The 72,089-nt window shown below is 37.6% G+C and overlaps 3 protein-coding genes across 4 annotated transcripts in view; 1 reads left to right on the plus strand and 2 right to left on the minus strand.

Annotated features, from left to right (window-relative positions):
• Positions 1–3,865: 3,865 nt before the first annotated feature.
• On the minus strand, positions 3,866–44,204 carry HMMR (hyaluronan mediated motility receptor). The gene is made up of 18 exons (XM_045998746.1): positions 44,069–44,204; positions 37,656–37,754; positions 37,113–37,192; positions 33,137–33,184; positions 32,782–32,970; positions 31,531–31,617; positions 31,341–31,441; positions 29,856–29,930; positions 29,545–29,723; positions 28,961–29,109; positions 23,641–23,855; positions 20,316–20,432; positions 14,056–14,202; positions 13,620–13,772; positions 13,442–13,541; positions 12,384–12,560; positions 5,913–6,075; positions 3,866–5,212 (listed from the first exon to the last, which is right to left on the minus strand). Exons 1-18 carry the CDS (start codon positions 44,112–44,114, stop codon positions 5,193–5,195), a joined length of 2,145 nt encoding a protein of 714 aa, XP_045854702.1. The 5' UTR covers positions 44,115–44,204; the 3' UTR covers positions 3,866–5,192.
• Positions 44,205–44,493: 289 nt separating this feature from the next.
• NUDCD2 (NudC domain containing 2) lies at positions 44,494–50,879 on the plus strand. Of its 2 annotated transcripts, none has more exons than XM_045998722.1 (4): positions 44,494–44,955; positions 46,789–46,837; positions 47,340–47,416; positions 50,386–50,879. In XM_045998722.1, exons 1-4 carry the CDS (start codon positions 44,767–44,769, stop codon positions 50,467–50,469), a joined length of 399 nt encoding a protein of 132 aa, XP_045854678.1. In that variant the 5' UTR covers positions 44,494–44,766; the 3' UTR covers positions 50,470–50,879. The 2 variants fall into 2 exon arrangements, with proteins under 2 accessions (XP_045854678.1, XP_045854677.1); XM_045998721.1 differs by having other exon boundaries at positions 44,499–44,955; positions 47,265–47,416.
• A 17,818-nt stretch (positions 50,880–68,697) lies between these two features.
• The window catches only part of CCNG1 (cyclin G1), a 7,125-nt gene continuing 3,733 nt past the window's right edge, over positions 68,698–72,089 (minus strand). Inside the window, exons 4-7 of the mRNA XM_046000910.1 lie at positions 71,543–71,621; positions 71,365–71,463; positions 70,733–70,927; positions 68,698–69,950 (exon numbers count right to left, since the gene is read on the minus strand). Of these exons, the coding sequence (XP_045856866.1) occupies positions 70,736–70,927; positions 71,365–71,463; positions 71,543–71,621 (370 nt within the window). The 3' untranslated portion in view covers positions 68,698–69,950; positions 70,733–70,735. The remainder of the gene's footprint in view (positions 69,951–70,732; positions 70,928–71,364; positions 71,464–71,542; positions 71,622–72,089) is intronic.

The raw sequence follows: 72,089 nt of genomic DNA on the forward strand, positions 1-72,089 counted from the left end.
CTGCCTGCCTCTCTGCCTACTTGTCATCTCTCTGTCAAATAAATAAATAAAATCTTAAAAAAAAAAAAAAGAATGAAACCCTCCTCACAAAACTCAAATAAAAAAAAAAAAATTGCAAGAAATACCCCAGCATCGGGCTCCCTGCTAAGCGGGAAGCCTGCTTCTCCCTCTCCTTCTCTCCTTGCTCGTGTTCCCTCTCTCACTGTCTCTCTGTCAGACAAATAAATAAAATCTTAAAAAAAAAATGCAAGAATGCAACTTAATTTGATTTAAAACAAATATTAACAAAAAATAACACATACAAAAATAAACAAGTCTTCATAAATAAAGCCATTTTAAACCAGTAGTCCAAAAAATAATCCCAACATTAAGACTTTAGTTTGAGAATAAACTACTTGTCTTAAGAGCTTTATTGAGGTCTAAGTGACATATAAAAAACTGTATATATTAAAGATATATAATTTGATGTTTTGACATATATATATACACACACACACCCATGAAACCATCACCATAATTAAGGTAATAAATATATTCATCACAAAAATAATACCTCTTTTATTCCTAATATTGGCAGTTTTTTCCCTGATCAGTCAAGCGAGAGGTTTACCAATTTTATTGAACTCAATAAATAAGCTTTCATTGACTTTTCTCTATTATTTTTCTGTTTTCAAGTTTATTGATTTCTGCTCTGATCTTTAGTATTTCTTTTCCTCTCCTTAGTTTGGGTTTAATTTGCTTTTCTGTTTCTCATTCCTAAATTAAAAGCTGAGGGCATTGATTTGAGACCTTTCTTCTTTTGAAATATAGGCACTCAGTGAGATAATTTTGTTCTAAATCTGCTTTAGTAGATTTAGATTTAGCAGCATTCCCTATATTCTGATACACCGTGTCTTCATTTTGATTCTCTTCGAAATAATTTCTTATTTCCCTTTTGATCTTTTCATTGACCCATGGTTTATTTAGAAGTGCATTATTTAGTCTCCCAACTATCTATGGGTTTCCCAGAGATCTGTTACTTCTCAATTAATTCTATTGTGGAAGAGAATATACCAGGTATGATTGGAATCCATTTATACCAAGAACTGGTTTTGTGGCCTAGGATATAGTCAATATTGGTAAATTTTGTATGTTTACATAAAAAGAATGTATATTCTACAGTTGTTGGGTAGTTTTTTATAAATGTCAATCTAATCAAGTTGGTTCAGGGTATTGTCTAAATCTTCAATATCCTTTCTGGTTTTCTATATATTTATTCTACCACTTATTGAGTGCGGCTTTTTTTCCCCCCAAGACAGGGCTTGAACTCACGACCCTGAGAGCAAGACCTGAGCTAAGATCAAGAGTCAGACACTTAACCAAATGAGCCACCCAGGTGCCCCAGAGAGAGGGTATTGATATCTCTAATTATAAATTTTTCTGTTTCTCCCTGCAAATCTATTTTTGATTTACATATTTTGAAACTCGTAGTGGGTGCTTTGTTTAAATTTTGTCCTCCTAATGATCTGACCCATTTATCGTTATGAGATGAACTTTATATTCCTGGTTATATTCTTTGCTCAGAAATCTGTTTTATTTGTTCTTAATATAGCCACTCTAGCTTTTTGTTTTCAATTGGTTTACATTATCCTGCCCTATCTTTTTTTTTAATTTGTGGTAAGACTACTTAACAGATTTACTCTCTTAATAAATTTTAAGTGCAAGATACAGTGTTTTTAACCATAGGCATGATATTGTAGAACACATCATTACAACTTACTCATTTAGCATGACTCCACCCAACCTCTGGCAACCACAGTTCTACTCATTGCTTCTATGATTTTAACAATTTTATTTATTTTTTATTTTTTTTTAAAGATTTTTATTTATTTATTTGACAGAGAGAGATCACAAGTAGATAGAGAGGCAGGCAGAGAGAGAGAGAGGGAAGCAGGCTCCCTGCTGAGCAGAGAGCCCGATGCGGAACTCGATCCCAGGACCCTGAGATCATGACCTGAGCCGAAGGCAGCGGCTTAACCCACTGAGCCACCCAGGCGCCCTGATTTTAACAATTTTAGATAACTCATGTAAGTAGAATCACATATATCATTTGTCTTTCTTTGATTGACTTATTTCACTTAGCACAATAGCCTCAGAGTTCACCCATGTTGTTGCATATGGCAGGATTTCCTTCTTTTGTTTTTAAGGCCAAGTAATATTTCCTACATTTTCTTTATCCATTCATCTGTCTTGGACATTTGTTTACACACCTTGGCTACTGTGAAAAATGCTGCAATGAATATGGAAGTGCAAGTATTTCTTTGTGATTCTCATTTCAATTCTTTTGGATAAATACTCAGGAGTGGAATTCCTGAATCATATGGTAATTCTCTTTCAAATTTTTTGAGGAACCCCTATACTATTTTCCATAGTGGCTGCTCTATTTTACATTCTCACCAACTATGTACATGGGTTCCAAAGCTTCCATATCCTTGCCAACACTTTTCTCTCTCTCTTTTTTTCTTTTTATGATAACAGTCATCCTAACAGAGTGAAGTGATAGATCTGTGTGATTTTGATGTGTAATTCCCTGACAACTAGTGACTCTGAGCATCTTTTCCTATATCCGTTTGACACTTGAATGTTTTCTTTGGAGAAGTATCTATTCGAATTCTTTGACCATTTTACAATAGGTTATTTTTTTTCTTTTATTGAGTTGTAGTTCCCTATACATCTTGGAAATTAACCCCTTTTTTTTTTTTAAGATTTTATTTATTTATTTGACAGAGAGAGATCACAAGTAGATAGAGAGGCAGGCAGAGAGAGAGAGGGAAGCAGGCTCCCTGCTGAGCAGAGAGCCCGATGCGGGACTCGATCTCAGGACCACTGAGATCATGACCTGAGCCAAAGGCAGCGGCTTAACCCACTGAGCCACCCAGGCGCCCGGAAATTAACCCTTGATATACAGTTTGCAATTATTTTCTTGAACTCTGCAGGTTTTTTTCACTCTGTTGTTAGTTTGTTATGCAGAAAAAAACACAAAGTCCCACTTGTCCGGTTTTGGTTTTGTTGACTTTTAGTATCATAACCAAGAAATCATTGCCAAGACCAATATCATGAAGATTTCCTATATTTTCTTCCAGTAGTTTTATAGTTTAAGGTCTTTGAGATTGTTTTTTTGGTGTGGTTTATTGTTTTGAATTTAGATATCCAGTTTTCCCAACACTATTTGTTGAAGACACTCTCTGATCCCTACTTATATTCTTGGCATTCTCAACAACGGAATTTGTCTCTGCATTATCGCTGATTCAGTATGTTTATGGGGGAGAGGAGGGTCCAAGGTTTCTATTCTGCCATCTTGCTGATGTCATGTCTCAGCATGGTATATCTTTTAACACTCAAAGTTTTATGGGGCATCTGGGTTGCTCAGTCAGTTAACCATCTGCCTTTAGCTCAGATTATGATCCCAAGGTCCTGGGATCGAGTCCCACGTTGGGTTCCCTGCTCAACAGGGAGTCTGCTTCTCCCTCTCCTGCTGCTCTCTCTTGCTTACTCTCTCAAATAAATAAAGTCTTAAAAAAAAACAAAAAAAAAACAAACCAGTTTTACTTTTCACCTATTTTTGTCCTTATATTTGAAGTGCATTTTTTTTCTAATTTCTAATTTTCAAATTTCTAGTTTCTATATCATATGATCTCCCTGATATGAGGAAGTGGAGATGCAATGGGGGGTGGGTTGGGGGGGTAGGAAAAGAATAAATGAAACAAGATGGGATTGGGAGGGAGACAAACCAGAAGAGACTCTTAATGTCACAAAACAAACTGAGGGTTGCCGGGGGAAGGGGGGTAGGGAGACGGTGGTGGGGTTATGGACATTGGGGAGGGTATATGCTATGGCGAGTGCTGTGAAGTGTGTAAACCTGGCAATTCACAGACCTGTACCCCTGGGGCTAATAATACATTATATGTTTATAAAAAAATTAAAAAATTAAAAAAAAATTTTCTAGTTTCTACATTTCTTCTGAACTTGTGGCTTATAGTAGCATACCAGCTTTGTAAATCAGTTATTTTAGATGAAGAATCATCATTTTCTAAATAATATACTACCATGTGTGATTCTGGGGACAAGGTAGGGAGGGCAGAGCAAAGAAATATACCTTAAATAGAACATTAATGTAATTTTATATAATACAAGTTGATTAATGCATAAATGACTTAATGTGTGGTTTTATTTCCTATTACACAAATATTAATCAAGCAGCCAGTTGTCAGAAGCCAAGCAATCTAAGACAAATTCTCTTGAGGACAGTTTCTTAGATTTTTAGTGTATCTAGGAATTGACTGCACAGTTTATTAAAAATGCAGATTTTCAGGATAAACTCTGGATTTTAATTTAGTAGGAATCTGCAAATTACTGACCAACTCAGTGACCCTGATAAGAGGCAAAGAGATTACTGTGGAGTTCGGCATACCCTTTTTTCTTATTTGAACTGGATAAATGGATGATGGGTATGACAGAATGAGCCTTATTAGACAATCCAAGTAGAGGCAGGAACAAACAAGGTGTTTTAGCCTAGCTTAAGAGGTTCAGATTAGAAAAGGCCTCCGGGGGGCACTTGGGTGGCTCAGTGGGTTAAAGCCTCTGCCTTCGGCTCAGGTCATGATCCCAGGGTCCTGGGACTGAGCCCCACATCGGCTCTCTGCTCCGCAGGGAGCCTGCCTCCCCCTCTCTCTCTGCCTGCCTCTCTGCCTACTTGTGATCTCTGTCTGTCAAATAAATAAATAAAATCTTAAAAAAAAAAAAAAAAAGGCCTCTGGTATCAAACTAAAAACCTATGATTAGAATCTGGAAACCATCTAAGGTTTCCGAGTAGGGGAATAATAATCTGAAAATTTTTTAAAGGAATGTTGATGGGATGGGATGAGTCGTAAGTTAGAAAGCCTGTGAGAAGAATATGGTGACAAAGGTAAGCATCGGGGAGGAGGTACAGACAATAGAAAATAAAATATCAGAAGTCATTCTGGTAAAAAATATTGAACTTCCCTTCACATACTTAAAAATAGGAAGTTAATATTAAATACATGAAAAATATTCATTAAAAACATAGTAACAGCAACAATAGCAATAACAATAATAAAAATAGTAAGAATGAAATAATTTTTAACAGGTCTTTCAGATGTTTACTTGCATCATTCTTAAAAGTCCATAGGAGCTCAAGAGCAGTTTGTATTGCCTGGAAGAATCATAAGAAAGAGGTATTAGTCTTCTAAGTTAAAACTAATCCGTTAGTCATTATAAACTAAAAACAGGCATTTCTTATCTTCTATAAAGTAGGTGAAGCAAGGTTTGCATTCTGTAGCATAATTATATTTCTATTTAAAATTTTTTTAAAAAGTTTTATTTATTTAAGTAATCTCTATACCTAATGTGGGGTTCGAACTCATGACCCTGAGATCAAGAGTTGCATTCTCCTCCAACTGAGCCAGCCAGGTGTCCCACATGATTACATTTCTTCATTCACTATTTCAACCAATGTTGATTTATTGTGAAAGATAAAGAGATTCATAGTCAAAAAGGAAAACTTTACTTCTCCATAGCTACAAATTCAACATTTAGGTTAAAATTTTGAGGGTATGAAAGAGGGAACAATTCTGGGGTGGGTAAGGTTGGTGGGTAGGTAGAAACAAAAAAGTCAGACAAGGTTTCAAGGAAGATGGGACCTAAACTGGGCTTGAAGGTGGGACCTAGCCATGTGGAAAATTGAGAGCTAAAAGGAGGAAAGAAAAGGCATTTTACACAAAAATCTTAATATGGATTTTGTACTTCAGAAATTGTCAACAAATTCTCACAGTTCATAAAAAAGGATAACTTGGGAAATGCTGTCTAAGCAAATCCAAAGGAAGATGTCACTTACACATCTATTCATTTCTTACCTTCTTTCAGTGGTGTTTTGAGAGGAAAATTTTCTTTGCTTTCATGAAGAAAAGCCTTTGAAGGATCAAAATGTTTGATACCAAGAACTTTATTCAATTCCTCCTGAAGTTTTGTCTCACTTTGTTTTCTTTTAGCAAGCTGAGAGCGGAGTTTTGACACCTCCTATGTAAGAAAAATATAGACAGTAAATAATTAAAGTTCATGTTGGTGAAATGTATTATCCAGGGCCACCTGGGTGGCTCAGTGGGTTAAAGCCTCTGCATTCGGCTCAGGTCATGATCTCAGGGTCCTGGGATCGAGTCCCACATCTGGCTCTCTGCTCCGTGGGGAGCCTGTTTCCTCCTCTCTCTCTGCCTGCCTCTCTGCCTACTTGTGATCTCTGTCTGTCAAGTAAATTAAAAAAAAATAAAAATAAAATAAAAGAAATGTGTTATCCATTTTCCTGACAAATTCTAAAGTTGTTCTTTTACCAAATTAAAAGGCAAAAATCACTACTACATAGGCTTTAAGAATACAAATTAAAAATGACTCTGAAGGGCTGTGACAAAATGAGACATTTAAATCTTCTTGCCACTCTACAGTGACAAAGCTATGTTTCTGATAGAAGTTCATCTCCAAATTAAATGCAGAGATCAACCACTGGAACGACAGCTCCACTAACCTGCTTCCCAGTGAAACCAGGAGAGGCAAGCTGAGAGAACCGCAGGCTGTTCCCCTTTCCCCTCTCCCCCAAGCCCACCAAGCACTCAGCTCCTATGCCAGATGTGTCACTCAGAGAAAAGCCGGACATTTTCTCCAACTTCAGCTCCAGAACCCTGTCTCAGAGATTTTTTCTGGGGGCCAGGGCCGGTGGGGAGAAAGTAGGCTATAAAACACATAGCTCCTAATTTCTTGCCAAAGGGGCTGATTTTACTTGGAATAGAACTGAGAGAAGTTCAAGCTGAAGGGTGCTGTGAATAACCGTAGAGCTGGTGGTGAAAGAGCACTGGGTGGTGATTCAAAATGTAGGCTAAGGGGCACGTAGGTGGCTCAGCGGGTTGGGCCTCTGCCTTCCGCTTGGGTCATGATCTTGGGGTCCTGGAATCGAGTCAGACATCGGGCTCTCTGCTTAGCGCAGAGCCTGCTTCCCCCCTCTCTCTTTTTGCCTGCCTCTCTGCCTACTTGTGATCTCTGTCCAACAAATAAATAATATCTTTTAAAAAATAATGTAGGCTAGGGGCACCTGGGTGGCTCAGTGGATTAAGCCTCTGCCTTCGGTTCAGGTCATGATCTCAGGGTCTTGGGATCAAGTCCCGCATCAGGCTCTCTGCTCAGCAAGGAGCCTGCTTCCTCCTCCTCTCTCTCTCTCTCTCCCTACTTGTGATCTCTGTCTGTCAAATAAGTAAATAAAATATTAAAAAAAAAATGTAGGCTAAACTGTAGGTTTAAAACTGATGAATAAGACAGCTGGGAGGAGCCCTTCTGGAGTTCGAACATAATCACTGACCTTAGACACAATTCCAATGAAAGAGCAAGAATTTAACTGGGTTAGTTTGTAGAGCAATTAATTATATACCAGGGCACTGCTGAAAATAATAGAGCAATAGCAACTAGAAATCTAGCAACTAGCAAGAGTTTAACAAGTGATCAGGGAAATAGAGGAAGACAGCCCTACCAAAATCAGTGTCATGCCAGGGTGATTGTGGGCATATTCTAAACCAAACCGTCCTGAGTAGCAACATCAGAGGGACAACACTACTGGGGGTGGAGAGAAGGAACAGAATTCACTGGCACAATCCAGCCAATTACCAAACAAATGAACAAGAAAATAACAACAGGCCAAGAATGAGAGGGCTATAACCAGGAGTGCTATAATATGTAACCTAAAATATCCACTACCTGACAAAAATGTACAAATACACAGGAAAGCATGACCTATACAATGGAAAAAAGCAGGGGACCAAAACTGCCTGCAAGAGTAACCAGATATTGGAATTATCCAAAAAAGATTTTAAACTAGCCATTACAAATATATTCATAGAGCTAAAGAAACATAGATAAATAAATAAAATGAGAATATTCAAATTATTAGAATCAGAAATGAAAGAAGGAATATGATGACTGACCTTACCAAAATTATAAAGATTATAAAAAAAGTACTATGAACAGTTATATATCCATAAATCAGATAACTGAAATGGACAAATTCCTAGAACGACACAAAATACTGAAACTGTCTCAAAAAGAAAGTAAATCTGAATAGATTCATAGTGAAAAGACTGAATAGTAATCAAAAACTACCCACAAATAAAAGTCAAGGTCCAGATGGCTTCACTATTGGATTCTATTGGATTCTATTCTATATGGATTCTATTCTTCACTGAATAGTGAAGAATTAGTACCAATTATTCACAAACTATTTCAAAAAGTAAAAAAGACAAAATTTTTCCCAACTAATGGATTAGTTGGGAAAAACCTTGATACCAAAACCAGACAAAGATATTACAGAAAATATATAGACCAGCACCTGTTGGGGCAGATACTGGGAATATGGATGAAAAAAATCCTTAGCAAAAATTAGCAAAGTGAGTCCAGCAACATAAAAAGGGAATTATACACCATGATCAAGTGAAATTTATCATAAATGCAAGGTTAATTACATATCCCCAAATCAATTAATTTAAGAAATCATATCAATAGAATGAAAGTCACGTGATTATGTTATAGATATAGAAAAGGCATCTGAAAAATTTAACACACTTTCATGATAAAAACACTAAAAAAACTAGCAATGGAAACTTGCTCAACTTGATAAAGAGTATCTATGACAGACCCACAGCTAATAGCATACTTAATGGTAAAAGTGTGAAAGCTTTCCCCCAAATCAGGACCAACAGAAGGATGTTCACTCATATCACTTCTATTCAACATTGTCTGGAGGTTCTATCCAGGGAACTTAGGCAAGCAAAATTAATCAAATGCATTGTTAGAAGAGAAGTAAAACTACCTTTATTTACGAAAGATCTTCTATACAGAAAATCCTAAGGAAGACACTAAAAAAACTATTACAACAAATAAATGAGTTCAACAAGATTGGAGAATACAAGACCAGTACACAAAAATCAATTTTATCTCTATACACTTGCAACGAACTACCTAAAAATGAAATTCATATATAACTTCATATATAATATCATTAAAAAGGACAAAATACTTAGGAATAAATTCAACAAAAGAAGTGTAAAACTTACATTTTGAAAATGCCAAAACATTGTTAAAAGAAATTAAAGATCTAAATAATTGGAAAAACACCTCACTTTCATGGATCAGAAGACGTAACTTAGTTAAGATGGTAATACCTCAAGCCTGTTACACACTCAACATAATTCCCATATGAATCTTAAACGACTTCTTTGTAAAAGTTGAATAGCTGGTTCTGGAATTCATATGGGATTGCAAGGGATCCAGAATAGTCAAAACAATCTTGAAAAAGGAGAAAGTAGGATGATTCGTGCTTTCTGGTTTTAAAACTTATTACAAACCAATAGACAGTATGGAAGTACAAGGATAGATCAGTGGAATATATTTGAGAGTCTAGAAATAAACCATAAATAAACGGTCTATTGATTTTCAACAGGGTGTCAAGACTATTCAATAGGGAAAGAAGAGTATCTTTAACAAATGGCAAGAGAGTGGGGCGCCTGGGTGGCTCAGTGGGTTAAAGCCTCTGCCTTCGGCTCAGGTCATGATCCCAGGGTTCTGGGATCGAGCCCCACATCGGGCTCTTTGCTCCGCGGGGAGCCTGCTTCCTTCTCTCTCTCTACCTGCCTCTCTGCCTAGTTGTGATTTCTCTCTGTCAAATAAATAAAATAAAAAAAACAAAAAAACAAAAAAAAACAACAACAAAAAACCCCCAAAAACAAATGGCAAGAGAACAACTAGAGGGGCTCCTGGGTGGCTCAGTGGGTTAAAGCCTCTGCCTTCGGCTCAGGTCATGATCCCAGGGTTCTGGGATCGAGCCCTGCATTGGGCTCTCTGCTTGGCGGGGAACCTGCTTCCTCCTCTTTCTCTGCCTGCTTCTCTGTCTACTTGTGATCTCTGTCTGTCAAATAAATAAATAAAATCTTTGAAAAAAAAGAAAAGAGAATAACTAGATATCCACATGCTAAAGAATAAAGTTAGACCCTTACTTCACACTGTATATAAAATCCTCAAATGGATCAATGACCTAAATGTAAAAGCTAAAACTGTAAAACTCTTAGAAGAAAACAGCGATAAATCTTCATGACCTAGGATTTGGCAAAGGATTGTTAAATGCCAAAGAACGAGAGACAAATGAAAAAAGAGATATGTTGGGCTTTGGCAAAATTTTGTCCTTCAATCAACATCATTAAGAAAGTGAAATGACAGGGTGCCTGGGTGGCTCAGTGGGTTAAGCCTCTGCTTTCGGCTCCGGTCATGATCTCAGGGTCCTGGGATCGAGCACTGCATTGGCCTCTCTGTTCAGCTGGGAGTCTGTTTCCCCCACTTTCTCTGCCTGCCTCTATGCCTACTTGTGATCTCTCTCTCTGTCAAGTGAATAAATAAAATCTTAAAAAAAAAAAAAAAGAGTGAAATGACAATGTACAGAATGAGAGAAAACATTTTCAAGTAATAAATCTGATAAGGAACAAACACATATAAAGAACCCTCATAATTTAATTAAAACAAACAAACAAACAGTAATCCAATTAAAAATGGGCAAAGGATATGAATAGATAGTTCTTCCAGGAAAGATATACAAACAGCTGATAAGCACATGAAAAATGGTCAACATCATTAGTCATCATGGAAATGCAAGTCAACTACAATTAGGTATCTCTTCACAACCACTACTATGGTCAGAATGAAGAAATAAGTGTTGAAATGAATGAAACAAGAAGTGTTGGTAAGGATATGGAAAAACCGGAAAAGAATGAAACAAGAAGTGTTGGTAAGGATATGGAAAAACCGGAACCCTCATATATTGTAGGTGGAATACAGAAAGATATAGTTGCTTTGGAAAACAGTTCTTCAAACAAACACAAAGTCACCACGTTACCAAGCAATTTCACTTTTAAGTATAACCCAAGAGAAACCAAAACATGTCCACACAAGAACTTGCGTATGAATGTTTATAGTAATGTTATTCACAACAGCTCAAAGGTGGAAACATGTAAAATGTCTATCAACTGAAATGGATAAATAAAATGGGACATATCCACAAAATGAAATATTAGGTCATAAAGAAGAATGAAGTACTGATACATGCTACAGCATGCATGAACTTTGAAAACACTGTTAATCAAAAGAAGCTAATCACAAAAGACCACATATTATTTGAGTGCACCAATAGAAAATATCCAGAACAAAGAAATTTATGAAGACAGAAAGTAGGTAAATGATGGGAGGGGTGAATGGGGAGATGGGGAGATGCCAGTTAAAAGGGGTTTGGGGCGCCTGGGTGGCTCAGTGGGTTAAAGCCTCTGCCTTCGGCTCAGCTCATGATCCCCGGGTCCTGGGATTGAGCCCCGCATTGGGTTCTCTGCTCTGCAGGAGCCTGCTTCCCCTACTCTCTCTCTGCCTGCATCTCTGCCTACTTGTGATCTCTGTCTGTTAAATTAAAAAAAAAAAAAAATCTTAAAAAAAAAAAAGGTAAGGGGTTTTGGGGCACCTGGGTGGCTCAGTGGGTTAAGCCTCTGCCTTTGGCTCAGGTCATCATCTCAGGGTCCTGGGATTGAGCCCCACATTGGGCTCTCTGCTCTGCGGGAGCCTGCTTCCCCCTCTCTCTGACTTCCTCTCTGCCTACTTGTGATCTCTCTCTCTGTGTCAAACAAATAAGTAAAATCTTAAAAAAAAAAAGTAAGGGGTTTCATTTTGGGGTGATATAAATGTTCTAAAATTATGGAGGTGGTTGCGTATCTGTGAATGTCCTAAAAACCACTGACTTGAATACTTTAAATGGGTGACTTGTATGGTATGTGAATTATATCTTAATAAAGCTGTTAAAAAAAAAAACTTAAATGCTTAACTATCCTTTTCTTAAGTTATCTTTATGCCCAATGTGGGTTTGAACTCATGACCCTGAGATCTGGAATCACATGTTCTACCAACTGAGCCAGCCAGGTACCCCAAATGCTTAAACTATTTTTGAATACTGCTTGTCTTTATATTTATTTATACCAAAGACTTTGCTATTTTGTAAATAGAATTGGATGTGTAAAGCTTTATGAACTCTTCCATTTACACTAGTGATTTCCAATATACTAATAAGAAGGTAGTTGGAAACCTGAGAACATTAATAGCCATCTGGTCAACAGTCTAAAATAAATCTGTAATTCTCAGATGGATGTTCCTCTACAAACTTAGTTTTTTCTGATACCAAAGTCCTTCCTTTAACTTAAATTTTATAATTAGAATAACAAATGCCCCACCCTAATACCTTCAAGAGAATGAAGTGTTATTTTACAAACCGATTTGAGTTGGCTGTTTTCATCTTTCAGTTTCACAACATGCTTGATTTTTTGCTTTAGATTTTGATGACCCAGTAATTTAGCATATGAATCTCTTAGTTTATTTAGTTGTTCCTGAGCTGCACCATGTTCATTCAATAAAGCCTGTTTCTCTGCTTCAAATGCATCCAGTTGCAGCTGAAAAAGAGTTTTTTGAAGTAGACTTAGAAATGTTAAATTTACTTGTCTCATATGAACTACAAAGGAAATTCAATTACAGAAAAAAAAAACCCCAAAACAAAATGATGGATAAAAACAGATCATGCCGGCATATTCTCAGGGCTCTCCATAATTTCTGTGAGACTCTTTAAAAAAACTTTGGTGTATTTCATTTCCAAGATCACTAAAACACAGGGAAAGAAGGCAAGCTAGATAGCCTAATCTGTGTGTCAGAGGGATCACCATGTTATAATCAACACTCTCACTTTTTTAAGTGGTAAGATTAGCATTTATCCTTTTTAAAGATCAGTATATTGGGGGCGCCTGGGTGGCTCAGTGGTTTAAGCTGCTGCCTTCGGCTCAGGTCATGATCTCAGGGTCCTGGGATCGAGTCCCACATGGGGCTCTCTGCTCAGCAGGGAGCCTGCTTCCCTCTCACTCTCTCTGTCTGCCTCTCTGCCTACTTATGATCTCTCTCTCTGTCAAATAAATAAATAAAAAATCTTTAAAAAAAAAAAAGAATAAAGATCAGTATATTAATTTGAGAAACACAGAAAGAGTGTAACAAAGTTCAGGATCACAGATTTACATAAATTATCAAAAATTTATATCAGGACAGCTTTCTAAGCTATCACGTCTCTTATTAGAAAGTAATTTTTAGCCTATAAAGACTACACAAAAAAATGTATGCATAAGAATTTAAAAAAAGTTATAAGTCTCCTTTAGTAGGAGTTAAACTGGCACTGTAAATATACAGCAAAGTGATCTTTCAGAAAAATCAAGTCACTGTGTTGACTGTGACAGGGAACAAAGTGAATGCCTAAAACAAACACAAGTGAGCATAGTCCCAACTGACAAACCTGAAAAGGTTTTGTTTTATTATATAGTTCTTCATAAAGGAGACGCCACTTATTCATTTCCTCAGTTAACTCTGACACTGTGTTTTCTTTTCCAGCTTTTCTGTAAGGAGAAATAAAATTTTAAAACACAGTGTATTAGAAAAAATAACTGAGCAGTTGGGTTCTAAACGTAGATTACCTTGCTTCTTCCTCTTCGAGTTGTTTCTTGAACTCTTCACCTTGTTGCTTGAGTTGATTCTGCAAATCAGTTATTGTTTTAAGAGAGGAGACTGTGATTTCTTTAATTTCTGCTTCTTTAAGTGCTGACTTGGTCTGCAGATCTAGAAGCATCCTTCAGTTTGAGAGAGAAGAGTCCACTAAGCATTTTATAGCCACTTTCGTAACTTTTCCTCTTTCTTTTACTTAACGAAACAAACCAACAAAACAAACTCAAGGAACACTCCAAAAATTGTACTTTTTAAACTATGTAAACCTTTAATTTGCAATTGAAGATCACCCAAAGCAAGTCATGAAATTATAATTCCCTGCATCACTTAGTAGCTGGCTTTCAACATTAAATTATCTTAACAGTTCTAAGGCTACAAGTGTGGGCAGGTTTTAGTTCTCCCACATACCTTGCATATTCTTGATTTGCATTCTCAGTTGCCAATATCTGATGATGAATGTCCTCTGCACTTTTCTCGGCCTTGGCCACTTTTTCCTGAAGTGATGAATTCTCCAGCTTAAGATCTTCTATCTCACTAGCTGTTAATGCTTTATAACTTATTAAAAGGAAAATAAAAAGTTGAAGGATTTTTCTAACTATTGTATGCATGATAAACATACAGCTCATTAGTTTTTATTTTATACAGTTTAAGGTAACACAAACAAACCCTTATAAACCATGCATTTACGGAGGTAAAAATTCAGTATTCTGAGGTCAGTACTAATGAGCTTATATGGCATATGTTGCTCATTCAAGGAAAAAAATATTGAGTGCCTACTATGTGTATGAAGTATATGAAACATGAAAATCACTCCAAAACAAATATATGATCCCTGTACCTACTGTCACAGAGTTTACGCTCTTGTGGGGAAGACAAGGAAGTGCCTCTCCAGGTCTTTGCAAAAAAAAATGGGAAAATATATGTATAATAAAATTTATGTTATGAAGAAAACTAGAGGGGCTCTGTGTGGCTCAGTTGGTTAAATGTCTGTCTTTGGCTCAGGTCATGATCTGAGCCCTGGGATGGAGCCCTGCAAAGGGCTCCCCGCTTAGCTAGGAGTCTGCTTTGCCCTCTCCTTCACCCTCTCCCACACTTGTGCATATGCGCGAGTGTGCTTTCTCTCTCTCTCATAAATAAGTGTATAAATAAATCTTAAAAAAAAAATTAAAGCGCACCTTAAGCTGCGCTTAAAGACACCCCCATATGATCATTTCAACAAAAGCAGAAAAACATTTGACAAAGTACAACATCCATTCATGATAAAAACTCGCTGCAAAGTAGGTCTAGAGGGAACATACCTCAACATAATAAAGGCCTTTTATGAAAAACCCACAGGCAACATCATAGCCAACAGTGAAAAACTGAGAACTTTTCTTTTAGGAAGAGCTTTTCCTTTTTTTTTTTTTTCCTTAAGATTTTATTTATTTATTTGTCAGAGAGAGAGAGAGAGTACACACAAGCAGGCTGAGTAGCAGGCAGAGGCAGAGAGAGAAGCAGGCTCCCCATGGAGCAAGGAGCCCGATGCGGGACTTGATCCCAGGACCCAGGGATGACGACCTGAGCCAAAGGCAGTGACTTAACCCACTGAGCCCAGGACCCAGGGATGACGACCTGAGCCGAAGGCAGTGACTTAACCCACTGAGCCACCCAGGCATCCCTGGAAGAGCTCTTTCTTTAAGAAAAGAGCTCTTCCAGGGATGCCTGGGTGGCTCAGTGGGTTAAGCCTCTGCCTTCGGCTCAGGTCGTCATCCCTGGGTCCTGGGATCCAGCCCCACATTGGGCTCTCTGCTCAGCAGGGAGCCTGCTTCCCCTCCCCCCTTTCGGCTTGCCTCTCTGCCTACTTGCGATCTGTCAAATAAATCAAATCTTTAAAAAAAGAAAAGAAAAGAAAAGAGCTTTTCCTTTAAGGTCAGGAACAAAACAACGATGTCTACTCCACCACTTTTATTCAACATAGTACTGCAAATCCTAGCCACAGCAATTACACAACAAAAATAAATAAAAGGCATCCAAATTGGTAAGTAAGTGAAACTCTATTTGTAAAGCATGACATTATGTATAGAAAACCCTAAAGACCGCACCAGGAAACTACTGGAACTGATAAATGAATTCAGTAAAGTCACAGGATACAAAACAAATGTACAGAAATGTGTTGTATTCCTGTACACTAATAATGAAGCAACAGAAAGAGAAATTAAGAAAATACCATTTATAATTGTACCAAAAATAGTATCTAGGAATAAACTTAACCAAAGAAGTGAAAAACCTGACTCTAAAAACTATAAAACATTGATGGAAGAAATTCAAAATGACACAAGGAAATGGAAAGGTATTCCATGCTCATAGGTTGAAAGAACAAATATTGTTAAAATGTCTATAACTGCCCAAAGCAATCTACACATGTAATGCCATCCCTATCAAAACACTGAAAGCGATGGTATGTGATATGGTAAGTGTTGTGAAGTGTGTAAGCCTGACAATTCACAGACCTGTACCCCTGGGGCAAATAATACATTATATGTTAATAAAAATAATAATAATAAAAAAACTCAAACATTGAAAGCTTTTGCATAGAACTAGAACAAACAATCCCAAAATGTGTATGGAACCATAAAGACCTCAAATAGCCAAAGCAATCTTGAAAAAGAAAAACAAAACTTGAGGTTTTCAAGATTTCAGATTTCAATTTCAGATTTCAAGTCATACTACAAAGTGGTTGTTATTAAAACAGTATGGTACAAGCATAAAAATATTAGACACAAAGATCAATAAAACAGAACAGAAAATCTGGACATAAACCCACAATTATATGGTCAATTAATCTTGGACGTAGGAGGAAGGAATATACAACGGGAGAAAGACAATTTCTTCAATAAATGATGTTGGTAAAACTGGATAGCTACCTGCAAAAGAATGAAACTGGACCACTTTCTTTCACCATACACAAAAATAAGCTCAAAAATGTATTAAAAACCTAAATGTGAGACCTGAAACAATAAATATCCTTGAAGAGAGCATCACATTAATCTGACATTGTTGTACTAATATTTTTCTGGATATAGTCTCCTGAGGCAAGGGGAATAAAAGCAAAAATAAACTATTGGGACCACATCAGAATAAAAGGTTTTGGCACAGCGAAGGAAACAATCAACAAAACTAAAAGGCAACCTACTGAGTGGGAGAAGATATTTGCAAATGACATACCCGATGATGGGTTAGCATCCAAAATATATAAAAAACTGAAACAACTCAATATCTAAAAAACAAATACTGTAATTAACAAATGAGCAGAAGACATGAACAGAAATTTCTCCAGAGATCCAGATGGCCAACAGACACATGAAAAGATGCTAATATGACTCATCATCAGGGAAATGTAAATCAAAACTACAATGAGATATTACCTCACACTTACTAGAACGGCTAAACTCAAAAACACAAAAAACAACAAGTGTTGACAAGGATGTGGAGGAAAAAGGCACCCTCTTGCACTACTTTTGGGAACGCTAACTGGTGCAGCCACTGCAGAAGACAGTATGAAGGTTCATCAAAAAATTAAAAATAGAAATATCCTATGACCCAGTAATCACACTACTGGGGATCTTCCCCCTAAATACAAAAGCACTAATTCAAAGGGATACATGCTCTCCTATGTTTATGACAGTATTATCAACAATAGCTACACTATGGAAGTGGCCCAAGTGTCCATTGATAGATGAATGCATACAGAAGTTATGGTAGATATATACGATGGAATAATATTCAGCCATAAAAAAGAAATAAAATCTTGCTATTTGCTACAACATGGATCGAGTCAGAGAGTATGATGCTAAGTAAAATAAGTCAGAAAAAGAAAAATACCATATGGTTTCACTCATGTGGAATTTAAGAAACAAACAAGCAAAAATAGAGAGATTAACCAAGAAACAGACTCTTAACTATAGAGAATAAACTGATTGTTACCAGAGGGGTGTGTGGGGGGAATGGGCGAAATAGGGGATGGGATTAAGGAGTACGTTTATAATGATGAAAAAAGATAAAATGAAATCAATAATAAAAGAAATGAAAAACCACCCAAAAGCCCAAAGTGAGAATGGGTAAATTGTGGTATATTAATAAAATCAAATATTCTATAGCAGCTACTATGAACAAACTATAACCTCAGTCAATAATGTGACTCATTCTTGAAACATACATATTGCAGAATATAAAGACAAGTCTCAGGAAATGACATACAACATAATGACATTTTTTGGCAAGATTCAGGAAAAAGGCAAAATTACAAAATATATTTGTATGGAAATACATGCTATAAAATTATACACTGGAAAAAAGTGAGGAAATTATTAATGTAGACTTTAAATGATGTTATTTGTTGGTGGAAAGCAGGCAGATGGGATAGTAGTAGAACTCATATATAATACCAAATTGTTGAAATCTTTTGGCATGGGGCGCCTGGGTGGCTCAGTGGGTTGAGCCGCTGCCTTCGGCTGGGGTCATGATCTCGGGGTCCTGGGATCGAGTCCCGCATCGGGCTCTCTGCTCAGCAGGGAGCCTGCTTCCCTCTCTCTCTCTCTGTGCCTGCCTCTCTATCTACTTGTGATCTCTCTCTGACAAATAAATAAATAAAATCTTTAAAAAAAAAAAAATCTTTTGGCTTACTGGTTTGGTTGTCTTTTATTGACTCATACATTTTTTTAAAAAATATTTTATTTATTTATTTGACAGAGAGTTAGATCACAAGTAGACAGAGAGGCAGGCTCCCTGCTGAGCAGAGAGCCCGATGCAGGGCTGGATCCCAGGACCCTGAGATCATGACTTGAGCTGAAGGTAGAGGCTTAACCCACTGAGCCACCCAGGCACCCCTGACTCACACATGTTGATTTTATCTTTATGTTTTACAATTTATACATTGTATACCATTTGTATTTATTAAATATACTAAAATATACATAGAATAGATATAAGAAAAAGAGACTTCATCCCAAAATGCTCTAAATATAATAAAAATGTTTGTATCAATATGCTCTTGGTGTGAGATGCATACAAATTTCTTAAATTATCCCTGAAATTTGTAGTCCCTCCCGAAATAAATTTTTTTTTTTAAAAAGGGAAGTAAGTAGATAGAATAGGAAGTGAGGAAATGGATATAGTAGATATAATCTTCTATCAAGACAATCTATAAAGATGAGTACAATTTTGGATTAAGAAGGGTATTCTGAGTGAAAGGCGTTGCTGAATAGCTGCAAAAGGAAGTGGGGGAGTGAAAGGAATTAATAAAATTTATGTTTTTTAAAGACTTTATTTATTTAGGTGAGAGAGAGGAGAGAATACGTGTGAGTGGGTGGTGGGAAGGCAAGGAAGAGACAGAGAGGCAGGGAGCGGAAGAGGGAAAGAATCTCAAGCAGACCACATCTTGAGCATGGAGCCTGAAGTGCGGTTTGATCTAATGACCCTGGGATCAAGACCTGAGCTGAAACCAAGAGTCTGACGCTTAAATGACTGAGCTACCCAGGCACCCCTAAAACTTATATATTTTATATATATATATATTTTTTAAGATTTGAGAGAGTACGCTAGCAGGGAGAGGGAGGGTGGGGTAGGGGGGAGAGAGACAGAGAGAGAGAGAGAGAGAGATAGAGAGAAGCAGACTCCCTGCTGAACATGGGGCTCTATCTCATGACCTGAGATCATGACCTGAGCCGAAATCAAGAGTCAGACGCTTAAATAATTGAGCCACCCAGATGCCCCTAAAATTTATATATTTTATTTTATTTTATTTTTAAGATTTCATTTATTTATTTGAAAGAGAGAGAATGAGAGAGAGAGCATGAGAGTGGGGAGGGTCAGAGGGAGAAGCAGACTCCCGCTGAGCAGGGAGCCCAATGTGCAGGACTGGATCCTGGGACTCCAGGATCATGACCTGAGCCGAAGGCAGTCACTTAGCCAACTGCCACCCAGGTGCCCCTAAAATTTATGTATTTTATTTTATTTTCTTAAGATTTTATTTATTTATTTGACAGAGAGACACACACAGAGAGAGAAGGAACACAAGCAGGGGGAGTGGGAGAGGGAGAAGCAGGCTTCCCGCTGAGCAGGGAGCCTGATGCAGGGCTTGATCCCAGGACTCCAGAATCATGACCTGAGCCGAAGGCAGACACTCAACGACTGAGCCACCCAGGTGCTCCAAATTTATGTATTTTAAAGATAAATGCACACTAACATTTTTTATACTGATTGAGACAAATTCAGTAGAAAGGTTGAAAAGGACAAATGGAATAATGTTACTGAAGGCTAAAAAACTGGAACACTCCTCCTGTAATAGGTGGGACGATAGGATGAGCATAAACGCAGGTGTGTTTACAGGTTTGGTAATGAAGAGATAAAATCTTAAAAATTCTTTGTGAGGAAAAAGATGGTGTCAGGAGAGTAAGACAGAAGTGCCAATGGTTTGAGAGTACATGAAATTTGATGGGAATCACAGGAAAGGAAATTTGTATACGTAGTAAGATTACCAGGTGATAATCCTAAATGCCCATTTATGGCTGGTAATTATGGAATTTAGAGTAATACCAACGCTTCTATTAGTGTGTTTATTTTTCAGATTTCACTAAACACGCCTCCCCACTCATATTATATTTGAGAGTGCAGGCTCCCAATAAAAATACCTTTCAAACTGAGCAGTAACATCTCCAAGTTTTTGCACTGTACTATCATACTTCTCCTGTAAAAGCAGGGTAGTCTGACTGTGAGCAGCATTAATTTTTTCCAGTTCAGCTTCTTTCCTAAGGAACAATTAAAAGATAAAACACTAATTACATATCATTATTCTAAGAAAGGGGTTAGTATTTACCTTTCGATACTGTGAATCATGTGTCCAATGTCTGCATCTTTGAATCCACTACTGGATAGCTTAGATCTAACTTTACAGTCTGCTTCTAATAGCATGTTTACTTATGCACTAACTTCTCTTCTGGCTTCACCTTATCTTTCCTGCCCTTATCTTACTTTTGTTTTTATCCTAATTTACTCATTTCTAAATTTATCTTTCAATATTACATGTGCTTATATAGGTAGCTAAAACATTCTTTTTGGAAGAAGGCAGGATAAAAAGACTAAAACAATCTTTTTTTTTTTTTAAAGATTTTATTTATTTGACAGAAATCACCAGTAGGCAGAGAGGCAGGCAGAGAGAGAGGTGGGGGGAAGCAGGCTCCCTGCTGAGCAGAGAGCCCGATGTGGGGCTCGATCCCAGGACCCTGAGATCATGACCCGAGCCGAAGGCAGAGGCTCAACCCTCTGATCCACCCAGACGCCCCAAGACTAAAACAATCTTAACAACAGCAACCAAAACTAAAGAAAAATTACCAGTTAAAAAACACTTGGGATTGAATAAAGTCTCTGCATTTAAATATTTAAGAAATACGAAGTGTCTTTAACTACACTTGGTATTTCTTTGAAAAAAGTTTATAGGGATCCCTGGGTGGCTTAGTCAGTTAAGTGTGCCTTCAGCTCAGGTCATGATCCCAGGGTCCTGGGATTGAGCCCTGCATTGGTTCTTCCTCTCTCTCTGCCAGCTGCTGCCCCTCCCATGTGCTTTCTGTCAAATAAAGAAATAAAATCTTGTAAAAGGAAAAGAGTTTTTAGGACTATATAGATTTATTTCAGTAATCTTCATAATAAATTGTTATTACTTAAAGATTCAATAACTTATTTGGTAGATTATTATTCATTTATAGGCTGTCAGACACAGAAAATAAACAGCTAATCAAAATCCTTCCTTTTTTTTAAGGATTTTTTAAATTTATTTGACAGAGAGGGATCACAAGTAGGCATAGAGACAGGCAGAGAGGGGGGAGGGAAGCAGGCTCCCTGCTAAGCAGAGAGCCCAATGTGGGCCTCGATCCCAGGACCCTGAGATCATGACTTGAGCCAAAGGCAGAGGCTTAACCCACTGAGCCACTCTGGTGCCCCAAATTCCTTCCTTTTTAAAAATTTTAAATTATTTATTTATTATGTTCAATTAGCCAGCATATAGTACATCATTAGTTTTTGTTGTAGTGTTCGATTCATTAGGTTCATATAACATACAGTGCTCAGCACAACATGTGCCCTCCTTATGATCTATCACTTGGTAACCTCGTCTCTCCTTATCAAATTCCTTCTATAATGAGTATGGGATTTCAAAGGTATATACACCAATAGCCGAAAGCAATCACATAGCAGTAAAGGATTTATGACAAAAATATTCACTTCCTTGTCCCATAGAGAAATCACTTTCAATTTTCTTATTTTTTCTTATGTTTCTAAAATTTCCAGGCTGGAAGAAACTTTAGAGATCATGTCATTAAAACCTCTTAATTTGGTATCTAATGAAATAGAAAATTAAAGAAATTAGAATTGTCTTGCTTAGGATCACAGAGCTGGTTAGCAGATCCAGCAATAAAATCCTTATCTCCTGACCTCTGTACCCAGTTCCTTGGGTTCGCATAAATGATTGTCTCAACTTTCTTTCCTCCCCGAAACTGACATCATCTACTCAGTTTCTTAAAGTGCCTGTTCCCTGAGCCTGGCTCCGGTATAGAATAATTCCCCTAATAACACTTTGGTATATATAAAGCAGGCTATATATAAAAGCTTTGTGTCCTTTTTATCTCTGATTACCACAAGAAAACAGAAAAAGGATTTTAGTAAAACTATATTAACAGGAGAGAGATACACAGTTGTTAGATACATTATAATTCTGTGGACTCATGTATAGTTTTTGGTTCCTTCTTAGAAATATTTTTAGTAAGGAAATCCCAAGGACTAAAATAACAATTATTTTAGGTGCAACTTGAACTTAAGAATCAACCTGGATATTTTAATTTAAATAATGTGGTGCAGAAGGATGCATAATGTAATAAAAATAGGGGATTAGAATTAAAAGCAAAGTCCAAGGGGAACCTGGCTGGCTCAGTCAGTGGAGCATGTGACTCTTGATCTCGGGGCTGTGAGTTCAAGCCCTACAGTGGGTGTGGGAAATACTTAAAAAAAAAAGAAAAAAGAGGGGTGCCTGGGTGGCTCTGTGGGTTGGGCCTCTGCCTTCAGCTTGGGTCGTGGTCTCGGGGTCCTGGGATTGCGCCCTGCATTGGTCTCTCTGCTTGGCGGGGAGTCTGCTTCCCCCTCTCTCTCTGCCTGCTTGTGATCTCTCTCTCTCTGTCAAATAAATAAAAAAATGTAAAAAAATCTTAAAAGAAAAATTAAAAAGAAAAAAGACGGGTGCCTGGATGGCTCAGTCTTTAAGCCTCTGCCTTTGGCTCAGGTCACGATCACAGGGTCCTGGGATTAAGCCCCACATCGGGCTCCCTGCACAGCAGGAAGCCTACTTCTCCCTCTGCTCCTTGCTTGTGTTGTCTCTCTTTCTGTCAAATAAATAAATAAAATCTTAAAAAAAAAAAAAAGAAAAAAGAGAAGTTTGAGATCTCTTAAATTTCTTATTTTTGAATATTTCTCAGGGTTTGGTTATTCTTTTCTTATTTTGCTTTTTTGATTGCTACTTCTGAGAGCACAGGTACTCAGTAATTAAAGGTGCAACTTATGCAACGTAAACTAATGTACACATAGGTGAAAAACGGAAATGTTTCTTATTCAAGGGTGGGATTCTGACCTTTGTTTTCTTTCTAAATCTGTTACTGCTATAATGTTGACATCCAATAATTTTAGACAACACACGAGCAGTAAGGGAACCCCAAATTTTGGTCATTTATTAACATCCTTTTAAACTTTTGGCCTGAAAAAAAAAAGAAAGAAGCTACGTTTCTGACTTCGGTTGTCATACTTGTTTGCATAAATATTCTATGGATATACTTTACTTCTCTCTATTCCTTATTTGTGAAATAATTCCAACCTCACTTACTTGCATGACTGACCAATCAATCCTGAGAGAATGTACTGGAAAACACTTTTTAACGTCTGAAGTCATATCAAACACAAGGTCTTATTAATACAAACCCTCTCAGTTTTTCTTCTAGGAGTTTCAGTTCTTCAGCTCGAGATTTTGTTTCTTCTTCCAACTGTCTGACTAGCCTTTCAGCTTGTTCCTCCTTTTGCTGTAATTTATCTAGTTCATCCAGTGCTTGCTTTAATTCTTCCTCAAAGAGATTCCTCTCTTTCATCATTTCCTCTTGAAAAGAACATAGCTTCTGTTGAAGACTGGAGGACAATTCCTACACCCAAACAGAAAACCACTGAAATAGTATGAAATGGCCTTCTGAGGCTTTTACTAAGCACAAAAAAGAAGTACAGATAATAACGTATGAATACTAAATTCGAGAACTTCAAAGAAACTTGAAAAGTACAGATGTCACCAGCGTGTCGTCATGGATTATATCTTGCACCATGTTAACACTGTGGTAAATGTTGTTTCAGTCTTTATTCTATGTATCGCACACCCACAACACATTTCTTGTAAAATTAAAATTATAATTTACAACTGAATTTTAGCTTATATCTTTCTCAGATGATACTATTTGAAAGGTATGCTGTGATTTCAATAGTATAAAAATGTATTTTAATGTTATATTATAAATCACTACTGTCAAAAAATTCTAACATTAAAATAAAGTAAAGAAGACATAAATAAATGGAGGGATACTCTGTCCTCATGGACTGGAAAATTAATATTGTTAAAATATCCATACAACCATAGCAATCTATAGATTCTATGCATTCCCTATCAAAATGGGAAATTTTACAGAAATAGAACAATACTAAAATTTGTATTGAAACATAAAAGACCCTGAATAGCCAAAGTGATCTTGAGAAAGAAGAACAAAGTTGGGGGCATCATGTTCCCTGATTTCAAACTATCTTACAAATCTATAGTACTCCCATCCAAGTACTAACCAGGCCCGACCCTGCTTAGCTTCCGAGATCAGACGAGATCGGGCGCGTTCAGGGTGGTATGGCCATAGACAAATCTATAGTACTCAAAACAGTATGGGATTGGCATAAAAACAGACACATTGAGGGGTGCCTGGTGGCTCAGTAGGTTAAGTGTCTGCCTTTGGCCCAGGTCATGATCCCAGGGTCCTGGGATCAAGCCCTACACTGGGCCCTTTGCTCAGCAGGGAGCCTGTTTCTCCCTCTCTGTTTGTGTCAAATAAATAAAATCTTAAAAAAAAAAAAGACATATCAATCAATAGAATAAAGCCCAGAAACAAACAAACAAAAATAGACACATCAATCAATAGAATAGAGCCCAGAAACAAACCCATACATAGAGTCAATTAATTTATGATAGAAGAGGCAAAAAATATACAATGGGGAAAGAACAGTTTCTTCAATAAATGGTATGGGGATAACTGGAAAACCAAAAGCAAAAGAAGGAAGGTGGACCTACTACTTTATACCATAAACAAAAATTAACTCAAAATAGATTAAAGACTTGAATGTAAGACCTGAAACCATAAAACTTCTAGAAGAAAACATAATAAGCAACTTGACATTGATCTTGGTGATGATCTTTTGGATATGACACCAAAGCAAAGGCAACAAAAGCAAAAATAAACAAATGGGATAGTATTAAACTAAAAAGCTTCTACAAGAAGGGAAACCATCCAGAAAATGAAAATGTAGCCTACTAAATGGGAGAAAATATTTGCAAATCATATATCTGATAAGGGACTAATATCCAAAATATGTAAGGAACTCTTACAGTTCAAAAGCAAAAAAAAAAAAACACAAAAAAACCCCCCCAAAAAACCCAAACAATCTGACTAAAAACTGGGCAGCAAGTGTGAATTGTTTCTCCAAAGACATGTGGACAGCCAACAGGTACATGAAAAGATGCTCAAAAACACTCATCATCAGGGAAATGCAAATCAAAACCACAATGAGATTCACCTCATACCTGTCAGAATGGTTTTTATCAAAAGGACAAGAAACAGGAGTGCCTAGCTGGCTCAGTTGGTAGACAATGTGACTCCTGATCTTGGGGTAATGAGTTCAAACCCCACCTTGGGCACTGAAATTCCCTTCCCCCCAAAAGGACAAGAAATCTTAGAAGAGTAAGTGTTGGAGAGGATGTAGAGCAAAGCGAACGTTTGTGCACTGTTGGTGAGAATATCAGTTGGTGCAGTCACTATGGAAAACAGTATGAATGTTTCTCAAAAAATTAAATACACAACTGCCATACAATCCAGCAATTCCACCTCTAAGTATTTATCTGAAGAAAATGAAAATAGAAAAGCTATATGCATCCAATGTACACATCAGCATTATTTACAATCGCCAAGATATTGAAAAAACTTAAATATCTTCTGATGGATGAATGGATAAAGAAAATGTGGTATATACACAATTGAGTATTATTTATCCGTTAAATAAAGAAGGAAATCTTGCTACCTATGTTATGGATGGACTTTGAGGATATTGTAATAAATGAAATAAATCAAACAAAGAAAATTACTATATGATCTTACTTATATGTGGAATCTAAAAACAAACAAATAAAAAACCCAGCTACAGAGAACAGACTGGTGCTTGCCTGAGGCAAGGGTGGGCAAAACGGGGAAAGGAATCAAAAGGTATAAACTTCCAGTTATAAAATACTCAGTCATGGAGACATAATGTACAGTGGGGTGACTATAGTTAACAATACTGTATTGCATACTTGAAAGTTGCTAAAAGAGTAGATCTTAAGGGGCGCCTGGGTGGCTCAGTGGTTAAGTGTTGGCCTTCAACTCAGGTCACGATCCCAGGTGCTGGGATTGAGCTCCACATCGGGGTTTCTCCTTCTCCCTCTGTCTGCTGCTCTGCCTACTTGTGCTCTCTATCTCTCTGTCAAATAAATAAATAAAATCTTCAAAAAAAAAAAAAAAAGGAATAGATCTTAAATGTTTTCCTTAGAAGGAAAAAAATTCTTTAGCTATCTATAGTGATAGATGCTAATTAGGCTTAGGCTATTGGGATAATTTTGCAATATACACAAATATTGAATTGTTATGTTGTTTACTAAAAACTCATATACTGTTGTATGTCAATTTATACCTCAATCAAAAACAGAAAGAAAAACCTGATATAGATGTGCCCAGAGCACTTAATAAAAGAAAACCGGGCCCTTTGCCTTTAAGAAGAATGATCACTGTAAATAAGCATTCTCTCTACACTTTATACTCCTAACAATGCATTTAGGATCTTAAATATTAAGATACAAAAAAAACATTTAAAAGGTCTGCCAACAGTAACTGCAGTTGTGGGACTGGATGGCAGAAAAAAAAAACAAAAAACAAAAGAACTCAGGTAAAGTGAAAATTGCCTCTGATTATATGCCACCTCAATCTTACGTTTTCTCAGTGTAGAGATAACCACTAGTTTGGTATATATGCCGTCTGGTCTTTTCCTACATATTTATGTATTTAAAAAAATACACACACACACACACACACACACACACACACACACACACACACATATAAATAACATAAACTACATATGTAAAGATCACATAAAAAAATCCTAAAAATGATTGTTGAGATCTTTAAGTCAGTATATATAGATCTACTTAATTCTTTCAGTTGTTGCAGGTTGTCCAACAATATTTCATATCAATGAATTCGAGTATCTATTTGCTCCACTCTCACTAACATGTTATATATTATCAAATGTTTTAATTTGTACCAATCTTGTAAGGGAAAAACAATTATTTCCATGTTCCGTTTCTTTGATTATTACTAAGGTAGAACATCTTTTCATGTTTACAGATTATCTGAATTTTGACCTCTGAGAATGATGAATTTCCATCCTTTGCCCATTGGTTTTTGAGAACTGTTTTTCTCACTAATATGTACATTATTCTATTTTTTTTTAAGATTTTATTTATTTACTTGAGAGAGAATGAGTGAGAGAGAGCATGAGAGAGGAGAAGGTCAGAGGGAGAAGTAGACTCCCCAAGGAGCTGGGAGCCTGATGTGGGACTCGATCCTGGAAGTCTGGGATCATGACCTGAGCCGAAGGCAGTTGCTCAACCAACTGAGCCACCCAGGCGCCCTGTACATTTTTCTTTATGTAGTCTAGATTTTAAAAAATGTCACTTTCGTTTCACGTGCATTTAGATACCATTTTAAAACATAACTGTAAATGCCCAAGTAGTAATCTAACACATGTGCCAGGAAAATACATATTTTTTAAGATTTTAGTTTTAAGACTTTATTTTATTTTTTTAGAGATTTTATATATTTAAAGTCAATCAGAGAAAGAGAGTTATCATATGATCCTCTGATATGAGGAATTTGAGAGGCAGGGTAGGGGCTTGGGGGGTAGCGAAGGAAAAAAATGAAACAAGATGTGATCAGGAGGGAGGGTAACTGTTAGAGACTCTTAATCTCACAAAACAAACTGAGGGTTGCTGGGGGGTGAGGGGGCAGGGAGAGGGTGGTTGGGTTATGGACATTGGGGAGGGTATGTGAAATGGTGAGTGCTGTGAAGTGGGTAAGCCTGATGATTCACAGACCTGTACCCCTGAGGCAAATAATACATTACATGTTAATAAAAATAATTAAATTAAAAAAAAAGGTTTTATTTATTTATTTGACAGAGAGAGACACAGCAAAAGAGGGAACACAAGCAGGGGGAGTGGGAGAGAGAGAAGTAGGCTTCCCACTGAGCAAGGAGCCTGATTCAGGGCTTGATCCCAGGGCTCTGGGATCATAACCTGAGCTGAAGGCAGAGGCTTAAAGATAGAGCCACCCAGGCACCCCAAGATTTTACTTTTAAGTAATTTCTTAACCCAAGGTGGGGCTGGAACTCACAATCCTGAGATCAAGAGTCATATGCTTGACCGACTAAGCCAACCAAGCTCCCCACAAGAAAAAAAAATTTTTTTTAAGATTTTATTTATTTATTTGACATAGAGAGCGAGCGAGCAAGAAGGGGAACACAAAGTAGGGGGAGTGGGAAAGGGAGAAGCAGGCTCCCCACTGAGCAGGGAGCCCGATGCAGGACTCAATCCCAGGACCCTATGATCACTGCCTGAGCGAAGGCAGATGCCTAATGACTGAGCCACCCAGGTGCCCCAAGAAAAAAATTTTAAACAATTTTCTTACTTCAGTTCATTAGTTGCTTATAATTTTTTCACATTATCAATAACCCTGTCATAAACATCTCTGCAGATAAATCTGCAGCATAGACAGGACAATTTACTCAGGATAAGATTCTAAAAATAGAACTGTCAGAGTGAAGCACATATACAACTGAAAGGTCTTCTGATAACACAGGGAAACGTATGACATATAATAAGCACAAGTTGTTTTCTCATATTGTAGTGAACTACCTTCTCTTGTTGCAGAAGTGAATCAATCTGCAATTCTTTTTGTTGTAGTTTTTCATGTTCCTGTTTTTCAAGAGTAAGTTTCTCCTTTAAGTTTTGCATTTCAGAATTTAGAGTTTCATTCCGTACTCTGTCCCTCTTGACAAGGTCTTCTATAAAAGTGAAAAATGCTGAAATTAGATACTAACTTTGAGAAACCAGATTTCCATATTTTCTGCTATTGGCATGTTACACAGATCAAGTACTTGCAAAGAAATAAAGCCAAAACATAACTCTGAAGTTTGTATCATTTACTTTATAGAATATAGTAATTCTATAATAAATAAATAAATTCTATAATAAAACCCTGAAAATTGGTTCTGTATCTTCTCATTTTAAATGGCCACCTAACGGGGAAGCAAAAACTGCACCACTGCATGTACTTCAATGAAGACAAGCAATATATTGAAATAAACAGAGAACAAACATTATAAAAGATAAAAATTCTCACATACAGAACAGCATTTTTATGTTTACATAATTATTAAAAAATGTTTTCATATAGCCTTACTTTCCTTAAATATTGTACATATTATTTCTTTAAATACCTTTTTCTTTCTCGAGCAGCTGACACTTAGCATTCAGGTCTTCTACTTGTTTAGAAAGTAAAACAACATTTTCCTCAAGAGTCTGCTTAAGGCTTACAACTTCATGATTCTTCTCTTTCAAATTTTCCTCTAACTGGGCAATATCTAGCTTGTATTTTTCCACTTGATCTGATGCACAACTGCATTAAAACAAATTATTTTGAAGAGCACATGATTTAAGCACAGGGAAAATGAACTGAAAAAGTATGAAATGATGTACTCATCACTATTCAACAAACTAAGGTCCAATTAAAAACTACTATTCATATTACCTTATTTCTTCGATGTATTCTAAGAGTTTTTCTGTTTCGGATTTTTCATCAATCTTTTCCTTCTCTATTGAAACACTGAAAAAAATGGCATATGTGAATATATACAATAATCACACATAATGCTTTAATCTGTACCAAATACTGCCATATCGGATATGCTGTTTCTAGAGTCCAAATTCTTTTTTTTAATGTAGGGTTTTTTTTAAAAAGATTTTATTTATTTGACAGAGAGAGACACAGCAAGACAGGGAACACAAACAGCGGGAGTAGGAGAGGGAGAAGCAGGCCTCGGGCTGAGCAGAGAGTCTGATGTGGGGCTTGATACCAGGACCCTGGGATCATGACCCGAGCCGAAGGCAGACACCCAACAACTAAGCCACCCAGGAGCCCCTAATGTGGGTTTTTTTTTTTTAAATTTTATTTTTAAATAATCTCTACACCAAATGTGGGGCTCAAATTTACAACCTTGAGATCAAGAGTCACATGCTCTACTGTAGCATCCAAATTCTAAACCATTATTTTATGTGACCTCTCAGGTTGACAATTTAAAATATACAAATAGGAAACTGAAGTTTTTTTTTTTAAAGCTCTCCAAATAAATTCTGATAAAAGGGCTAAGATGATGAGAATTATCACCTATAACAACCCAAGTGTTAGAAATGATCTTTCCTATAGCTTTCCTGGCTTCCCTACCCACAACATGTAGAAAACAGCATTTTATTGCTATAAAGCCTTTGTTTTGGTTGCCTTTTATCTAATTACTCATGTGTTACTTCCTCCAAACAATTCAATTTAAAAAATGAGCAAACGATTTAGACACCTTATAAAAAGATTTTATGAATGGTCAGTGAGCACAGAAGGAGAAGCTTGACCCTTATAGTAACAAAATTACAAATGAGACACTACTTCCTACCTACTAGAAAGGCTAAAATCAAACAGACTGACAATATCAAACCTTGGAGAGGAAGTGGAACTGGAATTATATCATATACTGCTAAGTACGACTGTAAAATGTGACAACCACTTTTGAGTTTTTTAACACATTATATGTATACTACACTACCCTATGATCAGGAACTCTAATCCTAGATGTTTATTCAAGAGAAATAAAAACCTATGTCCACAAAAGACATACATAATAGTCTCATTCACAATAGAAACTGACAATCCAAATATTGATTAACAGAGAAATAGTCAACAAATGGAGGTATATTCAGGAGGTATATTTATTCATGGTGCTACTACAAAGATTATGAGATCTTTCCTCATCATTTATACAGAAGATAGACAAAATTAAGACATTCATACAACTTTTCAGCATAAAATGTTTGGGAATCGTCAGGGCTCAGTTGAAGAGAAACAGGACAAGCAGGGAACAATAAGTTAAGTGAAGGAAGGTTTAGTCTTGGTAAACAAGAGCAAGGTAAGAGAGGAAAATCAAGAATTAGTTACACTTAATAATTTCTTTCTTTCTTAGTCACTCACAGTTTCCCCTCAAGTTGTGCTATTTTCCCCTGAGACTCCTCAAGATTCTTCTGAGTGACCTGCAGCTTCACCTCCATGCCTTCCTGTTTAGCCATCATACTCTACACAACAGAAATACCTGTTTTAGGAAATGAGAGATCGTTCAGATCCCCAGATCCAGACACAGCAAACTCACCAATATATCACTCACCCTCATCTTTGTTTCTCTTTTGTTTCTAAGTTTCATTAACTCAAGGCTTAGAAGTCTCATAGTCTTCTGGTTATTATCTTCAGAAAACTAAGTACAAGAAACAAAAAATTCAGAAATATTTTCTACAAGGTCCTATTACAAAATCACAGAAATATTGATTATTCTCTTATTGGGACTATTATTTACCTATATTATACTCTGGTAGAGAAAACAGGCTTTGACCATGCCTGGATTACTGATTTTACACTATTACTGTTCTTGTCCCTCTCTTTGATTAATGTGACTTTCTGGTTCATTTATTTAATTTTTTGGGAAGGTTTTATTTTTAAGTAATCTCCAGCCAATGTGGGGCTCAAACTCGCAACCCCGAGATCAGGAGTTGCATGCTCTACAGATTGAGCCAGCCAGGCCCCCCTTTCTGGTTTATTTTTGAGAGTGCTTGGGTGGTCACCTACCTCTGCATGCTGCAGAGTCCACTGGAAGCCTCTATAACAAGCTTCTTGGGGTGGATTCTGTCAAGTGTGCTTGCTTAATAAAATGCATCTGAATTGCCTGATCTCTTTGGAAATACGTAGATTACAGGATCCATCCCCAGCCTACCAAATCAGAATCTCCCTCAGTGGGGTCCAGGAATCTGCTCCCTTCCACAAGCTTGATTCTTATGCACCCTCATTCTCTTCGTGATCAAAGAGCTCAGCACATTACAGACCCTGAATAAATGACTGTTATTAAACTGAACAGTGATTTACAGCCTCCTTATACTTCAGACAAAAGCAGATGACCATATGATGTCCTTTAAGATCTATTAGTATGTTAATACTAATAGACAAATTTATCTATTAAATACAGTTAGTCCACAAATTTATTCATTTCCCACTTCATTTCCAAAAGGATTTGAGATGGAAGCCTGCTGTTCTGCTATTATTTATTTCAGAGAAAGATCTTTACAGTGGCTTCTAGGTGTAAATTTTGTAAGTTTTATTAATGGCCTTATTTACTGGGGGTGACTTTGAAGAAGGATGAGAAAATGTCAGACATTAAAACAAAAGTAACTTGTTTATCACCTCTTATATGTCATGTACCATAATAAAAAAGACCATAATAATTCTTCTTGGAAGCAGCCTAACATTTAAGATACATTTGCTGAAGGAAAAATATTAAACTAGAGCCTAAAACTGCCAAATAACTATATAAGAAAAAAACACATTTATAATTTATTCCATAGTAAATATTATTGTCAGGTTCAAATACCTTTGATTTTAGTAGTTCATTAGTCCTGGTTAACTCAATAAGTTGTTTTTCTAGTGAAGCATTACTTGCAGAGAGAGATGTTTTCTCCCTGACTGCAGCATTTAGCTTGGCCTCCATTTTTTCCAACTCAGCTTCCAGATCCTGGATCCGCTTGTCCTGAGCACCACGTTCCTGCACAAGAACACGAATCTGGACAGAAACAAGGTGATAAATGAATGAATCACCAATACAGTGCCAACATAACTATATGCTATTGATAATGAAAACAATGCTTAACCGATCGAGCCACCAGGCGTTCCAACTCTTTCCATTTTATAGCACATTTATTTTTCAGTTAAGTTGAAGCACTGCTTACCTCTTTTTCTAATATCTTCAAATCTTTATCATTCTTTTGAGATTCCCTCTATTTAAAAATCAAAGAACAGAGATAAATAATTTAAATGCCACAAATATCACAAATTTGATTTTCAGCTATAAAAAAATCAAAGTTTAATTACTCTTTCTTTTCTTTCTCTCTCTCTTTTTTTTTTTATACCAAACTTTACCTACCAATGTGCAGCTTGAACTCACAACCCAAGATCAAGAGTCACATGCTCTACTGAGTCAGCCAGGCACCCCTTTCTTTTTTTTTCTTAAAGATCTAATTGGCTTCATTAAGTGATTCATGAATCGGGCAGCAACCTATCTAGCAAGTAGAGGGGAGCTCCTCACCAAAAAGCTAATTTCTATTTTAAACATTTCACTTAGCCTAGTAAACATTTTGTAGGAGACTTATCTGGCAGAAGAAGGAAAATGTTCTTTGAATCTTAAAATATTTCAGGTTTAAGTTTTCACCCTACTAGATTATTAGACTTTTCCTAATAAGTCCAGGGAAAAGAACAGGTGGAGCTTCATGAATAAAGCTACTGAATGCCTTCTTTCTAATGTTAAACATTAATACATTTTGAATATTTAATTATGTTATTCTAGAAAGAAAAGAATCTTACAAAGAGAAAGTTAAACCTTGATACCCAAAGAGGAAAAAAAAGCTGCACAGGCAAAGACATAAAAATTAAAATGGTGTAAGTGGATTTTTTTTAAAGATTTTATTTATTTGGGGTGCCTGGGTGGCTCAGTGGGTTAAAGCCTCAGCTTTATCCCACTTTAGCTCAGGTCGTGATCCCAGGGTCCTGGGATCGAGCCCAGCATTGGGCTCTCTGCTCCTCAGGGAGCCTGCTTCTTCCTCTCTCTCTGCCTACTTGTGATCTCTGTCAAATTAAAAAAAAAAAAAATCTTTAAAGATTTTATTTATTTATTTGAGAGAGAGAGAACACAAAGGGGGTAAGGTCAGAAGGAGAAGCAGACTCCCCATGTAGCAAAGAGCCAGACGTGGGGCTAGATTCCAGCATCGAGGCCTGAACTGAAGGCAGACGTTTAATCAACTGAACCACACAGGTACCCCTTGTCAGCTGATTCTAATCTATTTATTGTCTGTATTCTAAATTTTTGCTCTATGTATTTTTATATCCAATTTCTTTTCTGACACAACGGCCCTAAACAGAATATCCATCTTTCCCACCTAAAATGGAATAAAATGGGTAAACATACTGCACACAACTTGTTTTATGTGCTTCTAAGTTCAGGGGGCCTACATCAGTCTCATACTTATTAATTTTCCACAGGATGGCATTTTCTATCAAGGATGGCCAATTACTTAGGGTGTTTTTTTTTTTTTAAAGATTTTATTTATTTGACAGAGAGAAACACAGAGAAGGAACACAAGCAGAGGGAATGGGAGAAGGAGAGGCAGGCTTCCCACCTAGCAGGGAGCCGGATGCGGGGCTCGAACCCAGGACCCTGGGATCATGACCCGAGCCGAAGGCAAACGCCTAACGACTGAGCCACCCAGGTGCCCCTTATTTAGGGGTTTTACACAAACCTGTATGCAATTTAGTTTTCCAAGAGTTCTGTAGTTAATTCAAAAATTTTTTTAATTTTTTTTTTTAAAGATTTATTTATTTGACAGAGAGAAATCACAAGAGAGGCAGGCAGAGAGAGAGGAAGGGAAGCAGGCTCTCCGCTGAGCAGAGAGCCCGATGTGGGACTCGATTCCAGGACCCTGCGATCATGACCTGAGCTGAAGGCAGCGGCTTAACCCACTGAGCCACCCAGGCACCCGTTAATTCAAAATTTTAGAACTGTTTCTTTAAGAAATTCAAATCAGGAAATTTTAATCAACTTCTTAAAAAATTTTTTTTTTAAATTTTAATTCCAGTACAGTTAAAATACAGTGTAATATTAGTTTCAGGTGTACAATATAGTGATTCAACACTTCCATACAACACCAGGTGCTCATCAAGACAAGAACACTCCTTAATGCCCACCACCTATGTCACCCATCTTTCCACCCTCTTCCTCTCTGGTAACATCAATTTGTTCTCTAAAGTTAAGAGACTGTTTCTTGATTTGTCTCTCTCTTTTTTCCCCCACTTCACTCATTTGTTTTGTTCCTTAAATTCCACGTATGAGTGAAATTGTATGGTATTTGTCCTTCTCTGACTTAGTTCGCTTAGCATTATCCTCTCTAGGTCCATCCATGTTATTGCAAACAGCAGGATTTTATTCCTTTCTATGGCTGAAGAATATGTCATTGTATATACATTTAAATCACTGTGTAAGAAAAGACTGTCTATATCAGGGCTGCCCTATAATATATCATAGACCACATACATATTTTCTTTTCTTTTTTTTTAGAGAAGAAATGGGGAGAAGGGGAAGGGAGAATCAGATCCCCGCTGAGCAGGGAGCCCGACCTGGGGCTCAATCCCAGGATGCCGAGATCATGATCTGAGTTGAAGATAGGCGCTAAACCAACTGAACCACCCAGGCACCTCCACATATGTATTTTCAAATTTTCTAGTAGTTATATGTTTTAAAGTTATTTATTTACTTAAGCAATCTCTATGCCCCATGTAGGGCTCAAACTCATGACCTCAAAATCAAGAGCTGCACACTCTTTGACTGAGCCAGCCAGGCACCCCTCTAGTAGTCATATTTAAAAAGTAAAAATTTTAGTAATTTATTTTATTTTACCCTAAATGTAAGAAGTATTATTTCAATTATTGTCATTAGTATAAAATTATTAGTGAAACATTTTATGTGTTTTGTATTAGGTCTTTAAACCTAGCTGTGTATTTTACATTTATGGCACATCTCAATTCAAATGCTAGATTTTTATCAGAAATAGCTATCTGTGGGGCACCTGAGTGGCTCAGTTGTTTAAGCATCTGACTCAGTCTCAGCTCAGGTCTTGATCTCAGGGTTGTGAGTTCAAGCCTCACACTGGGCTCCACACTGTAATGCTGGGTGTAGGGACTACTTCCAAAAAAAAAAGAGAGAGAGAGAGTGAGAGAGAAAGAAATAGCTATCTATATTTAGATTCCATAAACTGTGCAGATGAAGAAGTAGATTCACATCCCCAATATGTTCCAAAAAAAAATTTTGTGTTTTCCAACAACAGAATCAAGTACTGGTTTTTAAATATATATTAATTAAAATTAAATAATATTAAAAATTTAGCTCTTCAAGTTCTCAATAGCCACATGTGGCTAATCACTTCCGTATTGGATAATGAAGCCCTTTATTATAAAATGAGATACTTAGGTAATTGCTGAACAAATGAACAAGACTAAGCTTAACCTACAGCCTTGGTTTTCTAACTTTGATTCTTTTACATATTAACAAATTTCTTTTGCAACTTCTTAAGAAACTACAACTTGCTTTATGAACTAATGGAAACAGTAAAACATGTAGGCTGTTGTACAAGCCATAACATCAAGTTAAGAATTTAATCTCCCACCACTCAAAAACTGAGAGTTTTTGAGCACCACATCTCTTTAAGGCATTAGAATTTTCTTCCTTTTTCTTCACCAATATTTACCTTTCCACACAAATAAACAAAACTAAAAAACAACTCAAATGATATTAACTACCAAATCAAAGAACTACAAACTTTTTAAAGGCTTACAAGGTGTTAGACAAATTACCTAGATAGAGAAATGACTGAGAAGTGGGTACCATATTGTAATTCCGAGCTATGAGCATGTTTAAACAATATATTTAGTAATGATGTAGGCAGAAATGAAATCTTGGTATAGTCCTATTTTAGTATATGTGCTGCCGAAGCGAGCACGAATCTTGGTATAGTCCTAATGATAATATTTTTTATTAACTTCTAGGTTTACTTATAACCTTACTTTATACACTTAATCCATTCTAGTCAAATAAAAAACCTTTCAGAAATATTTTCATGATTTAGGTGATAAACCAGCTAGAATATCAGAGTTCCTCACCTTTAATCCCAAAGTCTTAACTTTTCTTGCTGAAGCAGGCAGGGTAGTATCTTTGTCAACATTAAGATTTTGTTGAGATTCTACAATAAAAAAAATTGTACAGATCCAGGTTGGTGCTTACATGTTTGAAACACAAACAAAATCCATTTCTAAATTTCTTATTGTAATTATTAGTGAGTAATATAAAGTTCTTTTCTTAATTGTACATGTCCAAATAATTAGTTGCACAACACAATTTTCACATCCAACATTTTTCTGATTTTCCTAATATTCCCTGACAGAAAGTTAAGGTGATTACCAAAAGGAAAACTATATATTTATGTGAGTATCTTGCTTAATTTTTCTGGTTATACAATAGTGAAATGATTAAAGCATTATTCTATAGTTGACTCATTTGTAAATGCATCAAATAAGAAAATTTAAATATAACTGTAGCTCCACCTTTTTACAAATAGTATAGAATCTTCTAATTTAAATACTATTAGTCATAACTTTAAAACTTAAGAGATCATATACCCATTATTTTACTTTGGAATTCATTACCTTTTTGTTTTTTAAATCTTTGCGATTTCTGAAAGGATACTGGTCCTTTCAATACTTCTGAAGTCTTAACATCATAAGCACCTGGAGATGGTGCACAACCTAAAGGAAACATATAGAACATTAATGTCTCATCTAATGTTCCTTATGAACTTACATGGTGATGAATGTAAAACAGTTATTGGATGTGAAACAGTTAAAAACCGTGTCATAGTAAAGTAATACAAATTTAAAATGCCATTAATAAATTGTTTATTTTTTCAAATGTAATAGCACCCATCTGATATTACAAATAGGTCTCTCTATGAAAAACATCATTATCTTCCCAAACACTATTTCAGTGAGTCAAAGAAACACAGGCAATTCAACAAAACAGCAAAGACAGTCTTGAGAGAAACATCATTAAGAACAAGCAACATGGCGTTGTTATTAAGGATTAAATCTAAAAAAAAAAAATTTGGAATCAATTCTAACTCCAAGAGCGTCAATGAGGCAACTACCATCAGATTCTAGAAATGAAGCAACTAAAAGTCTAGGCTTCAAGGTTTAGTGTGGAATAAAAACTTATAATGATAATTCATCTTTGGCTAATATTGACACAACAGGAAATTTATAAAGTCATGTTATACAAAGTACAAACTACTAGACAATATTTCTTTCTCTCTCTCTTTTATTTTTTTATTTTTTAAAGATTTTATTTATTTATTTGACAGACAGAGATCACAAGTAGGCAGAGAGGCAGGCAGAGAGAGTGAGAGGGAAGCAGGCTCCCCGCCGAGCAGAGAGCCCGATGCGGGACTCGATCCCAGGATCCTGGGATCATGACCTGAGCCGAAGGCAGCGGCCCAACCCACTGAGCCACCCAGGCGCCCATCTCTCTCTTTTTTTAAAAAGATTTTATTTATTTATTTATTCGACAGAGAGAGAGAGAGAACGGGCACGCACACAAGCAGGGGGAGGCAGCGGGGGCGTGGGTGGGTAGGAAGCATGCTCCAGGATGAGCAGGGAGCCTGACCTGAGACTTGACCCCAGGACCCTGAGATCATAACCTGAGCAGAAGGCAGCCATTTAACTAATGGAGCCACCCAGGCATTCCTGTACTAGACAGAAATTTATACAGTATAACCTCACTCAACCGGAGTCTCAAATTGAAGGCATTTTGGAGTGTTTATGCATAGTCAACTTGAGATCTTACTGTCAGGACTTAACAATAATAAAAATGATATTTTATATCATTTTGATATAATGATATATGATATATATATATATCATATATATATATAAAAAAATATCATTTTTATTATTGTTAGCAGAAGGGGAGCCTGGGTGGCTCAGTCAGTAGAGTATGTGACTCTTGATCTCAGGGTATAAGTTCAAGCCCCACACTGGGCATAGAGCCTACTTAAATAAAAAAGGTAAAAATATCATTAGCATAAAGCTTTAACTGATTGAGAATAGATTCATACTATTCACTGAAAAGCTATTTTCTTCAGCATAGGGTTTCATGCAAATAAACAGGAACTAAAAGGAGTTCGAACATTTGAAGACAACTCCAGCTGTCCCTTAAGTGTTTTCTAAATGGAATGATAGGGGTGCCTGGATGGCTCAGTAGGTTAAAGCCTCTGCCTTCGGCTCAGGTCATGATCTCGGGGTCCTGAGATCGAGCTCCACGTTGTTGGGGGGGGGGCTCTCTGCTCAGCAGGGAGCCTTCTTCCTCTTCTCTCACTGCCTGCCTCTCTGCCTGCCTCTCTGCCTACTTGTAATCTCTGTCAAATAAATAAATAAAGTCTTAAAAAAAAGTAAAAATAAATGGAATGATAGATAAGAACTTGTTGGTATGCTTGTGACCAGCATTTAAAAAAGTGAAACACAGGGGCGCCTGGGTGGCTCAGTGGGTTATGCCTCTGCTTTTGGCTCAGGTTATGGTCTCATGGTCCTGGGATCGAGCCCTGCATCTGGCTCTCTGCTCAGTGGGGAGCCTGCTTCCTCCTCTCTCCCTATGCCTGCCTCTCTGCCTACTTGTGATCTCTCTCTCTCTCTCTCTGTCAAATAAATAAATAAAACCTTTAAAAAAAAAGGTGAAACACAATAGAAAATATCAGCACAACTCAAATGTAGGAAAGTTAAGCACTGTTTTGTAGGACTTCTTGTTTCAGTGATAGCTGTATAAATATTAAAAAAATCTATCCTGGGGGCGCCTGGGTGGCTCAGTGGGTTAAAGCCTCTGCCTTTGGCTCAGGTCATGATCTCAGGGTCCTGGGATCGAGCCCCGCATCCGGGCTCTCTGCTCAGCGGGGAGCCTGCTTCCTCCTCTCTGTCTGCTTGCCTCTCTGCCTACCTGTGCTCTCTGTCTGTCAAATAAATAAAATCTTAAAAAAAAATCTATCCTGGTTAGAGATACACAATTTATTTCTCACTCTAGGACACAATTAAAAGTATTAAAATCACCCCTTTCATCAATTCTAAGAGACCATAAAAACATCAAGGAAGTTTCCATTCCTCTACCTGGAATTAAGGTAACAAGAATAATGACACAAAAATTCCAATCCTGGGAGCGTTTTGATCTAAATGTGGTCAATAAGGAATTGAGATAGTGGGTTTCTTTCTTTCTTTTTTTTTTTTTAAAGATTTTATTTATTTATTTGACAGACAGAGATCACAAGTAGGCAGAGAGGCAGGTAGAGAGAGAGGAGGAAGCGGACTCCCTGCGGAGCAGAGAACCCGATGTGGGGCTCGATCCTAGGACCCTGGGATCATGACCTGAGCTGAAGGTAGAGGCTTCAACCCACTGAGCCACCCAGGCGCCCCAAGAGATAGTGGGTTTTTAATCAGAATAGAGTCTCAAAATGAAATAAAGAATTCAGTGGAGTATCTAAGGTAAAGACAGACTTACCAAAAAACATTAATCTTGGTTAGCTCAAATCTCTCACACTTTACAAACTGTTTATAATCTGGGGTGAATAGGAGGCTGGCGGGGTTTCCCTAAAATCAGCTTAAGGATGGTGGCACATCTTAGAGCACCTATGTTACTCATTTGCGATAGGGGTTGAGGGAGGCAGTGGGGAACATATTATGTTTTAAAACAAACGAGAGATTTCCACCATTACTGTTAGCAATGCTTTTTGGGGAAGAGGGGATGAGGGTATGCAGAGCCTATGGTTATTCTGTGCTCTCTGCTTTTATTATTATTATTATTATTTTTAAAGTTAAGCTCTAGGCCCAACATGGGGCTTGAACTCATAATCCTGAGATCAAGAGTCACATGTTCTACCTACTGAGTGAGACAGCCAGGGGCCCAGCTTTCTGTTTTTAGGAATGCTTCTGTGGGAAAGCGTGAGAAGCACCAGTCTAGACTTGTCAAAGCAGCCAGAAAATAAAATGATGTTGAAATCTTATATTCTGGGGCACTTGGGTGGTTCAGTGGGGTAAAGCCTCTGTCTTCGGCTAAGGTCATGATCCCAGGGTCCTGGGATCAAGCCCCCACATCTGGCTCTCTGCTCAGCAGGGAGCCTTCTTCCCTTCTCCTCTCTGCATGCTTGTGATCTCTGTCAAATAAATAAATAAAATCTTAAAAAAAAAAAAAAAAGAAATCTTATATTCTGGTTCATCATTAGGTTTACACTCTCAAAAGGGGATATGGGCCAGCAAACAATGGGATGGTGGACAGTGACTAAGGAGCATCATGAGAGTTGAAAACAATTAAAACCACACTTAACAAAAACTTCCTTAAAGACTAAAGAATCAAATTTGGTTGTTAGATTTAGGATTTAGATTGAAGACCTAGGTTGAAATCCAGCCTGTATGTCTAGCTTTTAATATACTTATCCACCTCCCACCTCAGATAATGTACTTATCCATCTTCCATGTTAGACAAAACTGCCTGAAGTTAGGAACTCTCTTGATCATGCCTGTATCCCCAGTATTTAGCTTACGGTTGAGTTGGGGAGTATGGTAATGAAAACATAGAAAGTCACTGGGGATGTGGGAATGGAAATAGAGTTTTGTGATTATCTCAGTCAGGATTCAAATCCAGCTTTATATGCCAATTAATAGACATTACTATGGGCCAAGTACTTTTTAGTCAGAGGGAGAAGATGGTGAATAAGAACATTATACACTCTCTCCTTTTCAAACCTAGTTTCAAGACCCCTGGAAAGTTATTTATTTATTTTTTAAAAAGATTTTTTTACTTATTGACAGAGACAGAGAGAGAGGGAATAAAAGCAGGGGGAGCAGCAGAGGGAGAGAGAGAAGCAGGCTTCCTGCTGAGCAGGGAGCCCAATGTGGGGCTCGATCCCAGGACCTGAGATCTTGACCTGAGCCGAAGATAGATGCTTAACTGACTGAGCCACCCAGGTGCCCCTGGAAAGTTCTTTTTGAGGTTATGATTCTCCACTTATGAAACAGGAATAAAAAAGAGTATCCACCTCATAGTTGTTGGAATTACTGGAGTAATTGGAGAACTCACTACAGTGCCTCACATATGCATAAAGCATCAAATAAATGATAATTACTCCTGAAACAGTGAACCTGGAATATTGTGGCATTGGTAAAGCCAGTCTCATCTATTATAAGAAAATAAATTCTCAGGGCGCCTGGGTGGCTCAGTGGGTTAAGCCTCTGCCTTCGGCTCAGGTCATGATCCCAGGATCCTGGGATGGAGCCCCGCATCAGGCTCTCTGCTCGGCAGGGAGCCTACTTCCTCCTCTCTCTCTCTACCTGCTTCTCTGCTTACTTGTGATCTCTGTCTGTCAAATAAATAAATAAAATCTTAAAAGAAAAAAAAGAAAATAAATTTTCCTTAAAAGACACACTGCTGAGAGAACTCAGAGAAGGTTCTTTGAATATCCAGGAAACAATATATGTTTTGATCTTTCAATTAAGAAAATAAGCTTGTAAAAAAAAAAGAAAGAAAATAAGCTAGTGCTGATCCATTTGCTCACTTGGCCTTCCTATGTGAACAGAGTGATTCTTATTTACATTTGCATTTTGGCTAACAAGCTAAAGATGCAACAAGTGACCGCTAAAAAGGGTGTATTATAATGGCTAAATCGTGGGCTTTTTTTTTTTTAAAGATTTTATTTATTTATTTGACAAAGATCACAAGTAGACAGAGAGGCAGGCAGAGAGAGAGAGAGGGGAGGAAGCAGGCTCCCTGCTGAGCAGAGAGCCCGATGTGGGGCTCGATCCCAGGACTCTGAGATCATGACCTGAGCTGAAGGCAGCAGCTTTAACCCACTGAGCCACCCAGGCGCCCCAAATCATGGGCCTTGATGTTCAACCAAACCACTTACTGGCTGCTCAGAACAGTGACAAAACCTGTTTCCTCACATGCAAAATGAGGGCAGTATCAATACTTTCCTCACTGGGCTGTTGGACTAGATAGAATAGGAAAGCAGTCAGAATAGGGAACACCGTAGCATACAGTTTGCATGCACTCAATGATGAGTGCCTCAGTAACCATATCGTAAGTCTTCCAGGTTAGTGTGCTTATTATGCACCACAGTGGTTAAAAAAAAGCACACGATGGGGCGCCTGGGTGGCTCAGTGGGTTAAAGCCTCTGCCTTCGGCTCAGGTCATGATCCCAGAGTCCTGGGATCGAGCCCCGCATCGGGCTCTCTGCTCAGCAGGGAGCCTGCTTCCTCCTCTCTCTCTCTGCCTACTTGTAATTTCTGTCTTTCAAATAAATGAATAAAATCTTAAAAAAAAAAAAAAGCACACGATGGATTCACGGAGGCTTGATTTCCTGTCTCAGTTCTGCTGGTTTGGTTCTGTAACACTGAGCAAATCTATGTCTCGACTTTTTTTTTATCAATAAAATAATGAATAATAGGATAACCTCTCAGGGATGTTGGGGAGTTAAAAAAAGAACTAATAATGTAAATACTTAGTATGGTGACTGGGGTACTATCGTGTTATTACTTCATTACTAATGTTTTCAGTAAGTGCTGCCACCATATGCTCACCCATAAACTGCTTTTACCAATCATCCTTCTTTTATTCCTGAATGGAATATCCAGAAGAAGCCCACAAGTTCATGCGAAGAGCCGCTGGTCAAATGTTTTATCAGTGAGGCTTCCACACTTGACCATCACACAGCTGCCAACAGTTTCCTTATTCCGATTCCCTTTCCTCCGCTTTAATTTCTCCACCACACTGTTTATTGGCTGTATTCTCCAGTTGAATGTAAACTCCACGAGGCAGGGGTTTTGCATCATTCACTGCTGTATCCCTATCACTCTAAATAGTATTAGGCATGTAGTAAATGCTTAGTACGGCTTTCAGAAAAACTATCAATTGAATGAGACCCATCGCAGCCCTAAAATCGCCTATTAGCCCCGGATGAAGGGAACCAAAAAGGGCAAGTGCGTCGTGATAATGTATCCCGACCCCCAGCTCCTTTCCCCGTACGCACCGGAAGGGTCATTGAATCGTTTCAAGGGCGCCTTAGGAAAAGACATGCTGACGATCAGCTCCACAAACAGAAGGTCGCTATCTCCCCTCCGCAACTTTGTGCCGCTTATTACAGCCTACTCGCTCCGAATTCAAACCTCCCTGCTTATTCCCCGCCCATCTCTAACGTCAGCAAATTTGAAAACCAAAATCCTAGGCACACCAATCCAGGACGGGAACACCTACGAGCATGCGCACCTGTCCTCGCCGCGCCCAATTAGGGCTTCAGTGAGTTTAGGTAACCAGCCAATAGGAGACTAGTATTGCCTCCTCCCCCACACTGTGTCCAATCAGTCCTGGCGTTACTCAATTGTAACTTACGTACTAGCAACATTTGCGCAAGCGCATTTTATAGCTGAGAAGTTTGAGGGTACGCTTTTGGCGTCATATTGGTGGCAGTGCAGGGAGTTCTAGTTTCACAGGTTCCGACCTTCTCCCACCGTTCTTTGGGTGTAAACTTCCCCGGATTTTAATTCTTTCAAACTGCCAGCGTCCTAAGTGGCCCCTGAAAAGGAAAAAGAAACAGGCTGATATATCAGCCTTCATCCCTGCGCATGTGCAGCGACCTGAGCAGCGAGTCCTGGGCGTGGCCTGAGAGTGAATATTTCGCGCTTGCGCTCTTCTCGCTCCGTGCGGCTGCTGCCGGGAGGCTACTGGAGTATGTCGGCCCCGTTTGAGGAGCGCAGTGGGGTGGTTCCGTGCGGGACGCCGTGGGGCCAGTGGTACCAGACCTTGGAGGAGGTGTTCATTGAAGTTCAGGTGCCGCCTGGCACTCGCGCCCAGGATATCCAGTGCGGCCTGCAGAGCCGGCATGTGGCGCTGGCCGTGGGTGGTCGCGAGATCCTCAAGGTAGTGGCAGGTCGGGGCTTGTGCTCAGTTTCTTCCCGGCCTCTAAGTCCCAGGGTCTTAAATTTCATTTTTTTCCGTGAAAAGAGCTGGAAGGCCCAATAGCTCCTTTGGCCGAAAGAGCGGTATCATTGGCCTGGTTTTGATCTGGTTGGAGCCCCCACTCTTAAGGCTAGTCCTGAGTTAACGTAGAGATTTGAGGTGCCCGGTTTTCCGGCTTTATTTCTAAACCAAATGAAGCTGCTGCTTTTGTGCCTCTGCGGGTTGTCGCTTAAATCTTTAAAGGAACAACTACTATATAGTACATACATTCCAGGCACTGATGAGTGTTGAGAGGTCAGCGGTGAACAAGACAAGTTTCCTGCGCTCAGGTCATGTTCTTGCAAGGAGGCATAATAAAGCTAACCTAATAAATGTTCAGGCAGTTATAGGACAGTAAAGAAGAAAATAATAAGGATATCGGGATGAGGATTCAGAGATGATGTCAGGTGATTTATTTTTTTCATCAAACTAAGAAAAATTTTGCATGTTCGTGGAGTGGTTAAGGAGGTAGTTGAGAGGTGTTTGAAGAAAATAATACCACTTTTATTCTCATCATGTCCGTTGGACCCGTAAATTCAGTAACGTTGAAGTTAGATTTCTTTCCCACATTAGATGCTCAAGATGTTTGATGACAGTGTAGTGAAGTGGTGAAGGGAAGCTCCTCAATGTAGGATACCTGGCTGTGCCATTTTTATAATTTTGTAACCTCCGGCAAGAGATTTTTCAGTGTCTATGCCTTCACCCACAAAGTATGGTAATTATAGTAACTTTCTGATAGGATTGTTTTGAGCATGACATGGTATCCAGGGGAATTAAGAGCTTGGACTTGATTCTGGCATGTAAGGAGTGTACACTACATGTTAGCTATTATTTGTATGGAAATGCTTTAAGTGCCTCAGGAAAGGAAGATTCATGTGAAAGACATTTGATTTATGTCAGCCTGGATCTTACTGACTTTTCTGGATAGTTGTGTAAATCATAGTTTCCTGAACAGTGGTTTAAGATTACAATTCAAATTTCTTTTAGTAATTCCAGTAACTTTGGGAATTTAGCAGTAATTTTAGGATTTTAGGTATACATTTAAACCAGTAGGATTTTTTCACAGTAGTACTGACATATTGAAAAAATGTGTGGTTTTTTTAATATGACCTTTTAATTTAATTTCCTAAAACTTAAATTTGACAAGTAGCAGCAAATCAAAATGGATTTGAGCACGTGCATTCTCTTTTAAACTTACGTTTTACTGATTTCTTTCTTAAAACAACAGTTTCGGAAAAATCAGTCACAGCTAATCTGTATCAGAACTACAGTATGCGCTTAAAAATTTTTTTGGTGTAGCATTGCCCAACAAAGAGATTGAACCAGTTTTTTAAAGTTTAAGAGATATCTGTTAATTTCAGCCGGAAAGCTCTTCTAGTAGTTCTTTTCAATAGGTAAAGTTAAGTTAAATCATTTCAGATATTAATTTCACATTGGGCTCTCTGATCAGTAATATTTATTCATCTCCTAAAAATTAAGGAGCCCTGATCTTTCTTTAGGGGGCTCTGTGTTTTTTGTCATAGTAAATATTTCAAGCAAGGCAAACTTGGTTCCATTTCACTTTCTAGGAGGAAAGATAGGGTTATGCACCCAGCAATAGGTTGGAATGGTATAAAGTTTTCTCTCCTTACTATAACCAAACTAGATAGTTACATGTGGATTAGATAGAAAATTAGGAAAGTCTTAAATCATGAAAGCCTTATAAAAATTAATGAAATATCTATGTTTTTAGTATCTTATATATTTATTTTTCAGGGCAAGCTCTTTGATTCAACAATAGCTGATGAGGGAACATGGACTTTGGGTAAGGGTAATCTGTAATTCTTGGAATCTTTTTTTAAAAATTAATTTTGTCTTGGAACTTAGTAGGTTTCCCTCTGTTGTATTAGGTCCTTTGTCTTTGCAGCTTTGGAAGAGAATAGTAATGGAAATGTATTGAAAATAGGGGCGCCTGGGTGGCTCAGTGGGTTAAGCCGCTGCCTTCGGTTCAGGTCATGATCTCAGGGTCCTGGGATCGAGTCCGGCATCGGGCTCTCTGCTCGGTGGAGAGCCTGCTTCCCTTCCTCTCTCTCTGCCTGCCTCTCTTGTGATTTCTCTCTGTCAAATAAATAAAATCTTTAAAAAAAAAAAAAAAAAAAGAAAATAATTGTATGTCAAGATTACCTAGTGATTTTTGAAAATACAAAATCCAATGATGAACTCTAATTTATTTGTAATTTTTATTTGTTTAGAGGACAGAAAAATGGTCCGTATTGTTCTTACAAAGACAAAGAGAGATGCAGCAAATTGTTGGACTTCTCTTCTAGAATCTGAATATGCAGCTGATCCTTGGGTGCAAGACCAAATGCAGAGAAAACTTACATTAGAGAGATTCCAGAAGGAAGTAAGTCAGATGAATGTATGAATATGTATTGTTAAACATCTTAAAATCATAGAATAATTATTGAAATTAAAACTCAAATGTAGCTACAAAAAATTACAAAAGTTCTTTAGAGGAATTTAAGTTAAATCATTAGAAAAATGACTGGTCTTTCTTTGTGTGGATTTTATTTTTTCGAATTTTCTGTAGAGGAGTTTACTTGTACTGTCTTGATTTCTAAGTTTAAATTTATTTAATGTACACCAGTAGGGGAAGTGAACTAAAAAAATTCAGTCATTATAGGGGCGCCTGGGTGGCTCAGTGGGTTAAGCCTCTGCCTTCAGTTCAGGTCAGGATCTCAGGGTCTTGGGATTAAGCCCCGCATCAGGCTCTCTGCTCAGCGGGGAGCCTGCCCCCCACTCCCGCCTGCCTCTCTGCCTACTTGTGATCTCTGTCAAATAAATTAAAAAGTCTTTAAAAAAAAATTCAGTCAATATAGACTTACATAGTGTAATAAAGTAAAAGTTCCTTTCATCAACATTTCTCCATTATGTGCTTCTGTCTTTTTTTTTTTTTTTTTTTTTAAGATTTTATGTATTTATTTGACAGAGATCACAAGTAGGCAGAGAGAGAGGAAGGGAAGCAGGCTCCTGCTGAGCAGAGAGCCAGATGCGGGGCTTGATCCCAGGAACCTGGAATCATCAGCTGAGCTGAAGGCAGAGGCTTTAATCCATTGAGCCACCCAGGCGCCCCCCTCTGTGCTTCTGTCTTATTCTTATCTCATTGATGATTGGTTTGCTACTCTGTCTTTAACATAAATGCAGGATTACACTATGTGTATTGTTCATTTTTTTTTTCCATTTAATAATACATCTTGGGTCTCTTTTCCTACCAGTACATATAGATAAAACTTGTTCCTTTTAACTGCTTTAGAGTGTTTTCTAGCTTGAATGTACCAACATTATTTATGTAGCTATTCCTTTTTGATAAGATTTGGATTTTTCAGTTTGTATCTGTTTGAAACAAAATTTGTGCTTTGATCTCTGTAGAACTATCCCATGTTCTGTTAATTTATGTAGGAGAAGAATTACTGGATCAAAGCACTGTTAAAGTTTTGATGGATAATTTCCTTCTATATGATGGTGATTTCCAAATACGTATCTCTAGTCTAGACTTTTCCCCAAATATTGGAGTCACATTTCCAATTCAGCATCTCCACTTTACAGTCTGACAGACATATAAGACTCAACGTATTCAACATGAACTCCCTAACTTCCTGCTACCCATTTCTACCTCTAGTCTTCTCATCTTGGTTGATGGAAGCTACTTGATCAGACCAAGAAACAAAAACGGGGAGTCATCCTCCACTGCTGTCTCTCTTTCACACAATGTGGCCAATTTGTTAGGAAACCTTACTGGTAGTACCTTCCAAATATATTCAGAATTTGTCTACTTCTCACCACCAACTCTACTACCATTCTGATCTAGACCATCTGTAATGACTTGCCTAGATTACTCTTACAACCTTCTAAGTGTTCTCTTTCATCCTTGCCAAGCTACAGTGTTCTCAAAATAGTATAATAGTCCTTTTAGCATGCAGGTCACAACACATTGCTTCTCTTCTCAGAACTCTTTCATTCTATCCAATCTGGTCCTCCACGATCTCTCTGACTTCTTGTCCTACTAGTCTCCCCTTACGTTATTCTGATCTAGCCATACTGGTCTTTTTGTTATATTTGAACATTTTAGGCCATTCCTTTTCTGTCCTTTTGTCTACAGTGTTATCCCAAAACTTGGCTAACTTCTTCACTGTTTTGAAGTCACTGCTCAATAAAGTGTACTTTTGGGGTGCCTGGGTGGCTCAGTGGGTTAAAGCCTTTGCCTTTGGCTCAGGTCATGGTCCCAGGGTCCTGGGATCGAGACCCGCATCTGGCTCTCTGTTCAGCAGGGAGCCTGCTTCCCCCTCTCTCTGCCTGCCTCTCGGCCCACTTGTGATCTCTCTCTGTTAAATAAATAAATAAAATCTTCTTAAAAAAAAAGTATACTTTATCTTTGGTCATCCTATTTAAATACTTAATCTTCTCATTTCCCTTACTCTACTCTGCTTTTCTTTCCTTTCTTTTTTCATCTTCTGTAGCACTTGCACCAACTTTTAACATTCTGGATCAGGGGCTCGCAAACTGTGGCCTACAGGTGAAATCTAGCCTGCTGGTTGTTTCTGAAGTAAAGTTGTACTGGAGTACGCCTGTGCTTATTCATTTGTATATTGTCTATCTTATAGTAATACCAGACTTAAGCAGTTATGGCAGAGTATATGGCTTTCAAAGCCTAAAATATCTAATTACTTGGCTCTTTACAGAGTACTTTGCCAACCTCTGCATTAGATAACTTCTGGTTTATTATTTGTGTCCTCCTGTAAGAATGTCAGTCCACCAGTGCAGGGATGTTTGTTATGTTCACTCTTGAATTCCGCATGCCTCTAATGGTGTCCTTAAACAGTAGGAACTCTTAATAAATGTTTGTTGAATAAAGGAAATGCTCTCCAAAAAGACTAAAGTATGAGATAGTACTTCCTAGGATTGTTATGAGGATTGAATATGTTGATAAATGCATAGCTCTTAGAACCCTGCTTGGCATGTAATAAACTCACAAATGATGCTAGTTATTAAAATCTGTTTTTGCACTCATAATAAAGTATATGTTTGCCCATACACTTGTCAATTTGTAATATACATACTGATCTTTTAAGTATTTGTAGATCTGAAAATTGAAATATACATCCTAGTTTTAAGTTCTATTTTGGTGATTACATCTTTTTTTTTTCTTCAGTATTTAAATTTATTTAAGTGATTACATCTTTTGACATATTTATTGGCCATGTAGATTTCCTCTTTTGTCAATTGCTAGTTTATATCTGTACCATTTCCCTTTTGAGTTACTTATATTTTTCCTTAAAAGATTGATTTTATCATAGTTTTTTTCATGTCTTTTAGAATCCTGGTTTTGACTTCAGTGGAGCAGAAATCTCAGGAAACTACACTAAAGGTGGACCAGATTTCTCAAATCTTGAAAAATAACTACACTTCTCTTTTGCTGCATTCTGTGGATCCCAGCAAAGTTGCCAACATAAAGGAACAGATTATGTGGGGGAAGGAAAATGTGGATACCTGCAGTTAACAAATTGCAAAATATATTTAACTATGGTTCTAAAAATTGCATTCAAATATCATTTACATAGGAAACATCTTAAATACTGTGGAAACTATTCTACTGATATAGAGTAACTTTTTTTTGGACTTGTTTTTTTGCTCAGCATGAAGTTTTATATGCTGCATTTTACTAATTTCATATTTAACCTGTATTTTTAATACAAAAAACATTAGGGTATAGATCATGTGAAATGACTGGTGCCTTCAGGGACAATTAAATTTTTCTTTCAATAAGTGTAATGCAGGAATAATGTTCAATAAATTTTTCTAAATAGGAATTGTGCATCCCTTTGTGTAAGTATGCCAGTTCACACCAGGAATTACATTACTGAGAAAAATTTTAAGGAAGGAAAAAGCCCACAAATATATTCTGAGTAAGTTCGTTTTAAGAGTTAATGAAAATTTCTGAAGTAGTACATTATTCATTTGGAGATGAATTTGTCAATAAATTGAAAAATAGAAACTTAACAATAGGAATGGATTAATATAAAACAGAAACAGTGATGTGAATGTGATCATTGGGTGAGTCCTTTGTGTGAGACAAAATGCAAATAATGGTTAACTTTATAAATCAGGAACATAATTTTGCTCTTCAGTGATCCAGACATACAAGGAAGGATTGTCTTAAAATTTTATTTCATAACTTTTATGTCCTTTTGAATTTTAAAATCTCTCTCTTTTTTAAAGATTTTATTTTTAAGTAATCTTTATACCCAATATGAGACTTGAACCCACAACCCTGAAATCAAGAGTTCCACACTTTACAAACTTAGCCAGCCAGGTGCCCCTGAAAAATATTTTTAATAATCCCAAATGTATAGCCAAGTTATATGTGAAGTAAAAAGGACTGTTTTCTTCCTCACTCGTTTGTAAGTTTATGATATGACACCGCATCATCTCTGAGTACCTTAGTGTTTATTTCCTTCACAGGACATGCTGTGTCCTTCACAGGACATGTTACATCACTACAGACAACCATTAAAATCAGGAAATTAGCATTGGTACGTTATGACCATCTAATCCTCAGATCTTTATTGCATTCAAGTTTAACTGATTGTTTCAGTAATGTTCTATATGGCAAAATGGTCCAGTCAGAATCATGTGTTGTCTTTAGATGTCACTTGTCTGGTCTGCTTCAATCTGGAACAAGTCTTCATTTTTTTCTTGACTTTTACAACCTTGGCACTTTTGAATATTATAGGCTAGTTTTGTACAAAATCCTCATTTTGAGTTTTGTCTGGTACTTCTTCGTGATTAGATTCAGGTTATGCATCTTTGACAGGGATGTTACTGAAGTGATGCTGTGTGCTTATTGCATCCTATCATGAGTTAGTAATTTTGGTACATCTTTCTTCTGTTGGTGTGATCACTGAATAAGTGGTATCTGTCAGTCTTCTCCACAGTAAAGCTATTCTTTGTAGGTTTGTAATTATTTTGTGGGAAGGTAGCTTCAGGGTACTACCCTCTTTCTCATCAAACTTCCAGCTTATTTGTATCTTTATTGATGGATAATTTCCTACTTTATTCAGTAGATTAGAATCTGTTACTTGCATTATTGTGATGCTAAACAATTTTTCTTGGCTTAGCAAGAAGAAAAGTCTTTCTAATGGCTTCTATGTCCTTTTGACATGTCCTGTCATTATTTGAGTAATTTCTTATTTTCTGGCACAAGTTATACCAGGCTTATGCTTTCCCTGCCCTAACTGAAGAGTAAGCCATGTTTTTAAGGTACCATGCGTCTCTTAAATGGAGAATGGTATTTAGAAGCCAAGGTTTGGGGGTACCTGGGTGGCTCAGTTGGTTAAGTAGCTGCCGGGCACCTGGGTGGCTCAGTGGGTTAAGCCGCTGCCTTCGGCTCAGGTCATGATCCCAGAGTCTTGGGATCGAGTCCCACATCGGGCTCTCTGCTCAGCGGGGAGCCTGCTTCTCCCGTTCTCCCTCTCTCTCTGCCTGCCTCTCTGCCTACCTGTGATCTCTGTCTGTCAAATAAATAAATAAAATCTTAAAAAAAAAAAGAAATTTATAAGTAGCTGCCTTCGGCTCAGGTCATGATCCCAGGGTCCTGGGATGGAGCCCTGCATAGTGCTCCCTCCTCAGTGGAGAGCCTGCTTCTCCCTCTCCCTCTGCCTGTCGCTCTGCCTACTTGTGCTCTCTCTCTCTCTCTCTCTTTCTCTCTGTCAAGTAAATAAAATAAAATCTTAAAGAAGTCAAGATTACTGTGCTAGTGAACAATTGCTATTTGTGTATAATGCTTATATGTACAGCTATTTATTTCTATATATTGAGAACCATGAGTTCACACTTAAACTTTCATGTCTAATCCCATGGAGTTCATTTTTCTTTTCTCCCTTTCTATATTTATAACAACAGTGAGAAGTCTGATTCCAATTATCCTCAATATATTTGGTTCTCTATTCTCGGTCATCTCAACATGAATGCCTTCCTTACTCTACTCAGGCTCCAGCATCCTGTGGCAAACAGGGATAGCCTCACTGTCTTGGACCCAAACACACCCCATTGTGGGCCACTGAATCCGTCATACCCTTTGGCAAAATGGCCATCTTGTTCACTTTAACCAGTAACTTTAGGAATAAGTTTTTGGGGAAGAGGCTTTTTTTTTTTTTTTTTTTTTTTAATTTATTTATTTGACAGAGAGAGCTCACAAGTAGGCAGAGAGAGCGAGAGGGAAGCAGGCTCCCCGCCAAGCAGAGAGCCCGATGCGGGACTCGACCTCAGGACCCTGAGATCATGACCTGAGCTGAAGGCAGCGGCTTAAACCACTGAGCCACCCAGGCGCCCCCCCCCCCTTTTTTTTTTTTAATTGGCTTCTCTTCTTGACTTTGAAAGAAATTCATATTTTGAATAAGCAGAGTAAAATTAACTCTCCTGTTCATAATATGTTTTTTGAATTTTTAGCATGTAGTTTCTGTTTATAGTTTTGTGAATTTTTAACATGTTAGAGGTATCTGTAAGCTCCTTCAAAGTTAGGTGATTGAACACTTAAGTTTTGTTTATTGGTTTTTTTTAAGTGAACTCTACACCCCACATTGGGCTCAAACTCGTGACCTTGAGATCAAGCGTTTCGTGCTCTACCAGCTGAGCCAGCCAGGTGCCCCAAGAGTTTTTAATAGTTTAATCACTGCAAAAACTTAATGCTCTCACTTTGTAGTCATACCACACTTCTAGCCTCAAATGCTGGAAACCACTGATTAAGACCTGTCTTTATAGTTTTGTCTTTTCAAAAATGTTTATCAGTGGAATCATATGTAATCTTTTTTTCTTAAAGGTTTATTTATCCATTATAGTGGGAGAGAGTGAGAGAGCTTGGGGAGACGGGGTGGAGGGGCAGAGGGAGACAATTCCCCAAGCAGACTCCCAACTAAACATACATTCTGATGTGGGGCTCAATCCCTTGACCCATGAGCCTATGACCTGAGGAGAAACCAAAAGTCATGCCCAACTGACAGCCACCCAGGCACCCTATTTTTTTTAAACAGCTTTATTGAGATATAATTCACATACTATACATTTTACCCATTTAAATATATTAATTCAGTGATTTTTAGTATAGTCATCTATTCAACCATCATTATAATCAGTTTTCATTCTCATCATCTCAAGAAGCCCCATACCTTTTAGCTATCAACTCCCTCCACCCCTCCACCCCCAACCAAGTGACAACTAATTTGTTTTCTATCTCATAAATTTCCCTCTTAGTGATATTTCATATGCATTGAATCATAATATGTGGTCTTTTGCTACTGACTTCCTTCATTTAGCACAATGTTTCATCCATGTTCTAGTATGTCAGTATTTCATTCCTTCTCTATGGCTGGGTAATGTTCCATTTATCCATTATCCATTTGTCAGTTGATTGACATTTGGGAGGATTCTACCTTTTGGCTATTATGAATAATGCTGCTATAAACATTCAAGTTAGGGCACCTGAGTGGCTCAGTTGCATAAGTGTATGCCTTCGGCTCAGGTCATGGTCCTGGAGTCCCTGGATCAAGCCCCAAGTCAGGCTCCCTGCTCAGCAGGCAGCCTGCTTCTCCCTCTCCCTGCTCCCTCCACACTCATGCGTCTCTGTGTATGCTCTGTCAAATAAATAAAATCTTTAAAAAAAAAAAAAATTCAAGTATAGGTTTTTATGTCTATGCATATTTTTCTTTTCTTTTTTTTTTTTATTTATTTATTTGACAGAGAGAGATCACAAGTAGGTAGAGAGGCAGGCAGAGAGAGAGGAGGAAGCAGGCTCCCCACGGAGCAGAGAGCCCGATGCGGGGCTCGATCCCAGGACCCTGAGATCATGACCTGAGCCGAAGGCAGTGGCTTAATCCACTGAGCCACCCAGGCGCCCCTATGCATATTTTTCTTATCTAGTAATAGAATTTAGAGTTACTTGGAAACTATGTCTGATCATTTGAGGAATTTCTAGATTGTTTTCCAAAATGGCTACACAATTTTACATTCCCACAAGTAGTGTTTGAAATTTCTAGTATCTACACAAATTTGCTGACACTTCCTACATGATTTTTTTAAATTTTAGCCATTCTAGTGGATATGAGATGGTATCACACTGTGGTTTTGTTTTCTGTTTCCCTGATGACTATGTTGAGCATCTTTTCTTGTGCTTATGGACCATTTATGTATCTTCCTTGGAGACATGTTCATTAGTATTTCCCATTTTTTATTGGGTTATCTATTATTGAATTGTAAGAGTTCTTTATATATTCTGTATACAAGTCTCATATATATTATTTGCATTTATTTTCTTCTATTGTGTAGGGTTGTTTTTTTTTTTCATTTTCTTGATGGTGTCTTTTAAAGCATGATTGTTTTAAATTTTGATGTATTCTAGTTCATCATGCTTTTGGTATTCTAGTTCATTCTAGTTCATCATGCTTTTGGTATCATGTCTAAGAACGTGGTGATCCCAGGTTATGGAGATTTTTTCCAAAAGTTTTATTATTGTTTGTTTTACATTTAGATATATGACCCATTTTAAGTTATTTTTTGTGTAAGCTGTATAATATAGGTGGAACTTCATTTTTTGCATGTGGATGTCTATTTGTTTCAAAATTTGTTGAAAAGACTGTCCATTCTTCAATAAATTGCTTTTGCATTTTTGTCATAAATCAATTGCTGTTTATATGGTTCTGTTTTTGGTCTTTCTGTTCTACTGATTCATGTGTCTATCCCTTCACAAATACCAAATTGCCTTGATAATTATAGCTTTATGGTAAGTCTTAAAATTGGGTAACATGAGTCCTTCATCTTAATTCTTTTTCAAAATTGTTTTGGCTGTTTTAACTTTCTTTGTATAAAGATAACTTTCTCTGTATAAAGTTTAGAATATATTCAATCTATCTCCAAAAAGTCCTGCTAGGGTTTTCACTGGTATAGCGTAAGTCTTACAATCCATTAGCATGGGGCATCTCTCTATTTAGGATCTCTTTGATTTCAATCATGAGCATTTTGTGATTTTCAGCTTATAGAATACTTATATCTTAGATTTATTCGTAAGGGTACCTTTTCTGGAGCTGTTGTAAATGATATTTTTTTTGAAATTTGTTTCTAGTTGTACATAGCTAGTGCATAGAAATGTTTGATTTTTGTTTGTTGAGCTTCCTGTGACCTTCCTAAACTCGCTTATTCTAGGAGTTTTTTTGTTACGAATTCCTGGAATTTTCTTCATAATGACAAACAGGAGGTTTTATTTAATCTGTACTACTCCATATGTCTTTATCTTTTCTTGCTTCATTGCCCTTGCTAAAGAACAGAAGTGGTGGAAGTGGCCATCCCTGTCTTGTTTGGTTTTCAAATTTTGATTTGATTGATTCTCAAATTTTGAACCTGCTTATATTTTAACACATCCCAAACTTGGTCATGGAGTTTTCCTGCCATTTATGTATCTGGATTTGTTTGTTGAAGATTTTCGTGTCTATTCATTGAGATACTGGTCTCATTGATTAATTTAGGATACTGGTCTCATCAATTGTTACCTTTGTCTTGGTTTGGTACCAGGGTAATGCTAGCCTTATAAAATGAATATTGGGAAGTGACTCTTCTACTTCCTAGAAGAGATGTGTAGAATTTGTGTTTTCTTTCAGTATTTTATGGTGTGTGCCAGTAAGATTTTAAACAACAAATTCAGTTTTTAAAAAAAGGGCTTACTCAGGAATTCTAGTTTATTTGTTTTAGTTTGGTTTAGTTAAGTGCTGGTAGTTCTCGTATTTCAAGGAATTAATTTATTTAACTTGATGTGCATTGTATGTGTTGTTTCTTTAGTGCCCTTTTAACAGCATTATCTCTTTTAGTAGCATTGTCTCTTTCAGTCCTGAGATTAGTCATTTCTTTTTTTGTCATTCTCGCTAGAGATTCATCAGTTTTATTGCTCTTTTTTTTTCCATTTTTTTTATTTTTTCAGCGTAACAGTATTCATTGTTTTTGCACAACACCCAGTGCTCCATGCAATACGTGTCCTCCCTTTTACCCACCACCTGTTCCCAGTTTTATTGCTCTTAAGGAAGAATTACTTTTTGGCTTTACTGATTTTCCTTATTTTCAGTTTCATTGATTTTTTTTAACCCCTCCCTTTTTTATGACCTTTTCCCATCTGCTTGCTTTGTGGGTTTATTCTGCTCTTTTTCTAGTTTCTTTATGTGGAAGCTTTGAGACTTTTTTTTTTCCTTAATAAAAGCCAATTGAAATGTGAATTACTCTAAGCATTCGTTTAGCTACATTTCATACATTTTGATATTTTTATTCAGTTCAAAATATTTTACTCTTTAGAATTCCCCTTAGAGCCCTGGATTATTTGAAAGTATGTTATCTCGAAGTGTTTATAGATTTTCCTTTTACCTGTATTAACTTCTAGTTTATGATCAGAGAACATACTTTATAATTTTAGTTCTTTTAAATTTTTTAAGGATTGTTTTGTGGCCCAGGATATGGTCTGTCTTGGTGAATATTCCATGTGGATTTTTAAAAATTAAAATATAATGTATTATTTGCCTCAGGGGTACAGGTCTGTGAGTCATCAGTCTTACACAATTTATAGCACTCACCATAGCACATATCCTCCCCAATGTCCATAACCCAACCACCCTATCCCTCCCCCCAACCCCCTAGCAACCCTCAGTTTGTTTCCTGAGATTAAAAGTCTAATAGTTTGTCTCCGTCCTAATACCATCTTGTTTAATTTTTTCCCTCCCTACCCATCATGACCCCTGCCCTGCCTCTCAAATTCCTCATATCAGAGAGATCATATGATAATTGTCTTTCTCAATTGACTTCTTTTGCTTGGCATAATGCCCTCTAGTTCCATCCACATAGTTGCAAATGGCAGGATTTGTTTTTTGGTTGTTTTTTTTGTTTTTGTTTTTGTTTTTGCTGGCTGCATTTTGTGTGTGTGTGTGTGTATATGTACACCACATCTTTATCCATTCATCTTTTGATGGACATCTAGGTTCTTTTCGTAGTTTGGCTATTGTGGACATTGCTGCTATAAGCATTAGGGTGCATGAGCCTCTTTGCATCACTACATTTGTATCTTTAGGGTAAATACCCAGTAGTGCAATTTCTGGGTCGTAGAGTAGCTCTACTTTCAACTTTTTGAAGAACCTCCATACTCTTTTCCAGAGTGGCTGCACCAGCTTCCATTCCCACCAACAGTGTAGGAGGGTTCCCCTTTCTCCGCATCCTCGCCAACATCCGTCATTTCCTGACTGGTTAATTTTAGTCATTCTGACTAGTGTGCGGTGGTATCTCACTGTGGTTTTGATTTGTATTTCCCTGATGCCAAGTGAGGTTGCGCACTTGTTCATGTGTGTTTTGGTCATCTGGATATCTTCTTTGCAGAAATGTCTGCTCATGTCTTCTGCCCATTTCTTGATTGGATTATTTGTTCTTTGGGTGTTGAGTTTGCTAAGTTCTTTATAGGTTTTGAATACTAGCCCTGTCTCTGAAACGCCCACCATTTGCAAATATCTTCTACCATTCTGTCAGTCGTCTTTTGGCTTTGTTGACGGTTTCCTTTGCTGTTCAAACGCTTTTGATCTTGATGAAGTCCTGATAGTTCATTTTTGCCCTTGCTTCCCTTGCCTTTGGCGATGTTTCTAGGAAGAAGTTGCTGCCGCTGAGGTGGAAGAGGTTGCTGCCTGTGTTTTCCTCAAGGATTTTGATGGATTTCTGTCTCACATTGAGGGCTTTCATCGATTTTGAGTCTATTTTTGTGTGTGGTGTAAAGAAATGGTCCAGTTTCATTTTTCGGCATGTGGCTGTCCAATTTTGCCAACACCATTTGTTGAAGAGACCGTCTTTTTTCCATTGGACATTCTTTCCTCCTTTGTCAAAGACTAATAGACCATAGAATTAAGGATCCATTTCTGGGCTCTCTATTCTGTTCCATTAGTCTATGTGTCTGTTTTTGAGCCAGTATCATACTGTCTTGATGATGACAGCTTTGTGATAGAACTTGAAGTCTGGAATTGTGATGCAGCCAAGTTTGGTTTCCCTTTTCAACATTCCTCTGGCTACTCAGGGTCCTTTCTGGTTCCATATAAATTCTAGGATTCTTTGTTCCATTTCTGTGAAAAAATTGATGGTATTTTGATAGGGATTGCATTAAATGTGTAGATTGCTTTAGGTAGTATAGACATTTTCACAATATTTGTTCTTCCAGTCAATGAGGATGGAACGTTTTTCCATTTCTTTGTGTCTTCCTCAATTTCTTTCATGAGAACTTTATAGTTTTCTATGTACAGATTCTTTGTTTCTTTGGTTAGGTTTATTCCTAGGTATCTTATGGTTTTTTGTGTGACTGTAAATGGGATCGACTCCTTAATTTCTCTTTCTTCTGTCTTGCTGTTGGTGTATAGAAATGCAACTGATTTCTGTGCCTTGATTTTTATATCCAGACACTTTACTGAATTCCTATATGAGTTCTAGGAATTTTGGAGTGGAGTCTTTTGAGTTTTCCACATAAAGTACCATATCATCTGCAAAGAGTGAGACTTTGACTACTTCTTTGCCGATTTGGATCCCTTTTATTTCTTTTTGTTGTCTGATTGCTGAGACTAGGACTTCTAGTAGTATGTTGAATAACAGTAGTGGCAGTGGACATCCCTGCCATGTTCCTGACCTTAGGGGAGAAGCTCTCAGTTTTTCCCCATTGAGAATGATATTTGCTGTGTGTTTTTCATAGATGGCTGTGAAGAGTTTTGATCAAGAAAGGATGCTGTACTTTGTCAAGTGCTTTTTCAGCATCTATTGAGAGTATCATATGGTTCTTGTTCTTTCTTTTATTAAGGTATTGATTGATTTGCGGATGTTGAACCAACCTTGCAGCCCAGGAACAAATCCCCTTGGTCATGGTGAATAATCCTTTTAACGTACTGTTGGATGCTATTAGCTAGTATTTTGGTGAGAATTTTTGCATCCATGTTCATTAGGGGTATTGGTCTGTAATTCTCCTTTTTGATGCGGTCTTTGTCTAGTTTTGGGATCAAGGTAATCCTGGCCTCGTAAAATGAGTTTGGAAGTTTTCTTCCTATTTCTATTTTTTGGAAGAGTTTCAGGAGAATAGGTATTAATTCTTTAAATGTTTGGTAGAATTCCCCTGGGAAGCCGTTTGACCCTGGGCTCTTGTTTGTTGGGAGATTTTTGATGACTGCTTCAATGTCCGTACTGGTTATGGGTCAGTTCAGGTTTTCTATTTGTTCCTGGTTCAGTTTTGGTAGTTTATATGTCTCTAGGAATGCATCCATTTCTTCCAGATTATCAAATTTGCTGGTGTATAGTTTCTCATTATATGTTCTTATAATTGTTTTTATCTTGTTGGTGTTGATTGTGATCTCTCTTCTACCATTCATGATTTTATTCATTTGGGTCCTTTCTCTTTTCTTTTTGATAAGTCTGGCCAGGGGTTTGTCAGTCTTATTTATTCATTCAAAGAACCAGCTTCTAGTTTCGTTGATCTGTTCTATTGTTCTTTTGGTTTCTAGTTCATTGATTTCTGCTCTGATCTTTATTAATTTCTCTTCTCCTGCTGGCTTTAGGCTTTCTTTGCTGTTCTTTCTCCAGCTTCTTTAGGTGCAGGGTTAGGTTGTGTACTTGAGAACTTTCTTGTTTTTTGAGAAAGGCCTGTACTGCTATATACTTTCCTCTCAGGACCTTTGCTGCCAAAGACTTGAACAGTTGTGTTTTTATTTTCATTTGTTCCCATGAAATTTTTAAGTCCTTTTTTAATTTCTTGGTTGACTCATTCCTTCTTTAATAGGATGCTCTTTAGCCTACATGTATTTTAGTTCTTTCCATCTTTCCTCTTGTGATTGAGTTCTAGTTTTTTAAGCACTGTGGTCTGAAAATATGCAGGGAATGATCCCCGTCTTTTGGTACCAGTTGAGACCTGATTTGTGACCCAGGATGTGATCTGTTCTGGAGAATGTTCCGTGTGCAGTAGAGAAGAATGAGTACTCTCTTGCTTTGGGATGGAATGTTCTGAATATATCTGTGGTATCCCTCTGGTCTAGTGTGTCATTTAAAGCCTTTTTTTCTTGTTGATCTTTTGCTTAGATGATCTATTTCAGTGAGGGGAGTGTTAATGTCCTCTACTATTCTGTATTATTGTTGATGTATTTCTTTGATTTTGTTATTTATTGGTTTATATAAACCAATATATATTCCCATGTTAGGGACATAGATATTTAAAATTGTTAGATCTGGGGTGCCTGGGTGGCTCAGTGGGTTAAGCCGCTGCCTTCGGCTCAGGTCATGATCTCAGGGTCCTGGGATCGAGTCCCGCATCAGGCTCTCTGCTCAGCAGGGAGCCTGCTTCTCTCTCTCTCTCTCTGCCTGCCTCTCTGTCTACTTGTGATCTCTCTCTGTCAAATAAATAAATAAAAACTTTAAAAAATAAAAATAAAAAAAAATAAAATTGTTAGATCTTCTTGTTGGACAGATCCTTTAAGTATGATATAGTGTCCTTCCTCATCTCTTATTATAGTCTTTGGCTTAAAATCTAGTTTATCTGATATAAGGATTGCCACCCCAGATTTCTTTCTTTCTTTCTTTTTTTTTTTAAACGTGTGTATTTTTTTTTTTTTTATTTGATAGAGAGAAAGAGAGATCACAAGGAGGCAGAGCAGCAGGCAGAGAGAGAGGGGGAAGCAGGCTCCCCACTGAGCAGAGAGCCCGATGCGGGGCTCGATCCCAGGACCCTGGAATCATGACCTGAGCCGAAAGCAGGGGCCCAACCCACTGAGCCACCCAGGCGCCCCCCCCCCCAGATTTCTTTTGATGTCCATTAGCATGGTCAGATGTTTTCCACTCCCTCACTTTAAATGTGGAGGTGTCTTCGGGTCTAAAATGAGTTTCTTGTAAACAGCTATCAATGGATGCTGTATTTTTTATCCATTCTGATACCCTGTGTCTTTTGATTGGGGCATTTGATACCCTGTGTCTTTTGATTGGGGCATTTAGCCCATTTACATTCAGGGTAACTATTGAAAGATAAGAATTTAGTGCTATTGCATTGCCTGTAACCTGACTGTTATTGTCTATTCTGTTCCTTTCTGGTCTGTTACTTTCAGACTCTCTTTGCTTAGAGGATCCCTTTCAATATTTCCTTTAGGGCTGGTTTGGTGTTGTCAAAGTCTTTTAATTTTTGTTTGTCCTGAAAACTTTTTATCTCTCCTTCTATTTTTATTTATTTATTATTATTATTATTATTTTTTAAAAGATTTTATTTATTTATTTGACAGACAGAGATCATAAGTAGGCAGAGAGGCAGGCAGAGAGAGAGAGGAAAGTGGGCTCCCTGCAGAGCAGAGAGCCCAGATGTGGGGCTAGATCCCAGGACCTTGGGATCATGACCTGAGCTGAAGGCAGAGGCTTTAACCCACTGAGCCACCCAGGCACCCCTCTCTTTCTATTTTTATGAGAGTGTAGCTGGATATAGTATTCTTGGCTGCATATTTTTCTTCTTTAGTGCTCTGATTATATCATGTCAGTCCTTTCTGGCCTGCCAGGTCTCTTTGGATAAGTCTGCTGCCCATATAATATTTCTTTTTTTTTTTTTTTAAAGGTTTTTATTTATTTATTTGACAGACAAAGATCACAAGTAGGCAGAGAGGCAGGCAGAGAGAGAGGAAGGGAAGCAGGCTCCCTGCTGAGCAGAGAACCCGATGTGGGGCTAGATCCCAGGACCCTGGGATCATGACCTGAGCCAAAGGCAGAGGCTTTAACCCACTGAGCCACCCAGGTGCCCCTAATATTTCTACCATTGAATGTTACAGAGTTCTTATCTTGAGCTGCTTTCAGGATTTTCTCTTTGTCACTGAAACTTGTAAGTTTTACTATTAGATGATGGGGTATGGACCTTTTTTTTTTTTTTTTTTTAAATTGATTTTGAGAGGTTCTCTGTGCCTCCTGGATTTTGATGCTTGCCCCCTTCCCCACATTAGGGAAATTCTCTGCTATAATCTGGTCCCATATACCTCCTGCCCCGCTCTCTCTTTTAACTCCTTCTGGGATCCCAGTTAGTCTAATATTGTTTTGTCTTATGGTGTCACTTATCTCTCAAATTATCCCCTCGTGGTCCAGTAGTTGTTTGTCTTCTTTTGCTCAGCTTCTTTATTCTCCATTATTTGGTCTTCTTTTTTTTTTTTAAGATTTTATTTATTTATTAGTCAGAGAGAGAGAGAGTGAGCACAGGCAGACAGAGTAGCAGGCAGATTCAGAGGGCAAAGCAGGCTCCCCACCGAGCAAGGAACCCGATGTGGGACTCGATCCCAGGATGCTGGGATCATGACCTGAGCCGAAGGCAGCCGCTTAACCAACTGAGCCACCCAGGCGTCCCATCCATCATTTGGTCTTCTATATCATTAATTTTCTCTTCTGCCTCATTTATCCTAGCAGTGAGAGCATCCATTTTTTTATTGCACCCCAGTAATAGTTTTTTTTTTTTTTTAATTTCAACTTGGTTAGATTTTAGTTCTTTTATTTCTCCAGAAAAGGATTCTCTAGTATCTTTCATGCTTTTTTTGAGCCCGGCTAGCACCTTGATAATCGTCATCTGAACTCTAGTTCTGACATATTACTAATGTCCATATTGATTAGGTCCCTAGGTGTTGGTACTGCTTCTTGTTCTTTTTTTGAGTTTTTCCCCCTTGTCATTTTATCCGGATGAGAATAGATGAATGAGAGAACAAAATATAAAAAGGGTAGCAACGACCTCAGAAAGATACACTATCCAAATCAGAAGAGACTGTAAATCGGGGAGAGAAGAAAGGAGGAAAAAAAGGGAAAAAAAAAATATATATATATAAGGCTGGTGAATATAATAGAGCCACACACTTGATTCTGGGTGTATTTTGGCCTATTAGAAGAAACTGCCTCCCAAACTTTTAAAGAAAAAAGAATATATATATACAAAAATAAGGATTAACATGATGAAGGGATGGGATATGACTGTAAAGATGAAAATTTTAAAGATTCTAAAAAAGGAATTGATGAAGTAAGAAGTTGGTTGAAAAAAAGAAATAAAACAGGAAAGAATGTTATCAGTCTGGAGACTAGAACAAAGCCATGCACTAGGTTTAGGGTCTATTTTGATCTATTAGAAGAAACTGTATCCCAAAATTTTAAGGAAATCAAAACCTATATGTTTATAAAAAATAAGATTAAATACAATGTAAGGATAGAATATGACTATAACAATGAAAATTATAAAAGATTTTTAAAATGGCATTGAAAGGATAGAATAGTTAAAAATGTTAAAATAAAATTAAAAAATTTAACTTTGAAAGACTAAAGAATCATGGGCAAAAAGCCATGACTTCTTTGTGCTGTATTCCCTTATTTCTGAGGTTTTGCATTTCTCATTGATCGTTGGTGGAGTTTGTCTTGGCTGGATTGACTGGATGTTCTTGCTGATTTTCTGGGGGAGGAGCCTATTGCAGTGATTCTCAAATATCTTTCCCCAAGGCGTAATTGCACCGCCCTTGCTATGGGCCAGGCTAAGTAATCTGCTCAGATTTGCTGTTGGGAACTTTTGTTCCCTGAACCTTTCTGTAGAGCTCTGGAGAACAGTAATGAAAATAGCAGCCTCTGGGGCGCCTGGGTGGCTCAGTGGTTAAAGCCTCTGCCTTCAGCTCAGGTCATTATCCCAGGGTCCTGGGATCTAGCCCTGCATCAGGCTCTCTGCTCAGCAGCGAGCCTGTTTCCTCCTCTCTCTCTCTGCCTACTTCTGATCTCTCTCTGTCAAATAAATAAATAAAATCTTAAAAAAAAAAAAAAAAAAGGAAAGAAAATGGTCTCGCGGTCTCCCAGTCTCCAGCCCAGAGGAGCCTAGAGCCGGGACCCCTCTCCTCAGTGCACCTTCAGAGAAAATCAGTCAATCTCCCTTGTCTCCTTGGTCTCCACCTGCACTTCGTGCTTACTCAGCCTCTGACCGAGCATTTCTATCTCTGGCGCATCACCCCTTTTGGAGTCTCCAAACCCAGCAGATTCCTGAAGCAGGTTCCCGCTCCCGGAGGAGGAAGCAGGGGATCTCCCCAGATCTGCCACTTGTGAGGTCCGTGCTTGAAGAATAGTGTCCTGACTGTGCTTTGGATCACGGTTTAAGGTAATCCTGAGCTGAGAGTGCACTCCTCTGCTCCATCTCTGCAGCTGACTTCCCCACTCCGATACCTGGGCACTCTGTCACACTCAGACAGCCCTGGTCTTTTTGTGACCCTGCGGGTCCCGAGACCACACTGTCCCTGCCAGGGCTCCAACCCCACTTAGGCTCTGGAGTGACGTCCCTCAGTGGAGTCAACTTCTGAAAGTTCTGGTTTTGTGCTCTGCTGCTCTATGGCTTGCCAGGAGCCAACCCCTCTCCCTGCAGTTTCTCTTTCCCTATATCGCCTCGGATTCACTTCTCCGTACATCCTACCTTCCAGAAAGTGGTCGATTTTCTGTTCCTAGAATTGCTGTTCTTTTTCCCTTCAATCTCCTGTTGAGTTTGTAGGTTTTCAGAATGGTTTGATAACTATCTAGCTTATTAACTCCTGGGACGTGATGGTAAGTCTCCTACTGCTCTGCCATCTTGCTCTCCCCCGCCCCATGTGTAATTTAAAAGAATGCTTATTCTGTTGTTTTAGGGTGAAGTTTCTTATGTTAAGTAGATCCAGATGGTTATTGGTGTTACTCATTTTTTTTCTGTTCTTGCTGATTTCCCGGTAGTTCTATAGATTACTAAGAGAGAATTTATGTCTCCAGCTGCAGTTGAAGCTTTGTGCATTTGTCTTTTCAATGCTGTGTCTGCTTCTTGTAAATGAGGGTCTGTTGTTTGGTTCATACAAATTTAGGATTCTCAAGTCTTTTTGGTGAATTGATTTTTTAAAAATTTAATTTTTTTGGTGTGTGTTCCAAAATTCATTGTTTATGCACCACACCCAGTGCTCCATGCAATACGTGCCCTTCTTGATATCCACCTCCAGGCTCACCCAAACCCCTACCCCCATCCCCTCCAAAATCCTCAGTTTGTTTCTCAGAGTCCATACTGTCATGGTTCATCTCCCCCCTCCTGATTTCTCCCAACTCACTTCTCCTCCCCATCTCACAATGTCCTCTGTGTTATTCTTTATGCTCCACAAGTAAGTGAAACCATAATGATACTTGACTCTCTCTGCTTGACTTATTTCACTCAGCATAATCTGCAGTCCCATCCATGTTGATAAAAAAGTTGGGTATTCATCCTTTCTGATGGAGGCATAATACTGAATTGTGTATATGGACCATATCTTCTTTATCCATTCATCTCTTGAAGGGCATCTTGGCTCTTTGCACAGTTTGGAGATTGTGGCCATTGCTGCTATAAACATTGGGGTACAGATGGCCCTTCTTTTCACTACATTTGTATCTTTGGGGTAAATACCCAGTAGTGCAATTGCAGGGTCATAGGATAGCTCTATTTTTAATTTTTTTTTTTAATTTAAAGATTTTATTTATTTGACAGAGTTCACAAGTTGGCAGAGAGGCAGGCAGAGGGATGGGGGAAGCAGGCTCCCCGCTGAGCGGAGAGCCTGAGGTGGGGCTCCATCCCAGGACCCTGGGATCATGACCTGAGCCCAAAGCAGAGGCCTTAACCCACTGAGACACCCAGGCAACCCCTATTTTTAATTTCTTAAGGAATCTCCACACTGTTTTCCCAAGTGGCTACACCAACTTGCATTCCCTTGGTGAACTGATTTTTATCATTACTTAATGATCCCTTTTTATTCCTGATTAATTTTAATTGCTCCAAAATCTAGTTTGTCAAATTAATGTAAAACATTGTGATTTTTTTTTCTTTTGGATTTTTTTTTACACTCTTCCCCTACTGTGGCATTCAAACCTAACCACGCTGAGATCTTGAGTTGCAGGCTCTACTGGCTGAGCCAGCCAGGTGCTACCCACCAAAATTGGCTTATCTTAATCCATCTCATTTGACTTCTATTTTACAGGTTTTATACTCAGTAAGCAGTAACACATTTTTTAAAAAAAGATTTTATTTGTGGCAAAGACAGAGATCACAAGTAGGCAGAGAGGAGGCAGAGAGAGAAGGAAACAGGCTCCCCGCTGAGCAGGGAGCCCGATGCAGGACTTGATCCCAGGATGCAGGACTTGATCCCAGGACCCTGAGATCATGACCGGAGCTGAAGGCAGAGGCTTTAACCCACTGAGCCACCCAGGTGCCCAGCAGTAACACATTTTATAAAAATTATTCTACTATTATAAAATAGGGAAAATAAATTCCAAGGTGTTACTCTTCTTCTATGACTGTGATGGTAGCACTGAAATTAATGTGGCTAGAATGCAGTTTTGTTTGAAAATTATTCAATTTCCTAAGTCCACTTAATTTTTCATTTTGGGAGGTAATGTGCAGAGTGGCTGAGAACAAAGCTTTTGCCTGAGTTTGAATCCTAACTCATACACATACCATATCCTAACACATACCAGGTATGTGACTTGGGCTAATCAGTCACCTGTGTGACTCCAGTTTATTTGTAAATTTGGATACCCTCATTCAGTTTGGAAGATTACATGAGAGGATTCATATAAAACATGACAGTAGTACCTGACAGTAAAAAGCCATTATTGCTAATCACAAATATTATAGGAGAATTATTATTTTTTTTTGTTTAAAGTAAGCTCTATGCCCAACATGGGGCTTGAACTTAAGACCCCCAAGATCAAGAGTTGCAAGCTCTTCAGACAGAGCCAGCTAGGCACCCATCCTAAAAGTATGTTTTTTTTTTTTTAAGATTTATTTGAGAAAGAGGGCACGAGGGGGGTTCAGAGGGAGACGGAGAATCTCAAGCAGACCCCATGATAAGTGCAGAGACTGATGCAAGGCTTGATCCCACAAGACTGAGATCATGACCTGGATGAAAATTGAGTCAGATGCTCAACTGACTGTGCCACCCAGGCATCTGTCTGTTGTTTTAGATAGCAGGCCACATAATTAGAAACACATAAGGTTCAGATGCCCTTTTAAAAAATTACACTGGAAAGAGGGATTATTAAGTATATAGAATCTTATTCAAGTACAAAAGAAATTTTCCTTTTTCTTAAAAATTTCAGTAACTCTGCAGTGTTCACTTTGCCGTCTTAGTTTAACTGAACATGAACACCTCAAAATCCTATTTCTCCATTCCAATTACCAATCTAAGCCGACTAACACAATACCTGTCATTACCAACACCTTGCTGGGGTACCTTTTAAGGTAGGACAGTTTGCACAGAACTTCAGGTGGGTAGAATGTAAGGGTGAATTTGTATTGAGAATATCCATAGTAGTGATGAATCTACAAGTTACCAATACTGCATCAACACCAACTTTTTAATGCACATTAAACATATTTGTCCTCCTCATCTTGTGTCTTCTGAAAAGCCTTTGGAAAGTAAAGCATCAGTTTGGTCATAGTCATACTATTAATTGAGATTGTTTCTGCTATCATGCATCTTCCTGCTAAATTTAAATAAACTGGGTGGAGATAGCTTTTTATTGTGTTCCGGTATCACACTGCCAAAACAGTTAAATCACAACAAAAACTATACAGCAAAGGAATGCATTTCAATGACTTTATTGAAAGGTATATCCCTTAGTACCAAAACATAATAGTAGTTGGTTAGGCTACCTCTGCCAACTCAAAATGAACACTGACGTAGTCAATTATTGAACTATATCAGCCTTTTGGGAAAATTGAAGTTATCCACAAAACACGGTTCACAAAAGTATAAGATATATTGTGGTTCTTTGGTTTATTTTCTAGTGCACGTTTACCCACAACACGATGTCAAAACTGGGTACAGCCATTATGGATGGACTCAGGCTACTTGCTGCACTAAGTAACTGTCTACAACACTTTTAATGCCGTAGATCTCCTTACAGTCACTGACTTAATAGAACATCTTGAATACTACCTTAGCAACTTCATAATTATGAAGATGCCTACTTACTTTATTTTAAAGACTTTCTTTTGGCACAGGAGGGGCAATTAGTGAAAGTATATTCTCTTCCTTTAAAAATTCTAAATTAGAAGCAATAGCAGTTTTTATAAAAACAGCCCTTAGTAAAAGCTTCTGGAGTGTTAAATCAGCAAATTTTTGGAGTGAAGTTATTTTGAATTACTAACACAATAAAAACAAATTTTCTTGATGGGATTAGATGGAGGCAGTAGATATTATGTAATTATGATGGATACAAACATTACCTGTTTTTTAGAAAAAATATTAAAGATAACTTAGTATGCCAAAATGACTAGGCCTGTAGTTTTACTTTTATAAAATGCCATCAAATTTAAGTGTAATTCCCACTTATCAATAATGTCCAATCTCTGGATTATCTATTACTTGCACTACAGGTACCAAGAAACCATTTTCACTGCCTTGAATAGTGACCCTTGTTATGCCTTAAAAGTGCATTTGTGAAATGCTGGTTTTGATGTCTACCTCCTAATTTAGAATTTAATTAAGTTATCACTTTTAATACCATCTAAATACAATATACTGACCCAATATAGAAGGTTGGGTCAATGTTAGAAATGAAGATTCACAGTTCACCTTCCCAGGCTTGTTATTAACATTTCACATTTATGCTCTTAGCTTTGACTTGTATGCCTCACAGATGAATTCAAATTTATTTTAATTCCCCTATAGCTTATTAATTAGGTAGTTTTGCCAAATCTGAGAACATCAATGCTAATCTAGTTGTGATGTTCTGAGGCTTCACAGCTTAAATCCATTAAAACATTATGGAATCCATAGCTCAGGACTGTGGAGAAAGGCTTCAGAGAAGAGCTTTTTGTTGTTGTAACAATCCTATTTAAACAAACAAAAAATTAAGTTATTAGAATTCTGCCAAACATAAATATTAACTTTTAAAAATGAACTGTTTAATCGAATATTTAGAATCATGTCATATGTAGATGTGTTAACATTTAGTTTGAATAGGAAAAAGTTAAATCACCACTCACTTAAATGTATATCCTATGGTAGTGATGAGATATTCGTATTTTTTATGCATATAACTACTTTCCAGTGTTCCAACTGCTGTAGCAATGGTATACTAATATAGTGTGGAGATATCCTGGCAGTCTGCAGATACCCAATATGGAGACTATTTGCCATAAATTACATTAATTGTAACATCCAAGTTCATACTGATTTTGCTCATAAGCTAACAGTCTCAGTTCGTTTATGGTTCAAACTTTTGGTTATATTGTCCTGCTTAGGCTTGTGTTAACTTTAGATGTGCCAAAACTTGAGAATACATACAACAAAATGATGTGAAAAATAGTGTCTTAGTGCTTCTTTTTTAAAATTTAGGTTTTTAAAAGGGAGATGTAATTTTCTAAGTGATAATTTAATGAAGTGGCTAATGTACATTTCAAAGGTTGGATAATTCCTTATTCTTAGGGTATTGTCTTAGATATAGTAAATGCCTTCAAAATATTAACTGATTAGATCAGTGAAGTCATTTCCCCCTTTGCCTCTTCTCTTATTTTGAAATTAATTCAGATTTTTAATTGTTGAATTATAGAATAAAACTATAGCATTATAAAATTTTCTTTATATGGAGAGTAACTATGAACCACATTTACCAATTAAGGGACCATTTCGGGAATTGTTGGAAGGTGGGTTATTCTGTAGTAACTATGCTTCAATTGCCGTGCAGTACGTCCAGAAACAATCCATTTCAACTTCTGAACATTTGGTTTGGAACACTTGTTAGATGAATATTCAGTTAAACACTTGGATACAAGTTCTTGCCAGAAGGTCAAATCTCTGCCATTTATCTGTACATAGATTAAAAAAAAACTTATTAGTTGATAAAAATAAAAGTCCTACATGGGGGGCCTGAGTGGCTCAGGTGGTTAAAGATCCACCTTGATTTCAGCTTAGGTCATGATCTCACGATCATGGAATCGAGCTCCTGGTCAGGCTCCATGCTCAGTGGGGAGTCAGCTTGAGATTCTCTCTCTTTCCTCTCCCTCTCCCCACCCCCATCCCTGATCTCCCTCTCTCTCTGTAAAATAAAAAGTCTTATAGTATTTAACCACAGCAATAAATTGTGGTCTTCTAACATGTGTCCTTCCTTGTTAAATAAATTTGAGCACAAGCTACTCAAGTTTCAAATAGACACATGACATCTTATTTTACTTTAGGAGATAGTACAAGTGGTTTAATTTCTTTTACAGCTATTAACACCATTTAGGGTATGACCTTGACATACCTTGGAATGTGTCTGAAGACATTCTATTCCTTCTGTTAACTCTACACACTTCTGTGCTTGAATCTCCAGTGCAATGATAGACAATGCCAACACAGAAGGCTAAAAGAGATAAATTCTAAAGTAAGTGTTGAATAGAAAATAGGTATATAAATTGGTTTAGTCTTCATAAAATATTTACCTTTGCTTTAGAAAATATGATCCTGCAGTGGCATGCCTTAAGTTGAGCTTCTAGTCTTTCAAAATTAAGGCTATTCCTCCTTTAAAAAGAAAATGAAAATGAGATTAATTTTATGTAGATAATTTTACATGTAGTCAAAAGACATGTTTAGAATGACGTTGAAATCATTTAAAAATGAAGTTTATGCACACTTATCACAGAAAATAAATTATTTGAGGAATTCCCCTTCCTTCAGGGGAATTAACTTCTTAAAAATACTGTACATGAATTTTAAATAATTTGCTAACCCCCCCCCCCAAAGTATCATATCATAACTCTCAAGCTTTTTCTTTTCATTTTAATGTACTTCTGCAGCTACTAAAGTTCTTTTTTGATAAATCTGTTAGGTGCTTACTTACTAGGTTCTACGAGTTAAGTAGTCTGTAAGTGGAAAATGTAATAAAAAAATGTTGAAATGTCCTTCAATCCCAAGAATTAGCCTTCACAGACTTCAAGAAACTGTTGACAACTGAAAGCCTCACTTCTGTGGGACAGTTCAATGAAATCC

This window comes from Meles meles, chromosome 3 (genome assembly GCF_922984935.1).
Source record: "Meles meles chromosome 3, mMelMel3.1 paternal haplotype, whole genome shotgun sequence".
Lineage (NCBI taxonomy): Eukaryota > Metazoa > Chordata > Mammalia > Carnivora > Mustelidae > Meles > Meles meles.

Excerpts from the sequence above, each read along its gene's own strand:
- HMMR (XM_045998746.1), bottom strand. The coding sequence starts at position 44,114 with ATGTCTTTTCCTAAGGCGCCCTTGAAACGATTCAATGACCCTTCCG. Across the intron at positions 37,193-37,655 it reads AAGATTTAAAAAACAAAAAG|AATCTCAACAAAATCTTAAT; the intron begins GTAATGAATTCC and ends TTTTTATTGTAG. Across the intron at positions 13,542-13,619 it reads CTCGAAGAGGAAGAAGCAAG|AAAAGCTGGAAAAGAAAACA; the intron begins GTAATCTACGTT and ends TTCTCCTTACAG.
- NUDCD2 (XM_045998721.1), top strand. The coding sequence starts at position 44,767 with ATGTCGGCCCCGTTTGAGGAGCGCAGTGGGGTGGTTCCGTGCGGGACG. Across the intron at positions 44,956-46,788 it reads GTGGTCGCGAGATCCTCAAG|GGCAAGCTCTTTGATTCAAC; the intron begins GTAGTGGCAGGT and ends TTTATTTTTCAG. Across the intron at positions 46,838-47,264 it reads TGAGGGAACATGGACTTTGG|AGGACAGAAAAATGGTCCGT; the intron begins GTAAGGGTAATC and ends TTATTTGTTTAG.